Source organism: Pongo pygmaeus, chromosome 7 (genome assembly GCF_028885625.2).
Source record: "Pongo pygmaeus isolate AG05252 chromosome 7, NHGRI_mPonPyg2-v2.0_pri, whole genome shotgun sequence".
Taxonomy (NCBI): Eukaryota; Metazoa; Chordata; class Mammalia; order Primates; family Hominidae; genus Pongo; species Pongo pygmaeus.
The window spans coordinates 69,758,310-69,830,398 of NC_072380.2; positions in this window are offsets into that span (position 1 = coordinate 69,758,310).

Consider the following 72,089-nt stretch of genomic DNA (forward strand, 5'->3'; position numbering starts at 1 on the left):
TCTGGGGGCTTGCCAGATTAGATGACACTACCTTTCACCTCTTAGGGTCTGAGTACCTTTGAAGGCTCTGGTTGGTTGCTGCAGTTGCATGTTGACTATTGTCACTGATGATGGGAGCACCAAGAGGTGATCCCACTGAACACAAGTTCTAGATTATGCCTCCCTGTCCCTGCTCCCTGTGAAAGCATCTCTAGCTACTCATGATGATTGTGGTTATTTCTCCTGGCTGCTCACTGCTTTCTTGAGAGTTGCCCTACCAGCATGAGGATCCCAAAGTGACCAGAGTTGTAATTGTAGCTTCAGGTTGGTTGATCGCTTACTCTGTCCTTGGAATCTGAGAACTCTGATCCAGCAAAACCTAAAATAGTGGAGCTGGGACTCGTAAATTCTGCAAGTGGGCTACTAAGAGTTTTAATAAAGGACACCAATTGTATTTCCACTCTTTGTTCCCAGACCCATGTTGTCGGCTATTAGAGACCAGCTATAGGAGACCACATAATGTTATTGGATATTTACTTTATATAGACTATTTTGGAGAACAGAGCTACCTTTGTAAGTGTATCATCCTGAGCTGGTTTTTTTAGCTGAGGCTTTAATAAGTTACTTAATATGGATTATGGTAGAAAAAATGAGTCCCACCATCACGTGCCCTCTGTCACACTTCTACTGCTGAATAAAATGAGTCCCTGAGTCCAAGATGATGTTATTCAGGATCCCATGTCAGTAAATCAGGCATTCTCAAAGCACTCTGATAATGGTACTATTCAACAGAGCATCCAGAGGTGGTTCCTGCGATCAATATTGTGACAGAAAGCAAGAGAACTAACAGCTCTGGAGTAAGAGTGAGGGTGTACTGCTGTATTTCCCATACAAAAACTGCCTTTGGTAATTTCTATTTTTAGTATTAGAAAGAATATAATCATCAGATCTGTGGCCTCATACCAGGCACTAGAGGTTATCTTTATTTCAGTAAAGAAGCCATTTTCATAACAAATCTTGGGTTAAGTTTCTGTAGTCTGCCATTATCCACCAAAATTCAAATAGTTTTCACAGGGAAGTGAATTGAATGAGAATAGGATTAGGATTACTGCCTTTGCAACCTTTAGTTCTCTGAGACAGGCCTAATTTCTCTTATTAAACCCAGGAGGTAGTATTCTGCCTGATTTACTATATTTGCTGGTAGAGGCAAGTTCGGAAATCTCCACTTGGCTTTTTCTACTATAATCTTTTACTCCACAGGATATGGGACAAACCTGAGGGGTCTGCCAGTTGCTAAGTATATTTATCTCAATTATACACACAGCGAAGTAACTGAGAAAATGACCACAGAGTGGATCAATATACCAACCGAGCCCTCTGTGAAATGGACTTAGACCAGCAGTCCACTTATCACATGGTCTTTACAAGGCTCTCCCTAACTTTGAGCCACATTGATATTTCATGTCCCCTAGTATTAGTGTCAGCTCAAGACCTGTGTTCAACAGCTCTCAAATGTCTGGGTGACTTTCTTTGCCTAGAATAGTCTTACTCTAGTAAATGACCAGAGGCGTCTTTGGAGGAATATAGATGTACTTAATGTTGGTGGTGGCATTGCAGGTTTTTCCTCAAAGAAAGTCAATCTTCCCTTTAATCTATGGGACCTGCACCTGAGAAGAGCTAAGATCTAGAAACTGAGTAAGAGATGGCTATTTTCCGATGTAATCACTAGGCACAGTGTACACCTACCCTTCTCTTCTGTAGTAATGTCCTTTTCTGGTTATTAGTCAAGAAGTACCCTAGTTGGTTGTCTGTCTATCTTGCCCCTAGGAATATGGTATCTATTAGCTGTCACCTCAGATTTCTAGAGGACAAGGCACTCTGGTTGGCCCTTTGGTCTTGCTGCCTATTACAAGATAAACAACTTCAACATACTGATTAATTATAGTAGTTAAATTTATTCTTTTACTTGAAATTAGGCCCAGTATCTTAACTTGGCTTCCCCCAAAAGATAGCCTAAACTGAAACTTGGGTGAAGGATTTTATTTGCAGTGCAATCCCAGAAAACACGAGTGAGGGAACAGAGAACGTGATTGACCTGGTAGCTACATGTGGCTGTGGATTATTGTAGAAACAGAAAGTAGAAAAACCAGCAAAAAGTATGCTACTAAAGTCATTGCTGTGAGCAACGGGGCCCCAACTCCGCTGGCTCCTCTGAGAAGCATAGAGAATGCAACCCAGAATTATTCACCATCCCTTATGCCCCACTGGTTGAAGGTTACCACCAGGGTCATTAATGCCCTGTATTTCTAAGCTTCTTGTCTCTCTCTCTCTCCATATATATGTATATACATATGCATATATAGTATAGTATCTATACTATACACTCTCTCTCTGTCTCCATATATATGTATATACAGCATCCAGAGATGGTTCCTGCAATCAGTATTGTGACAGAAAGCAAGAAAAATATATACATATATATGAAGAGTATAGTATATTTTATACTATAAACATAAATATATTTATATAGTATAAATATATTTAAAATATATTTGATAGTATATATGATATAAAATTATATATTTAATATAATAGGTATATATGATATAAAATTATATATTTAATATAATAGTATATAAACTAATTGATATAATAAAATAATTTATAATGAAATTATAAGATATAATATTGTATATCATTATACATTAAAATATGTATCACATATGGAAAACTGTTTTACCTGGAGAAGGGCAAAGAGGAAGGAAACACTTCAAATTCAGCATCACAATCCATCATTCATATTCTCTCTTTTTCCTGTGTGTGTGTGTGTGCATATGTATGTACATAATATGAATAAGAAATAGTCTATTCATGTGCTTATTTTGTTGAAATAACTTGAGGAAGTTCATTAGTATAATAGAATTTCAAGATTGGGGAGTAAAGAATATAAGATACTAGTTAGCAGTGAGCATAATAAATGGATGATAATATCATAAGCTGGTATGCGAATATCACAAAAAAATTCTTGATAATAATAAACTTAAGAAAAAACTTGTCCACTTTTATTGTTTGGGGAAGAAGAAGGAGAAAAAGCATTGTTCATTGTGTTCTATTAACAAAGAAACACAGGTTTCTTTGTGGACAAGCACTGGCAAAAACACATGTATACAAGAAAATTCCGAATTATCAGAGTGGAAAAAAGATATAAATAATTTTATCAATCCAACAAATGTATAAAAAGGGAAAATAAAAAACTAATACTAATAATAAATATAAAAGACAATAGAAAAAATAAGACTAAACATAACCTTAATTAAAATTGATGAGAACAGTTATTTTTAAAAATAACTGCACTCAGATTTGATTAAAAAACAAAATCTAATTAGAATGTTATTTATAAGAAGCATGTCTTAAAGAAAATACAAGAGCAAAAATATATGTCTGACAATTACCTTTCACAAAAAAAGCAGAAACACAAATATTACTGAGACAAATATGGGTATTTTTAATGAGAAAAAAATCAAACTACTAAGGAATCAGATTTATAAGCCTTTATACATCTAACGACATAGTACTGAAATATTTATGGAAACACTTAGAAATGTCAGGAGAATGTGATAAAGTCATCCATATAGGGGCAGGTTTTAATATTCTCATCTCAGAAATAAATAAAGAAATTGTAAGAAAAGTAGATAAGAATACAGATTATTCAAATAACCCTATCAATAAAGAATTCTAAAAGAGCTTACATAATTTCATTCAATAATTCTATTTTCAGAGCTTTTACTTAAGGAAAAAAATTAATACATACAGATAGAGAGAGAGAGAGAGAGACATACATATACATGCATATATATGTATAATAACAGATGGTTCTATTACTGCATTTTTATTAATTTCAAAAGTAGTACATTCCCAATGCATGAATTTCAGTAAACAGAAAATCACAATAAAAACTAAAAATCAGTGAAACTGAGCAGGTTTCTTATATAGAGAGAATGTGAGTGTTCTGTTTATGTTAGCTGAGGACTCTGAATCTCGACTTGTTTTAGTACGGTTTGATTCTTTCTACAGGGGTGAGTTGCTAACCTTTGGAAAAGGCATTTTACTAATTGCAACATGGTCCCATCTGGTTGAATGACATAGAGTCATGGTTTTCTGGAAAATTATCTTTTATCTTAGTCATATTTCTCAATGAACATGCTGATTTTGATGAAAGGAGAAAAATCTTCAAAAAAATTGTATTAATTCTTTCGTGCAGTATATAGGTAATCCAATTTGAAAATATATATATACATGTCAATTATATCACAATAATATTTAGATAATTTATTTTAATTTCTAATTTATTCACAAATAAGTATAATGGCACTTGAGGAATCTGAGCAATGTAAAACTATATTTCTAAAACACGAAATAAGGTGAAATTTGGCACTATTTTCATTAGAAAATAAAAAACACAAAAACTGCAGAAATCATTTAGCTTTATAATTTACTAATTGTTTCCTGAGTAAATGGAAAACTTCATTTTAATTTTAGTTGTTGTTTGAACCCTTCCTCAGGCATCAATCATATTGTATAAATATTTCAAAAAATGACAGAATCGAATAATAGAATTTTTAGAACCCAAGTAGTGAATTCAATTTCTGGGCTTCATATCTAGTTTCATTTTTAAGCACGTTTTTCATTATTCCATATTTCATTATTTAAAAATCTAGCAGCAATCTACAGCTGACTAATGTCACTACTGTCATTTAAATTACAGCATTGTTTTAGAGGAAATTCCTGTAGTACTGTTAATTCCAGTTATCTGATGAGGGCTGTGAACACAGTTCTTCAGCTCAAAATATACTACCACTTTCTCTTTTAAGAATAAATATTCAGCAAATTGGGTTGGAAGTGGTAGTGGGGATAATTAAAATAAATAATAAGGAAAGTTTGGCTGAATGTATGGGAATCATAAAACAATTTAATTAGCAATAGACAGTTCCATAAGCCAGTGGGTCAGAGGGGATACGTAACAACTTGCTAGAGAAGCCATAATGAACTGGTGGGAAAAGATCTGTAGATCACAAGTGACTATTTAGCTTCGATGTACAAATAGAGTTACACACTTTATTAAAATATGGTATGAAAAAGAAGTTTAACAAAACTGAAACCTAAAATAATCTTCACTTCCAGATGGTAAGTTCCATCAAACCTCTAGGAACAGATAATTCTGATGTTAGTTAATGTTTTCCAAAATACAGAAAATGACATAGAGCTTTCAAATGTATTTAGGACCTTGACATTAAAATCTGACAAAGATAGACCAAGAAAAAAATTACAGACAAATTTCACTTATGAGTTATGAATATGGATAAAGAAATCCTAAATAATATATTGGTGAGATCAGATATAAACATTTAGACTGATTAAAGGTGGAAACATACCCTTTCTTTCCCCTTTTATTATGATAGAATATTTATATGTTTCATCACTAATTGGAAGAAACTGAAGCAAAGCTCTTGCTGCTTTTCCTGAAAGAGGAAGTCATCTTCAGGTTGCTGGAAACTCAGGCAGTGGGAATATTGGATCGTAAATGCCTGCCAACTGGCAATGTCCCAGAGACAAATATATTCAGGGTTTATCTGCAGAGACACAACCACTGACCTGATGTTTTCAGCTTGCAAATGTTCTGAAGTCCCCAGAGAGACATGGAAGTAGAAGAGTGCCACTGGATCAAAAAGGATAGTGGCTAATGTATTAACTATAAACTGTGTAGACAATCTGTGAATGTAGCACTTCCTTAGACTATGGACCTTTGACACCTGTAGAAGTGATGAGTCCTCCAAATGGTCACAAGCTGGCAGGATGAAGGCTCAGAGACAGAATCAAAACTGATGTATAGAAAAATAAATAAAATTACATGTAAATATATGGACTCAGATACTGACTTAATAATACAAGTCTAGCTATTATTAAAATATAATATCCCATACTAGTCTAATTTTAATTATAGGACCAGTGTTTATAAGTCAATTAATAGAACTTTTTATATTTTATTTTAATATGTTTTATTATAATGTATTTTAAGAAAGATAATATTATGATTCTAAGAATTTTCCAAAAAAACAGTTGATAAAAGTTGCCTTTTATTTATCGTCAAAAATAAAATCCCTTATTATTTTTAGGAATGGCAGTCTATTCTCTTATAATAAAAAACCATCAGCTTCAACTGTATTTAACAGTGAAACATTAGAGCCAAGTAAGACATGTACTACCATTATATTTTTTTGCAAATTTTAGCTAATGAAAAGCAGCAAAAGAATAAATTAAAAGTATAAATATTGAAAAGGGAGAGCCAAGATTACTATTATTTTTAAGTGATATATACTACTTTAAAAATTTGAGAGATTTAACTTGAAAATTGTTTAAGAAAGTTAGGTAAGTGGCCAAGTAAAATAATTAATCTGAAAAAATAGTATATTTTCAATAATGGAAATGAACACATATAGCAATTAGCTAACTGGAAAAAATCTATTTTTAATAATGACAATTAATTCATATGTCACATAAGTATTTGAAAGACTGTTCTAAGAGTTAGGTTACCTTGAACATTACCACCTTAAGGATGCGGAAATGGAGGTGTGAAGGTGCAAGTGATTTTTCTACACAGCTAGCGAGTGGAAAAGTCACAGCTAGCAAATAATGAAATGTAGAATCATGAAATATAGAATAACCCAGAGAGCTGCAGGGTCATAATGCCAGCTGAACCCAGCTGTGTGACCAGGTCCCCAGCAGTCTAGCCAACACGATATCCTATACCTTGAGGAGCAGGCAGTGCAGCACAGTAAGTAGGCTGCCCCTGGGACAAAGGGTGCCAAAGCCCATGCTCCCAAAGGCCCAAGAACCCAGTTAGACTGCCTGCAAGAGACCAGGCACGTACCACGTCATGATGACATGTTTAAAAACAATAATAATTTTATTATCTAAGTGCTTAACATATTAAAAAAAAAGTTAATATAAAATAGGTAGTTTCCACAAGAAAAAATAAAATCTTAGAAAAGTACAAAACTTGAATGTAGAAGACAGTTTTTAATCTTGAGTCCATTGATGGACTTATGACAATTTGTTATTTTCTAGAAATTTGCAAAATATTATGAGCTTGGGCATATGTATTTTTTTTCTGAGGACTGAAGGTTTTATGCTTTCAAAAACATTGTCTGAAAGGGTTATAACTCCCAAAGTGTAACTTTGGTTAGAAAAATAAAAGATTTGAGTAATTCGAGAAACTTACATCTTTCCAGATGGGGAGACAATATGGTGTTCCTCCTTCCCCAAAGAAACGTTAATTTAATGCATTTACAATCAAAACGCAGGCCACATTTTTCAAATAAAGGAAGTTTCCAAAAGTTTTAAATTTTTGTGTAGAGAAATAAATGTTCAGTAGTAACCTAGACATTGTTGAAAAATAAAATGGAGGTTGTCTTTTTTAGTTATTCAAACATATTACAAAGGTTTGTAACTGAAAATATTGATACTTTTATAGGAAATCAAGATTCTAAAAATGAAATAAATACACACACACATATGTTTTTATAATTGAGTAATTGTGTCCTCCAAATAAATGAAGAAATTATAAGTTATCCAGTGAATGTGAGTTGGAAAATTGGCAACTCAGTCTGAAATAAGAAATTGAACGACTACTTAACACCTATGCCAAAATTTAATTCCAGATGGATTATGATTACATTATTTAAATCGTTTAATGACCTAGATTTTAAAACACTGTGAAGGAGACTTAGGTTTAAGATGGCTGACCAGAGGCACATGGCACTCACCATCTTCATAAAGAAAGATAAAAACAGTGAGCAGATAACTTCACGTCAAATAGAGTATCTAAGAGAGAACTCTGGAATTCAGTGGGGAAGTGACAGGGAACCTCTGAAACATGGAAGGGGAGTAAAGCAAAGCAGCCAGCTTGGCCAGGCTTGGCTTGAAGCCAGGAGAAACTCCCCAGGGTAGGAAAGAGGTAAGAGATTTCCAGTGGTCCACTATTCCCACCACAAATTCTTAGAATCATAGCCATGGAAGAGATTCTCAGCTCTCACATTCCCTGAGACTAGTATAGGGAGCAACTTGGAGTCCACATGATGGCATTGTTCCAGAGAGAAAGTTCACACTTGGTCACACACACCTTCTCAAGGCCCAAGTAACCACCTCATGGCACCATTTTGAGAGCCCAATCCCCACCAGACAACATCTTGCCCTGGGGCCTCCACATTACTGGAGCCTTGCTGACATCCCATCACATTCACCCAGAGCTCTGCAGGGTCATAATGCCAGCCGGAGCCAGATGTGTGATGAGGTCCCTAGCACTATAGCCCACACAATGTCCTACACCCCAAGGAACTGGCAGTGCAGCACAGTCAGGAGGCTGCCCTTGGGACAAAGGCTGCCAAAGCCCATGTTCCAAAGTTCCTAAGAGCAGCATGTCTGGGGCTGCTGCCACTGATGACAGCCCCATCCTACCCCCAAGCAGCAGAGCCACTGCACACTGGCAGGTGCTTTTATGGGGTCTGGGGACTGGCCCACTTAGTAGATCTGGGGATCTACCCTACCCACTGCCCCTACTGCCACTGCCCACATGCGTTGTCCTGATGCTTGGGAATCAATCTTCCCTGCCCACAACACATGGTGCACTTGAGCACCATCAACTGATGGACAGGCCCACCTGCCTGCCACAGCTGGAGCCCATGAGCACAATCAGGGGTCCTGACAACAGGCCTAGCCCATCCATTGCCAGTGTATGCATGTGCAATCTGGGCACATGAAGACAAGCCCACCCTGCCTGCAGCCTCCACTGGCAGTACTTTCATGCATCCTCTGAGAGCTTGGGGATTGACCCACCCTGCCTGTCAATGCTGGCATGCATTCACACTATCCAGGGTATTGAAGATAAGCTTACCCTATCTACCACTAGCACTGCCAGTGCCCCAGCATGCTACCTGGGAGCCTGGGAATCAAACAACCTGCCCACCACAGCCTGTACCTGTGTGCACCATTGAGGGGCCTCAGGACAGAGACACCCAAGTGTTAGCCCACTGTTATAACTGCCATTGCTAATGCCACTCATGCCACCCAGGGGCCTGAAGATCCACCTACCCACCTGGCCCACGACTGCCATTACCAGCACTTGAAGAACCCAACTGAAGGCCTCAAAATTGGCATATCCAGCCTGCTGCTGCCACCACTGGTGCCCAAGGACCAGCCTACCTGACTGTAGCCTAGGCCACTGAGGAACTCAGGCATCACTGACACTGATTACAGGAGAAGTCATATGGAGACTTTTGCACCCACCCAGAATCAAAGCCAAGGAGCCCTACCCAAACAACACTAGATACATCAATAGGAAATAATCATTCTGTACAAAAAAAAAAAAAATCTGTGATATTAGAAGCAGTACTGTTACAGCAGATGAACAGACATCAATGTTAAAACACCAGAAACATGAAAAAGCAAGGAAAAATAACATCTGCAATGGAAAACAATAATTCTCCAGCAATACTTTCCAACAGGAAAAGAAATCTATGTAATGCCTGAAAAAGAATTCAAAATAATGACATTAAAGAAGCTAAGATACAAGAGAACATAGATAAACAATACAAAGAAAGCAGAAAAAATAATTTATGATCTGCAAAATTCATCAAAGAAATACACATTATTTTAAAATAAATCCTGGAACCCAATAATTCAATAAATGAAATAAAATATACAAGCAAGAGCTTAAACAATAGACTAGATCAAGCAGAAGAAAGAATTTCTGAACTTGAAAACAAATCTTTTGAAACAACCCAGTGAGACAAAAAAAAAAAAAATAAGAAGAGGGAGTAAAAAACAATTTTTTAAGCCTATGTAACATACGGGACACCATAAAGCAACCAAATATTTAAATTTTGAAAGTTCCAGGAGAAAGAATAAGCAACGGTATAGAAAACCTATATAACATAATAATAGCTTAAAGTTTCCCAAGTCTTGCAAGAGAGGTAGACATCCAGGAAAAGGAAGCTCAAAGATCCCCAAATACATCCAATTCAAAAAAGTCATATCCATGGCACATTACACTCAAACTTTCAAGTCAAAAATAAACAGAGAATTCTATAAACAATAGGAGAAAAGCATCAAGTGAAATATAGGGGAACCTCCATCACACTAACAGTAAATTTCCCAGCAGAAACCTTACAAGCCAGGAGAGAATGGGGTAATACATTTAATGTTCTGAAGGAAAAAATCTGTCAAAGATACTATAACCATCAAAGTTATCTTTCAGAAATAAAAAAGAAATAAAGTATTTCCCAGACAAGCAAAAGCTGAGGGAATTCATCACCACTAGACCTGCTCTAGAAGAAATGCTTGTGGGAGTCCCACACAAAAAGACTTTACCAAAATACTCTTAGAACTGATAAACAAATTTACTAGTTTCAGAATAAGAATTAGTATAAAAAATCAGTGACATTTCTACACATGAATGACTGACTAGCTAAAAAAGAAATCAAGAAAGCAATTTCATTTACAATAGCTATCAAAAAATAAAATGTCTTAAAATAAGTTTAACCAAGGAGGTAAAAGACATCTACCATAAAAACTACAAAACACAAATAAAAGAAATTGAATATGACACCTAGAAATGGAAAGACATCCACAATCATAGATTGGAAGAATTAATATTGTTAAAATAACTATACTACACAAAGTAATCTACAAATTCAATGCCATTCATATCAAAATACCAAAGACATTCTTGTACTTCTGTGCACCTGCAGGCCCAACACCATGTGTAAATCACCAAGGCTTAGGGCTTGCGCCTTCTGAAGCAATGGCCTGAGCTGTACATTGGCCCCTTTTAGCCACAACTGGGATGCACGGCACCAAGTCCTGAGATTGCACAAACCAGCAAGGCCCTGGGCCCAGCCCAGGAAACTATTTTTCCCTCCTAGGCCTCTAGGAGGCCTGGGATGTGAAGGGCTGCCATGAAGGTCTCTGACATGCCCTGGAGACATTTCCCCCATTGTCTTGGGGATTAACATTTGGCTCCTTGTTTCTTATGCAAATTTCTGCAGCCAGCTTGAATTTCTCCCCAGAAAATGGAGTTTTCTTTTATATTGTATTGTCAGGCTGCAAACTTTCTGAACTTTTATGCTTTGCTTCCCTTTTAAACATAAGTTCTAATTCCAAACCATATCTTGTGAATACATAAAACTGAATGCTTTTCACAGTACCCAAGTCACCTCTTGAATGCTTTGCTACTTAGAAATTTCTTCCAACAGATGCCCTAAATCAAATCATCTCTCTCAAGTTCAAAGTTCCACAAATCTCTAGGGCAGGGGCAAAATGTCACGTCTCTCTGCTAAAACATAGCAAGAGTCACCTTTGCTCCCATTCCCAACAAGTTCCTCTTCTCCATCTGAGACAGCAGCATTTGGTCAAAGCCATTCAACTAGTCTCTAGGAAGTTCCAAACTTTCCTACATGTTCCTGTGTTCTGAGCCTTCCAAGTCTCTAGGAAGTTTCAAACTTTCCCACATTTTCCTATCTTTTCTGAGCCCTCCAAACTGTTTGAACCTCTTCCTGTTACCCAGTTCCAAAATAACTTCCACATTTCCAGGTTATCTTTACAGCAGTGCCTCAACACTCAGTACCAATTTATTGTATTAGCGTATTCTCATGCTGCTAATAAAGACATACGCAAGACTTGGTAATTTATAAAGGAAAGAGGTTTAATTGACCCACACTTCCACATGGCTGGGGACACCTCACAATTATAGTTGAAGGCAAATGAGGAGCAAAATCACGTCTTACATGGCAGCAGGCAAGAGAGCTTGTGTAGGGGAACTCCCCTTTATAAAACCATCAGATCTCGTGAGACTCATTCACTACCACAAAACAGTACAAGAAAGACCTACTCCCATGATTCAATTACCTCCCACTGGGACCCTCCCACAATATATGGAAATTATGGGAGCTACAATTCAAGATGACATTTGGGTGGGGACACAGCCAAACCATATCAATATCCTATGCTCATGGATGAGTAGGATCAATACTATGAAAATGACCATACTGTTAAGAGAAATCTACAAATTCAATGCAATTCCCATTAAAATACCATGATCATTCTTCATGAACCTAGCAAAAAACAATCCTAAAATTCATATGAAACAAAAAAGAGCCCACACAGTGAAAGCAAGATGAAGCAAAAAGAATGAATCTGGAGGCATCACATTACCTGACTTCAAAATAAACTATGAGGCTATAGTAATCAAAACATCATGGTACTGGTGTAAAAATAGGCACATAGACCAAGAGAACAGAATAAAAACCCAGAAATAAAGCCTAATACTCACAGCCAACTGATCTTTGACAAAGCAAACAAAAACATAAAGTGGGGAAAGGACACCCTATTTAACAAATGGTGTTGGGATAATTGGCAAGACACATGTAGAATAATGAAACTGTTCTGCACATGTATCCCAAAACTTAAAATTTAATTTAAAAAAGTTTGTTGTCACAGTGAAAAATGAAGTTAAAAAGACATAATACCAAATATATATATTTCCAGTTGACAAAACATTTTTGAAAAAATAAAAGAATGAAACTGGATTCTCATCACTCACCTTATATAAAAATCAACTCAAGATGGTTCAAAGACGTAAATCTAAGACTTGAAACCATGAAAATCCTGGAAGATATTATTGGAAAATCCCTTCTAGACATTGGCTTAGGCAAAGACTTCATAACCAACAACCCAAAAGCAAATGCAACAAAAACAAAGATAAATAGATGGGACTTAATTAAATAAAAAGCTTCTGCATAACAAAAGAAATAATCAGCAGAGAAAACAGACAACCCACAGAGTGGGAGAAAATCTTCACTATCTATACATCTGGCAAAGGACTAATATCCAGAATTTACAAGGAACTCAAATCAGCAAGAAAAAAAAAATCCCATCAAAAAGTGGACTAAGGACATGAATAGACAATTCTCAAAAGAAGATATACAAACATCCCACAAACATAAAAAAAATGCTCAACATCTCTAATCATCAGAGAAATGCAAATCAACACCACAATATGATACCATCATATTACTGCAAAAACGGCCACTGTCAAGGATGTGGTGAAAAGGCAACACTTTTTCACTGTTGGTGGGAATGTAAACTAGCACAACCACTATGAAAAACAGTGTGGAGATTCATTCAAGATCTAAAAGTAAATCTACCATTGGATCCAGCAATCCCACTACTTGGTATCTACCCAGAGGAAAAGAAGTCATTACCTGAAAAAGATACTTGTACATGCATGTTTATAGCAGCACAATTTGCAACAGCAAACAAATGAAACCAGTCCAAATGCCCATCAATCAACAAGAAACTACAAATACTTCTTGCCTCCCCACAATGAAAGATGAGCATTTGCTCTGCTTGACAATTCTCTTAAGAATGTGTGAAGATTGTATTGTTTTTAGTTATACTACTTGTTACTTTTTAAAATTTAAACAGCATCTATATAGATGTACATATGGATATAGTGTCTGTACAAATTTATGGTTGTTTATATACACATTGTTTATACATATATAGCTATGTATGTATATCTATATACACATACATATATTTGTATATCTCTCTATATGCATATAGTTGCATGTGTATGTGTGTATATTTCTATTTTCTATTTTCTATTTCCTCATGACATGGTGATCCTTGGAGTATATATACCTATATGACAAAATGTACAAATGCACACATATGTATAGATATCTCATCGTATATAGATAGTTTATATATATCTATCTTCATTTTTCAATCATGATCTTAATGATCACTATGTAAACTGATATGTTAATCTTCCGTTTATCTTTCCTATGATAATCTTACAAGTTTCAGGGTTTTGTTTTTTATTTTTGGGTTTTGTTTTGGTTTTTGTAGTTTCCAGTTAACATATTTTCGTTCTTGACACACATAAAAAATGTCTCTTATATTCTCAAGATACCCCATCATACCAATTATCCTAACTGCTGCTTGGAATGCTCTTTTCCTTTGGATATTTGTCTTGCAGAGCCCTATATCTTCCCAATCCAATCTCTACCGACTGCTTTCCAGGTTAAAAACGTTTGTTAATTTCTTGCTCCCTAGAATCTGAAAATAATCATCCTTTTTATTTTTATTTTGTTTTGTTTTGTTTTTGTGAAACAGAGTCTCAGTTTATTGCCCAGGCTGGAGTACAGTGGCACAATCTTGGCTCACTGCAACTTCCGCCTCCCGGGTTCAAGCGATTCTCCTGCCTCAGCCACCTGAGTAGTTGGGATTACAGGTGTGCCCGCCACCACGCCCAGCTAATTTTTGTATTTTTAGTAGAGATGAAGTTTCTCTATGTTGGTCAGGCTGGTCTCAAAATCCTGACCTAAGCAATCCACCAGCCTCGGCCTCCAAAAGTGCTAGGATTACAGGCATGAGCCACTACACCCAGACCATTGTCCCTTTTAAATTCTAGGAAATTGTAGCCTGTTATCTTCTCAATAATTTTCTCTCTGCTTTTTCTATGTTCTTCTTTTCTAAAACTATCAACTGTCTGGCATTACAACTCCTGGTTTTATCTTGCAGGTCTCTTTTCACCCTGTAATTATGCTTGTCTTTTAATATTATTTTGCTCTACGTTCTGGAAAATTTTGTCACTTTGATTTAAAAGGCCTTCTATTTAATTTTTTTGCAATTATATTTTTAATCTTTGAAAGGACTTTCAAATTCTTTGAGTATTCTCTCAATTCTCTTCTTATTTTATTTAAAAAATGTTGATTTTCTGAATATTCTAATTAGAGGTTTTTCAAAGTTCTACTTATCAAAACACACTTCCTCCATTAGCTTTTTGTTTCATTAAGTTTTTTATAATCTTCATTCCTGATTTTCAGTTTCCTCATAACATGGTGATCTTTGGGTTATGTTCACATTTTAGAATAAAAAAATGACAAGGCCGGGCACGGTGGCTCACGCCTGTAATCCCAGCACTTTGGGAGGCAGAGGTGGGCGGATCATGAGATCAGGAGTTGGAGACCAGCTTGGCCAATATGGTGAAACCCCATCTCTACTAAAAATACAAAAATTAGTTGGGTGTGGTGGCACGTGCCTGTAATCCCAGCTACTTGGGAGGCTGAGGCAGAAGAATCGCTTGAACCCAGGAGGCAGAGGTTGCAGTGAGCTGAGATCGTGCCACTGCACTCCAGCCTGGGCGACAGAGTGAGACTCCGTCTCAAAAAAAAAAAAAAAAAAGGCTAGCTGGTAAGCATTCTTTGCTGTGTTCTAGGAAGGTCTAACTCCTCACTAGGTCTGTCTCTTTAATGTGAGCTGTTTATAGGGTTCTGGGTATTACTTGGCATTTTCTGGGCTTTATTTTAAAGCATATGTGTTCAGGTAGTAGGGAACTCTATTTAGGCCTGCAGTGCCACAAATATCACAACAAAAAGAGTTTTACTCTGGAAATAATTAGCTTATACATTTATTTCCTGATGTATCAACTTTAGACAAGAGTTCTTTACCTTTTCAGGAAGAGTGGTGAGGATTTGGTTCTTTCACTCTTCATCTTTCTTTGTACAACTACTAAAAAATTTAATTCTCTCTCTATTCCTGGTTTCCAAGCCCTCCCTCCCATATCCCGTTAGCCCTCATGCTGTTCTTTCTCTAAGAGCCCCTAATGGAGTTCACATTTCCTTGCTCTTTCCTGGCTGTTTCTTTATACGGAATCTTCCCTCTCCTGGATAAAATTGTCTTAAGGAACTAGTTGAATTTGAGCCAATATGGCAAACCATTCCATGTTAAAGGATGCTTTTGAGTCAGACTCCCTAGAAAACATTGGAATTTTAACTAACTTTCTGAATCAATAGCTTAATCCAAGGTGCCCCTACATGTGTGAGAATGGATTGGATGATTTTAAAATCTGAGCAAGGTTTCTAAAAGAAGTACTTTGAGAAACTGGGAACTGAAAACGAGAAGGATAAAGAATTATGAGTGTATTTGGGATGCTGAAAGTGAAATAAATACGTATATAATTTAAATGCTGTAACCAATAAGGAAATTCTGTTTTGTTACTTTAAAAGAAGTCCCAATGCTGGACTACTTCAATTTTAGGAGATTCAATAGCTCAGTGATGTCACGGAGGTCCAGAATCTTTATGACTTTCATCTCTGCCAACCTCAGGTCAGCAACCCCTCATGACCACAAAATGGTTACCCCTGGTGGTTTACTTCTTTGTGTCTCTTCTTGATTATAGCAGCATTCTGAATCCTCCCTGTTGAATTCCTCTTCTTTCTCATTAACCAACATTAGGTCACATAATCTTCTAATCAATCACTGGAAAAAGGAATAAAATTACTATGATTGGCTTAAATTAGTCAGGATTTACCCTGAACGTGGAAGGGGAGAAGGGATTGAAAATTTCAGCAAAATTGGAACTCTGCAGTCATAAAGAACAAAGAAATTATTTAGAGACAGCAGGCAGCTAACAGTGTCTTGTTTAGTCTTAACTATTGAACCATCAGAGAAGCTAAGAGAGGTGGCTTCTTGTTTTCTTTCAGTGATTCAACATGTGCCATGTAAGCTTAGATGTGAATATAGAGAAGACAATGAGGATATTAATACCATATAGTTGATCAGAGCCAGAAGCAGACATTCCTCATAAAAATATTCATCAGTTTGAAAAGGGGATCAAAGAGAATTTTTTTTCTGCATCTATGAAATGACTTTTCTCTCTTCCTCCCACCTTTTTTGTTTCACTGCTGGTGAACTCCAGTGCATCTTCTTAGACCATAAACACTGTAGGCAGACTAAGATATAGCTCTTCTCCTCATATTTTATAAGAGTTTAGTATAGTAGATGGTAAAATTTTGAAGCACCTTACTCAATGCAGATTTGAACGTATTCACTAGCAGCCCAAGCCTGGTACAGCTTGATAAGAGTTGCCAAGGAGACAGACAGCTGGTTTAATGATAGCTGATAACAGTCCTTTCAAAGGCTTCACACAGTCGAGGAGGGGAAGGAAAGTGAAGGAGAAATGAAAGAGGGCTGAGATGAGTAGGTGCACTGAGAAGGTTTCCCTTCAGCATTTCCTCCTCCTAACCCAGGACTTAGCGGTATGATGGCGATATAACTTTATTACAACTAAAGAGCTTATTGACAGGCACACAATGCTCTCTAACCGAGCTAATTTATGTTCTGCTTATGTCGACCAGCGCATAATGCAATGAAAATTATATGGGTTTTGAAAAAGTAAAGTGAACTCTGTAGGGTCTCATTCAATTAGTTTCTCTACAGAACACAATCCGTGTAAACTGACAGAACCACTGAAATGCATCCCTTCCTCAACCCCACCTGAAGCACAGCCTGCTGTGAGCGGGGGCTCATTTGCTCTCTGAATTTGTTATTTGTGATCTGAAAAATTTCATTTTTATATCCTCATTTCTTTCCGTGACTTGTTATTTGTAGTTTCTAAGTACATTCAAAGCTATTTAATTATGTAATTTTAAATGTAGACTAAGAAAAAAGACCCTGCAGGCTAGATAATCTGTCTATTAATACTGAAGTCAAACAAATAAGACAAAATTTAAAATCTTTGCAAACCCATTCAGGATTTTTTTTTAAAACCAGATACTGAACTGTTTACACAATAAGGCCTAACATTTAACAACATTTTATAATTGATTTTTATTGCTCTTTGAGTTTGAAGTGATGGAATGGGCAGATCTGACAGTCTTTTCAATTTCTTTAATGGATAACACATTTCACATTTAACTTTCTGGGAGTCTCAGGTCTGGGACCATGGAATTTTGGTCTCTTCATGAGCCGCCCAGTAATTTAGCCCCACAGATAACCTGGAATTCTTGCTGCCTTCCTGGATGAAAGGCATCTTCTAAGCAATCTTGGAGGGTCAGAACTAATTTCTCCAGAATAAGTTTGTTGACACATGCAGTTTAACCACAATTTAAAATAGGAAGTTGTAATCTTCAAATTTGAAGGGTTTTAATTCATATAATTTTGGAAAAGAAGAATAAATAATATAATGTTTTTTTAATAATTTGCCACTGGTAATCGAGTTTCTGAAGGACAAAATCAAGCTGCTTAAAAAGAAACCATTTATATGTTAATGGGTATGAAAGTTTAAAAGAAGAAACTATGTATAATTTTTGTAATAGTATCGTGAATCCATAGTACAGGAAAATATTTGGGGCAAAGGAAGTACAGCAATGTGTCGCTTAATGTCAGGAATATGTTTTGAGAAATGCTTTGTTGGGCAATTTTGTCATTATGTGAGCATCACAGAGTATATTTACACAAACCTAGATGGTATAGCCCACAACATTACTCAGGCTACATGGTATAGCCTGGGTTACAAACCTGTATAGCATGTTACTGTACTGAATCTGGTAGGCCTTTATAACACCATGGTGAGTATTTGTGTATCTAAATATTCCTAAACATAAAAAAGGTGCAGTAAAAGTACAGCATTATAATCTTATGGGACCAACTATATATAGTCTGTCATTGACTGAAATGTCTTTATGCAGAACATGACTGTAATGTCTTGTCCATCCCTATTTACAGAAAGATAGTCTTTTTTTCCCACAATTGTTTTTTATTCTTTAAAATCAGAAGAAAAACACATCACCTCATAACAAATTTATCACAACTAATTTTAGCTGGGCGTGGTGGTTCACGCCTGTAATCCCAGCACTTTGGGAGGCCGAGGCGAGCAGATCACTTAAGGCCAGAAGTTTGAGACCAGCCTAGCCAACATGGCAAAACCCCGTCTCTATTAAAAATACAAAAATTAGCTGGGCGTGGCAGCGTGTACCTGTAATCCCAGCTACTCGGGACGCTGAGGCAGGAGAATCACTTGAACCCAGGAGGTGGAGGTTGCAGTGAGCGGAGATTGTGCCATTGCATTCCAGCCTGGGCAGCAGAGCAAGACTCCATCTCAAAAACAAACAAACAAACAAAAAAACAAATTATATCACAACTCATTTTGAATCTCAACTATTTAGATATTTTTATTAACCCTATTCCAATCTACTAATTTAATTTTTACTCTGCTTGTGTGTGTGTGTGTGTGTGTGTGTATTTGTATTTTCCTTTGACTGAAACTGTCATCATGCTTATATTTACTTGCTTATTACATGTCTTACCAAATAAAATGTTAAGTTCCATCAAGGCAGGGATTTCATTTTGTTGGCTACCCTATCCCAGGAGCCTATAACATTGCCTAAGATGAAATAATTTTTTGAATTAATTTAATAAACACTGGAACAATTTCTTATCCAGAGTACCTCAGTCTCATATTAGGGAGGTAAAATTACTGTTTCGCCAAAACATTTTTGAGATTGCTTAAATTCAGTGTTGTGGTAGGGGCTGTCATATTCAGCTAAACACAATGTATGGATATGAAGAAATTATTATTTTATTGAAAGACAATACTTTAATGGATTAGAAAATAACAAAAGATGACATCTAATTAATTGTATCATAAATGATAAATTACAGAAGAGTTCTTAAAAGGTACAGATCAATATGTAGTGGAGTCAGGAAGTTCAATAGACCCTTGACGTGGGTTAGAGCTGAGTTGTGTCCCCCTCTAAAATTCATATATTGAACTCCTAGCCTCCAGCACCTCAGAATGAGACTGCATTTGGAAATAGGACCTTTAAAAAAAGTAAAGGTAGAATGTGTTTATATGTTTGGGCCTTAATCCAATGACTGATGTTCTTCTAAGAAGCAACGATCAGGAGACGGCCAGTGCACAGACAGGTGAAACAAAGCACAGGGAAGTGATGAAGGCACAACCTAATTTCTCCTTACTGCTTATAGCAAAATGGGAGAGAAGAGAGATAAGTTGAAAGAATTGTTACACAAACAGAAACTAGAACTTGAAGATTTGAAAAATTCTCAGTCTGTCTACATTGCAAAAGATGAAAAATTATGTTCTGAGAAGAAAAATCAAGAACGTTGCTGTTTGATAAAGAGATTACAGGTGTGTGACTTATGGATCCAATCAGCCATATCAGCAGAGGCCAGGAATAGAGATGGGGTTGTACCAGCAGAAATGCTGGCTTGGACTGAAGGAAACGAGGATGAGACAGTTAAAGAAGACTGTCTGACTTCTGGGATTCTACAGAATGATCCAGTAGAGATATTTGACAGTGAACATGTGTTATCCTTCAAGAAAAAGGAAGAATGACCCAGAAGGCAGCCCAGGCATCCACAGAACTGCTACCGCCCCACCACAGACCCAGAGGACACAGGCCTGGGGTAGAGTGCTGTCTCCTCCTGAATTCCAGAGGTGTCAGGGCCACTGCCCAAAATGGAGGGGGCAGGATCCCCGCCCTGATAATCCCGGAAGACAGAGCCACCCCAGTGAGCCTGGAGACAAAGAGAATTATTCCTGAGCCTTTAAAATGTAATGAAATTTTCCTTGCTAGGTTTCAGACTTGCTTGGGACCCATCACCCATTTCTTATTCCTGATTTTCCCCTTTTGGTATAGAAATGCCTCTCTCATGGTATTTTAAAAGCACACATCAGCCGGGCATGGTGGCTCACGCCTACAATCTCAGCACTTTGGGAGACTGAGGTGGGAGGATCACTTGAGGTCAGGAGTTCAAAACCAGCCTGGCCAACATGGTGAAACCCCGTCCCTACTAAAAACACAAAACAATTAGCCGGGGGTGGTGGCGCGTGTCCATAATCCCAGCTACTTGGGACGCTGAGGCAGGACAACTGCTTGAACCCAGGAGGTGGAGGTTGCAGTGAGCCAAGATCCCGCCACTGCACTCCAGCCTGGGTGACAGAGCAAGACTCTGTCTCAAAATAAATAAATAAAGATAAAAATAAAAATAAATAAATAAAAGCACACGTCTCATTTTGTAGACTCACAGTTGAGGAATTTTGCCTCAGAATAAACCATACCTCAAGAGACATTAATTTTCTCACAGTTTTGCAAGTCTTTACACATCACCCTTCTGTGCACTGGCCATCTCCTAATCTTTGCTTCTTCGAAGAACATCAGTCGTTGGATTAGGGCCCAAACATATAAACACATTTTTCCTTAATTACTTTTTTAAAGGTCCTATCTCCAAATACAGTCATATTTTGAGTTGCTGGGGGCTAGGAGCTTAACATGTGAATTTTTGTTAAATTAATTTGTGTATGATTTGAAATAGAGCTCAAGGTTTGTTTTTACTGTATAGACATTCAGCTTTTCTACCTTAACTCATGGAACAGATTTGTTTTTCTATGGAATTACTTTAACATCTTTGTTGAAATTAGTTTATTGTATAAAGATAAATATTTCTGGACTTGATTCTGTCCTATTAATATGTTTGAATACTCCTATGTCAATATGATGGTCTTGATTATTCGTAATAGAGAGTCTTCAAGTTAGATAGTGTAAACTCACAATTTTTGACTATTCTAGATTCTTTATAATGTGTTTGTTAATTCTTGATATTAGGGTTATTCTGGCCACATAAAGCTAGATGGGAAGGGATTTCCCTTTCACTATTTTCTAAAAGAATATACATTAGACTGTTTTTATCCCTTGCAAGTGTTTGACAATAAAATACTTCAGGTTTGAAGAGGTCATTGAGGAAAGAGCTTCACAATAAATTTGATTTCTTTAATATGTACAGGTTTGTTTAGATTTCTATTTTATTCGTGTGAGGTTTTGACAGTTGTGTTTTTCAAGAATTTCTATTTCTATTTTTATGCTTTTATTGAATGGTGTAAAGTTGTCCAAAGTCTTCCTTTATTGTCTTTTTAATGTTTGTAGTATCTGTTGCAAAATCTACTTTTTTATTTGTTATAAATAATTTGTGGTTTTTAAAATATTATAATAATTTGGGTTTTTTTTAGTTTTTCTCCTTGATGGATCTTGCTAGCATTCATCAATGTTTTTCAAAATTGACTTCTGGCTTTGTTGATTTCCTCTACAGTTTAACTATTTCCTATGTATTTGATTTATTCTCTATCTTTATTATTTTTTTCCTGCCATTTATTTTGGGGGAAATTTTAATAATTTTTTTCTGCATTCTTAAAGTAGAAAATTAGATCAATCAATTTTAATCCTTTTTTTCTGAGTTTCAAAATTATAAATGTCTAAGCATTTTTAGCTGCTACCCACAAATTTTGATGTTACTATTTTGCATTTTCAACATAATTAAATTCAAAATAATTTCTAATTCTTTCTGTGATTTGTTTGGCCCATGGTTTATTTATAGTCTGTTGTTTAATTTCAAAATAATTCAGCTTTCATTAAAATTTTATTGCTATGGATTTATAAAATAATGCTACTGATATTAAAAAACATACATGGTGAAATTTTATGTTACACCTTGCTTAACATTCCATATGCATGTGAAAGAGTATGAATTTTGTAGGTATTACATATACCATTTTATAGATGCTAATTGGGTCAGGGTGGATTCTAGTGTTATTGAAATATTTTATATTCTTCTAACTTTTATCTTGTTACTCTATCAATTACCAAGGCCAAAATCTTGCTTTAGCTATGTCAATATTACTTCATATATTTTTGAGTTATTAAATAAGTACTTACACATTTATGATTGTTTTAGTTTCATGATTAACTGAATCTTTATCATTACAGTGTCCAAACTCTTATTTTCTTGAAACCTATATTTTCCCTTATTAATATAGCCACCCAACTTTCTCATGATTAGTGTTTTCTAGATGTATTTTTCTTTTTACTTTTAATTTATCTTTGTCATTGTATTTAGACTATCTCTCTTGGAGACAACATATGAATAGGCCTTGCTTTTATATAGTCTGATAATTTCACTTTTTAATTTGATTTTTAATCCATTTACATTCAATGTAAATATTAGTATGATATTATCAGCCTGCCATTTTAATTCCTATATTGGCATTTTAGCTAAAGAATTTGAGAGTATCTTTAAGTGACAATTCTTCAGAATATAATACACTTTCTTAACTTACCACTCCTTTAGATTTAATATTTTACCACTTCCAAAGAAGCCATGACAAAAGACCATGTATTATATAATTCCATTCATATGAAGATCCAGAATAGAAAAATCTACAAAGGCAAAGAGTATATTAGTAGTCACTTAAGCCTTTTTCATTTGTACAAAGAAAAAAGCTTTTGGAATTCTTATACAGATTACATTTAATCTCTATGTCACTTGGATCTTTGACAGTCTTGACATCCTAACAATATAAATCTTTTTTTTTTTTTTTTTTTTTTTTTTTTGACATGGAGTCTCGTTCTGTCTCCCAGGCTGGAGTGCAGTGGCACCATCTTGGCCAGGGGGGTCTCTGACTCCTGATTTCAAGTGATCCACCTACCTCAGCTTCCCAAAGTGCTGGGATTACAGGCATGAGCCACTGTGCCTGGCCTATCCAAATATTTTTAAGTTTTTAAGTTTTTCTTTTGTTATTGATTACTAGCTTCATCCCATTGTGGTCATAAAGAATACTTAGTGTGATTTCAATCTTTTTAAGTTTATTTTGGTACTTGTCTTGTGGCCTAACGTATAGTCTATCCTGGAGAATGTTTTATGTGCACTTGAGAAGAATGTGTATTCTGCCATTGTTGGGAGGAGTGTGCTCTACATGTCTGTTAGGTCTAGCTAATTTATAGCATTGTTTAAGTCTTTTATTTCTTTATTGATCCCAAGATGTTCTATCCATTAATTCCATTAATGAACATGATGCATTAAATCTTCTGTTATTGTAGAACTCTCTATTTCTCCCTTCAATTCTGACAATGTTTATTTCATATGTTTTGGGACTCTGTAGTCTGGTGAATACTTGTTTATAATTCTTACTTCTTTTCAAAGAAAGGACTCTTTTGGCAACAGTTAATGTTTATCTTTGTTTCTTATAACAGTTTTTAAATAAAAGTGTTTTTTCTGAATTAATGTATTCATATCAGCTCTTTTATGCTTACTATTTGCTTTGAACATCTTTTTTTACCCCTTCACTTTCAATCCATCTATCTTTGGGTCTAAAGTGAATCTCTTGACTGCATATAGTTGGATTATGTTTTACTGTTGTTATTTGTTTGTTTCTTCATTCTACTAGTCTCTACTGTTTGATTAGAAAGTTTAATTAATTTATATTTAAAGAAATTTTTTATAAGAAATTATCAATGTATTCTCCATTAAGGAGAATACATAAGCAAATCTATAAGTTAGTATTGGTATAATTTTGCCATTATACTTCTGCCATTTTGCTATTTGTTTTCTATATGTCCTATAAATATTTTATCCCTATTTCCTCCATTACTGCCTTTTCTTATTTAGTTGATTTTTTTGTAGTGAACCATTTTTATTCCATTATCATTGCCTTCTACACACAGTTTTTTAGATATTTTATCTGTGGTTACAGTGGAGATTACATTTAACATTTTAAATTTATAACACCTACTTTGTATTGATACCAACTTAACATCAATAGTTTACGCAAACTGTGTTTTATATCATTGTTGTTGAGTTGTATGTTTATACATTGTCTACTCCAATAATCAATTTATAGTTATTTTTATGTTTTTGTCTTTTAAATTCTTTAGGAAATAAAAAGTGAAGTTACAAATCAAAATTATACCAATACTAACTTATAGATTTGCTTATTTATGTATTCTCCTTAATGGAGATCTTTATCTCTTCAATATGGCTTTGAGTTAAACTGTGGAGTGTCCTTTCATTTCAACTTAAAGAATATCTTTTAGCATTTCTTGTTAAGACAGGTGTTTTAAAATGTAGGTTTTATTATTCAGCTATGGCAAGGCCAAAAGATCAGGGCATGATTATTATTTAAAATGTAGTTTGTTACTCACAGTCCCCAAGAGGAAGGAGCACACTTCATCATAAAGGGCTGTACAAGGAAGCATCAGGATGGGTCAGGAAGCAGGAGGAGCAGAGAAAACACAAGCAAGAGACTTTACTGAGGTTTCTGTGACAAGGAATAGGTGAAGCAGAGTAAGCAGACTTAGAATGACTAGTTTGAATAATTTCAGTGGCTCTGTAGCGTACAAGCTGTCTTGAGTTGTTTGGTACTTGACCCTGGGGTAACTAGGGTAGGGGACTATTGGCTCAGAATGTAAAGAGGAAGTGATAAAGGAAGAGGGAAAGGAAGGCTCTCTATTAGTTCATTTATGTAAAAGCCATGCTCACAAACAAATAGTTTTCTATTTCTAGGAATTGGCTAGCCGAGGGAGGGGCAATCTCTCCAGGGTCAATAAGATGTCAGATGTCAAAACACCAAAATTAAAAGACATGGTTAATACAGCAGGTCTACCTTTTGTTTATCTGGAAATGTCTTAATTTCTCCCTCATTTTTGAAGAACAGTTTTGCCAGATGTGAAACTCTCAATTGAAAGTTTAGTTTCTTTCTCTAATTTAAATGTTATCCCAATGTCTTCTCTTCTCTTTGATTTCTCATGAGAAACCAGCTATTTATCTTACAGAAAATACCTTGTACATGACAAGTTGCTTTATTCATGCTGTGTTTGAGATTCTTTTCTTGTCTTTGACTTTTGACAGTTTGATTTTAATGTGTGTCAGTGTGACTCTCATTGAGGTTATCCTGCTTGGAGCTCTTCGAGCCCTTAGATTTGTAGACTCATGTCTTACATTGAATTTGAGGAGTTTTCTAACACTATTTTGTTAAAACACTCATTCCACCTCTTTGCTTCTCTTTTCTTCTCTGACCCCCATAATGAATATATTGGTGCACTTGATGGTATACCACAGGTATTTTAGTCTCTATTTAGCTTTCTTCATGCTTTTCTTCTTTTGCTCCTCAGATTTGATAACTTTAATTATTTTATCTTGAAGCTTGCTGATTTTTTCTTCTGCCTGCTACTGAACACCTAACTTTGCTACTGAACACCTCTAGTGAATTTTTTATTTCAGTTATTGCACTTTTCAGCTCCAGAATTTCTGTTTCCTTCCTTTTTATAATTTCTCTTTATTGATATGTTCAGTTTGTTCATACATTATTTTCCTAATTTCCGTTTGTTTATACATGTTTTTCATTAGATTTTTTATCATATTTAATACAGTTGTTTTAAAGTATTTTTCTAGTAAGTCTGAAGTTTGGACTTCCTCAGGGATGATTTCTGTTGATTTATTTTGTTTCTTTAGATGAGTCATGCTTTCCTGATTCTTTGTAAGCCTTGTGATGTTTTTTGTTGAAAACTGGACATTTGAGTATTATAGTGTGGTAACTGAAAATCAGATTAACACCCTTCCCCAAAGTTTGCTGTGTTTTTTGTGTGTTTGCTTGTTAGATTAAAGGCTGTAATAGTCCATTTATTTAATGACTATCCCAAATAATTCTTGCAAAGACTATTTCTTGTGGTCACTTAGTTCTTTGTTCTTTAGCTTGTGTTAGCTAATGTTTTGAGGTAGATTCCCTTGAATTTCAGGAGCTAAATATAAAATAAACAACAAAAGACATTTTCTCTTGTCTTTACAGATTTGTTCTGTTCCAGAGTGCTTCTTCAACATATAGCTGGGTTGGCATTGAGCCCATGGTGAAAGTTGAGAATTTTCTTAGGTATTACCTAAGCATGTGTCTTACTCCGGACATGCATATACCCTTCTAAATTTCACAATATATTTTTGTATGTTCCAATTTCCCAAAGAAACTTTCCCAGTTTTTTCTCCTTAAGCATCCTTGAGTAGTCTGTTTTACGGTTCAACTGTAATCTTTTCCCTTGGGAGTCTGTGGATTAATCGTTAGTTTGGCATGCAAGTATTGTTTTTGAGCAATGCTTGCTGCTTTTCCAGCCTGAGTTTCAAGGTTGGAATAACAGAGATCAGCACTTCTTCAAGTAGCCTCCAAATATGTTAAAACATACATACACAATAATTTGTAAGTAGGGTCATCTCTGTTTCCTCCAGAAACAGAGACTAGGGTCTCACTATGGGAATGTGGGTTTCTGTCTGCAGGGAGAGGCAAGGGCAAGTAAAAATGCCAAAATGGTTTCCTATCATTTTGAAGTTGCCTTTTTTTTTTTGTACTTAGTGTTTACTTGGCTATTGTAAACAGTTTTCCCATTTTCAGTGTTCTGACAATGTTGGTTCTGACAATTCTGCCTGTTTTTCAATGTTTCAGTTTGAGGATGAGAGCTTATAATTGTTTACTTTGCAATTTTGTTAACATCACTACCGTTTGTTTTTATAACCAGTATTTACAACTTCGATTGTCTTTGTAACACAATATGAACATCTCAACTTTTATTTGAAGATATTAACACATTAGATACACTGACAAACAATATGTTGTCCTAAATTTCCTTGATTCTGTCATAATTTTAGTGCTTCATCACTTCATTTTTCTTTTAGCCTTTTTCTCTATGAGCTTTGGGCTATTATTTTTTAGTTCTTTTTTTCTTGTTATTTTATAAATTATACATTTTATTTGAATACTACTACTTATTACTTCTGAATTTTCAAAAAACACTCTTTAACTTTCTTTTATGTACTTATGAAGGCAAAACTGGAATGATATCTTTTGAACTTCCTCAATATAAAACAAGTATGTTTCATTGTTTCCTTGTTCTCCAATACCAAGTATAATATAAAGGGTTTTTTAGGGGGAAAAAAACTCCTTTTTTGCTAGTATAACATGAAATTCCAAAACCAGAGCATTGTTATTGAATTATTTCAAAGTATATACATATTATTTTTAATAATCATTTGTACAATGACATTAATTCTTAGAACCCATAATTACAACTTTTTAGACTTGACTCTGGACTGCAGTTTCCAGTTTCCACCATCAATCTTTACATACTGCCTTAGTCAGTTTGGGCTGCTGTAACAGAATACCATAGCACAGGTGGCTCAAACAACAAACATATATTTCTCACTGTTCTAGGGACTAGAAGTCTAAGATCAGGATGTGAGCAGGGTCAGGTTCTTGATGAGGGCCCTCCTCCTGATTTAGATTGCCACTTTCTTGCTGTATCCTCACATGATGAAGAGAGAGAGCTGTGTCTCTTCATCCCCTTATAATCTCTAACCCCAGGACCTCTTCCAAACATAATTATCTTCCAAAAGTCCCACCTCCAAATACCATCTCACTGGGGATTAGAAATTCAATATGTGGAGTTGGGGAGAAAAATGTAGTCCACAGTATATGTCATACATTTCCACTTTATGATTTTTATTTTGATACAATTCTCAGTTGGTGAAGTGTGTCTACAAGTAATTTTGTTTTAATATATGCAGGTAAATATCATCTTTTCATTAAAGTCATGTTTATTTTCTACATACTTCAATAGTAATTTAGCTGACTATAAAATTTCTGGGTCACAACATTACTCTCTCAAAATTCTGGAGATAATACAAACTCCATTATTTTCTGGAAGTTGGTAATCAGGCCAGAATTCCTTTTATTTCTCTTTGGATAGCGTATTTTTTCTGTCTAATTTTAATTTTTCTTTATTCTGGTAATTGAAAACTTTAGCTGGACTATATCTAGGTGGAAGACTTTCTTCATTAATATTTCCTGGACTGTAATAAATACTCTGACCTAGATACACATTTTTTCATAGTGTCTGGGAGGTCTTTTCGATTATGCACAAGTATGTCTATGTTCATTGTTCTGAATTCTTGTTCAAGAATACCTATAATTTCTAAGTTGGGTTTCTCTTCTCTGCCTTTTACATCATTTATTCTGTTCCTTCTCCTCTGTTTTCTGGAAGATTTTCTAAATTTTTTTCATATCACAACTTAATTTTCATATCATTTCATTTCTTCTCTTTACTAGATTGCTACAGATTTTAATATTACTATTTAACAGTCCTTGTATATTGTACTCTAATCTGTTTTATTTTTATTTTTCATGAATCTTATTGTGCTGTGTTTCATTTTAATCTCACTCTAAGTAGTGGGTCTTTGCTGTTTGACTACCTGGTTTTCATTTCTATTTTTTTAAACAAAGACCCTGATTTATCTTGGGAAATTACTCTAGTCTTTGTGACCTGGCAAGTCTCAGAAAAATACAGGAGTCTTGGGCTAAAACCAATGATCTCCAGCCCCAGTGACTGTTTCCAGGAAGCGCACATGACCCAGTCAGCCAATGAGGCCACAAGAGAATGTGCTGGGTGAGGGGCGGCTGCTCTGTTTCTGCAGGGACATAACCTGAAAGTGTGGCTGATGTTTTTGTAGCCATCTTTCTCCTCTAAAGGAGAATCTTTTCTGAGGATAGAACACAGATAAAGGAAGAGGGCTCTTCTCTTCAAGATACAGACAGTGAGAAATCAGTTTATGAGAACCCTGCTTGCGCCCCTCCAGACTATAAAGCCAGTATACCCCTGAATGTTTTGTTTAGGGGAGTTACTTAATTCCATTTTTGCTCTAACCATTTTCTAATTAGACTTTCTGTCAATGTCAAAACAAAGAATTCTAATCAGTACAACCCATTCTCTTCTCATTGCTTTCAGGAATTGTTTCTTAGAGGTCATATATTTTTTTCCTCCTATTGATGGATATTCCTCTAGAAGGCATCCCAAATAGTCTTATGCTTCTCATGATAAAACATTTTAGGAGCTTTGCTGTTCCACTGAGTCTTCAGGATAATGTTCCCACTTCTACATACCAGAAAAGCTAAAGGAATTTTTTTCAATATATTTCTGGAGAGATCTGGTCAATGTATAAATTTCCCTTGGTCCCACCGAAAGGTGGAAGCCAGCTGAGCTTCTGGGTTGGGTGGGGACTTGGAGAACATTTGTGTTTAGCTAAAGGATTGTAAATGCACCAATCAGCGCTCTGTGTCTAGTTAAGGATTGTAAATGCACCAGTCAGCACTCTGTAAAATGGACCAATCAGCAGGACATGGGCGGGACCAAATAAAGGAATAAAAGCTGGCCACCCCGGCCAGCAGCAGCAACCTGCTCAGGTCCCCTTCCATGCTGTGGAAGCTTTGTTCTTTCGCTCTTCACAATAAATCTTGCTGCTGCTCACTCTTTGGGTCTGCACTACCTTTATGAGCTGTAACACTCACCATGAGGGTCTGCAGATTCATCCCTGAAGTCAGCAAGACCACAGACCCACTGGGAGTAACAAACAACTCCAGACACGCCACCTTTAAGAGCTGTAACACTCACTGCGAAGGTCTGCAGCTTCACTCCTGAAGTCAGTAAGACCACGAACCCACTGGAAGGAAGAAACTCTGGACACATCTGAAGAGCTGAAGGAACAAACTCCGGCCACGCCACCTTTAAGAGCTATAACACTCACCGCGAAGGTCCGCAGCTTCATTCTTGAAGTCAGTGAGACCAAGAACCCACCAGAAGGAATAAATTCCAGACACACCACCTCAAAGATTAATTAGTGCAATTCCCAGCTGAATTCCCAGTGCACATCAGCATTCATCCAGGGCTGCACTGAAAAAGGACCTCCACTCTCTATTTGGAACATTTGCTTTGCACAGTCTTGGAATAGCTCTGCTTTCCAGCTAGAACTTTTATTAACCTATGTGCCCTCTTAGCAGAATAGTGTGGCTATACAGAGGGATCAAAAATGACCCTCACATTCAATAATCCATGGATGTAACCTGTAGGACAAGAGGAGAGGATACCCCTTGTAATTTAGCTGTCGTACCACATGTACCAAGTACAAAACTTTCATAAGTTTTGTGTTGTGGTTTTTTAAGCAAAAACAAAACAAAAAAAAAAAATTGAGGATATTCTTTGAGACACTTAGGCCCCAGTGTTGTTGAGAAATCTGAGACACTGTCAGTACACCTAGTCATATTTGGGGAAACCTCGTGATTTCAAAGCTCCCTATGTTGTTTCCCTCCTTCCTTCCCCACTCATCATGTGTTCCATATGTGAAGGCTGTAGTATGAATAAAGACCAAGATAATTCTAGTTGTCTCCAAACCCTCAGTACAATTCCCTAATCCCCTCTTTTTCCATTAAGTTTGATAGAAGTCTCTTTTGACATTCATGCATTTGGTTACTGAAGCCTTTTTAAAATAACACATTTTTTACATAGACTAGCCTCTACTCTGATGAAATACATGAAAAAATTATTTCTGTGCATAAACTCCTTTTAGTGCCAAGGCTTTTTTTTAAATCAGCCCTCACTATAACTCTTGGCATACAGGAAGCCTAGTCCTCAAGTGAGGGGACATCTACCAGGCCTTCCCCACAAGCTATTCCATATTGCTGGACTGAGGCTAATGAACAAAGCAAGTGCCAGTTGGGGAGGAGAACGACACTATTCTGCCCTCACTCAGTTGCTGATGTATTTCTTGTTTGTTTTGTTTTTGTTTGTGGATGCTGTTGATGTTTGATGTTGCTGTTGCTACTTTAGACATACCAGCTCCTGCCAGGGTCCCTGACACAGATGCAGTCATAGAGTGGAAGGGACAGAGAAATCATGTTTCTAGTCATTTCAAGGAAAGTGAAACTTCTTTGTTTCATGAGGCTAAGAATATATCACAGCCTGCTTTAATTTTTTCATTATATAGCTACATCTGCTTTATTGTTGAAAATTCTACCCAAGTTCTGGTCTTATTTCTCTGCCTGCCTTAATTTTCTGTGGAATTCTGAGTTTTCACATTTTGCATTTTTTCCTAAGTATTGTACTGAGAGCTTATGAGGCTGCAAGCCAGAAGCCATTTTAAAACATTAGTCTGATTTATACCTTAAATATCAAAGATAACCCTGAAAATTTGCTATGAAATAGAGAGAGGCTCATATCAGGAAATTCTGTTTGTGGCAACTCTACAATGATACAGTAAGTGACATCCAGGAACAGAATGACTACTCCATAACCTCACAGGCATTTCACCTCTGGAATAAAGTCTTGGCATAGGTCAGAAGAAAGGAGTTTTAACATCGCCTTTTACCTTCTGAAGGTTGGATTATTCCCATCATGAATGTTTCCACCAGCTCACCTCCACTTGCAGCTAGACTGAAGAAAAGTCTGCAGTGTTCTTTCATTCCAGTCAGTCTGAAGCACATTAGAGAAAAGTTCCAGTGCTTGCCCTATGTGACTGGTGTTATTACATTTCCCATCTCCCAAGCTCCACAGCCACTTATGTTGAGAGGTTTAAAAGATTTGTTGAGGGAAATGGAGGTCAGAAGTCTTAGGAACATAATAGCAGGTTTAAAACCATTTGCAGGACCATTTAGTATCACAGAAATATTCCAACATTAGAAGGCATAGTAATAAATGAAACGATTTACAGAAATGCCCCAGATTATAAGATTATACTAATAAATGAAGTGATATGAATACATAGAATAGGCTACCAATAGCTTCTAGGGAGCTAAAAGTCTGCAAGAAATGAATGTTTCTATGGCCTCATATTTCTGCCTGACATTTTATTATGTTCAGAATCTTCAATTGCTTTTGCTTTAGCTTTTGGCATCTGCAAGTAAGTCTACTTTTATGGATAGTGCTCAAGTGTTAATGGTGATTATGACTAATGAAAAGCATAAATGTTTAAAAATTTGGAAGTTGTGCCAGGATCAACATTAGGGTTTTCTATTAGCACAATTGAGGTAGATTTTATGTTCATAATTTAATCAAAAACTATTGCTCTCGTTTTCTTTCCTATAAAGCCGATTGAAAATTTGATGCTGTCTGACATAATAAAACACTTCACATTACAGTGTCTTTCTATTCAGTAACCTATGTGCTCTTTTGGTGTTTACCAAGGTTACATAAGGCTTTTCTGCCTTAGGACTATTTTTCTGTTACTCATAAAGTTAGCCTCTATAAATCTCCAGGGCTAAAGAAGTAAGTTCTTAAGTGACTTAGCAAAATGAGGTAAATATAGGACGTTGCTCTTGCCTTTTTCACAGACCTAAAGTTGAAAGTATTGCTCTTAAGATAGTTATTGAAAATGTTTAATTCTATTGAAGATGGTATCTACATGCAATGCTCTAATATAACTGACAGGAGAATTTTATGAAAATAAAAATTAATATAAGATGTAAATGTTGGTGGAGAAAAATAAACAGGAACTGAAACAAGGCCCTGGCAGCATCTGATTTTGTCTTATTACCTTTTGACAACTGCCCAGAAGCTGAGGCAGAGGAGGTAGAGAAAGAAACATGTTAAACTAAATTAAAAGTTAAGGGTTAAAATGCTAAAGCCCCCAGAATTTTGTATTTTTTAGAGGCCATGAGGTGAGCCTGCAGCTCCAGACCAGCATACAGCCCAGACCAATGGCAGCCAAAGCACTCTGTTGGCACGTGACTACCCCGAAGGACCTGCAATGAATGGCATTCTCTTAGTCACTAGATGACACCTAGAAATACAATGCTGGGCTCTACTAAGTAATAATAGTGTGCTGTCTATTAAGCACTCACTAGGGGGCCAGTTACTGTGCTTCTTAGTCTAAACCCATTATCTCATTGAGTAGGCATGACTTACTGGGGTAAGTATTATTATATTATTCGTGTTTTACAGAGAACACATCTGGGTTTTGCAGAACTAATTACTTTCCACAAGTCACTAACCTCATAAGCATGAGAGTTGGGAACTGGATCTCGAGGCTTTGTCTTAACCAGCTAGGCTGCACCAGAATCAGAGAATCAGACCTTTGATGATTCTCCACGGCCACCATGATTTCCAATGATTCTGCCAATAATACTAACCAAACTCTCCCCAAATACAGTGACACATTTTAAGGGACAAAATGAAGGGTTGGAAAGACACCAGCTTAAGCAAGAAACTCAGCCCCATTCTGTCTGAAACAGATGGGAACACAGAGATCACAGATAGTTTATTGTCAAATATTTATTAAACTAGTATTGTGTGCTCATTTCTATGCTAAACCTTATCAGATTATAGGAGAGATTCTGGTTACTACTGTCGAGGAATAAACTGTTTCTGCATAAACTAAAGAAAGTGATGTATTTGCTTAACTGCTAGGCTCTATGTTGAATGAGTGGACATATTTCTCCTGTCAAATAAAAGGTAAGAAATGGGTAATAAAGACTTGTCTATTGTGGGTGGAAGTATATGGAACTGATCAACCTGAGTTGGCTCAAACATCACTGAGTTAAGCAGATGAGATAAATGGGCAGAACCACCAAGCAATACAGGATCACATATCATCAAATAACATGTAGAATGGCCAGGCAGTGGGAGAAAGAGGGCTGACATAGTTATAGCTTTCTTGTAGGAATATTTTGTTTGGCCACTAAGTTATAGGCAAAGGGGAAAAAAAATCCCTACAATTTGGTACAATGACTGAGCCAAATAGTCAAATGGTGTTTGTGGCACTGGTTCATTAGAAATTGAGATATGAGGGCTAGGCACGGTGGCTCACACCTGTAATCCCAGCACTTTGGGAGGCCGAGGTGGGCGGATCATGAGGTCAGGAAATCGAGACCATCCTGGCTAACATGGTGAAACCCCATCTCTACTAAAAATACAAAAAAATTAGCCAGGCATGGTGACGGGTGCCTGTAGTCCCAGCTACTTGGGAGGCTGAGGCAGGAGAATGGCATGAACCCGGTAGGTGGAGCTTGCAGTGAGCCAAGATGGCACCACTGCATTCCAGCCTGGGTGACAGACAGAGACTTCATCTCAAAAAAAAAAAAAAGAAATTGAGATATGAGGAAGCCAGTTGATAGTAAATAAGCATTTGTCAAATGAAGAAATAAATGGACGGATGAATGCATCATGCATCAGCAGCTACACAGTTATAAGTACTACAGTCTAAAACTCCCTGGCCAAGTATTGGTGGTGTCACTGGTTATAGCATAGAAGTAATGTATTAGTTGCCTAGAGTTGCCACAACAAAATATCAAGAACTACATGGCTGAGAATAAAAGAAATGTATTTACCCACAGTTCTGGATGCTGGAAGTCTAAAATCAAGGTGTCATCAGGCTCTGCACCCTCTGAAGTCTGTAGAAGAGAGATCCTTCCTTGCTCTTTCCAGCTTCTGGTCACCCCAGACGTTTCTTGGCTTGTGGCAGCATCACTTCAGTCTTCACGTGGCTGTCATCTCCCTATGTCTCTTCACACAGCCCTCTCTTTGTGAAGACAGCAATAAAATGGAGTATCTTTCCCAAGACCAAATTTCTCCTTTTTATAAGGACACCAGTTATATGTATTAAAGTCTGCCCTAATGACCTCATTTTAACATGTTTACCTCTGTAAAGACCCTATATCTGTGTAAAGTCACATTCTAAGCTACTACAGATTAAGACTTAAATGGATCTTTTTGGGATGAGGGCACAGTTTAACCCTAAAAAACACCTACCTACTCTACTGAGTTTCCAGCAAGGCTCAGTCAAGGCATTACAGTTAATTGATGAGAAGTTCTTTTAGACACTCATCTTGGAGACTGGGAATAAGGATAACACTAGTTCTTGGGAGACAGCACAGGATATACCAGTCACTCACTGGGACCACAGTGTCCCCCTCAGACTTCCCCAACTACTTGCTTTTCTAATGACCCCATGCCCTCTCTGAGCCAGTCCCTGAAGGGACATTTTTATACACGCGAGACAGATTGCTGAGTATCAACTAGCAAGAAAGGCTAATGCACATTCTTGGTTGTTCTTGAATGATTTACTCCATTACACTAATAAAGCAATAGAAATCTAAACCTAGTCAAATGTAAATATGAAATCAAATTGCACAATACAGCTAAGAAAACCTCTGACTAGAGGACCAGAGAGAGCATAGCTGTTTCCAAAGGCTGATTAAGGTTGAAGGCTGATTATTAATAATAATTCCATGATGAAAATGTCAGAAATGCGAAGGTTCACACAGACCAATAATAGTCCTAGCATTATTTATAACAGCAAAAAATTAAAACCCAAATGGCCAACAATTAGGAATTGGCTAAATAAACTGTGGTATATTTTTTAGATGATGGGATCTTATGCACCCATATTAAAAGTGCATTGTCAACAAATATTTAATGGTAAAAGAAATGCTAAGCCAATGTTACTTAAAACTTCAAAAACAGCATATTTAACATCAACTTAGTTTTGCAAACACTTACTTAATACACATTCATATTATTTACATATCCACTAAAGAAACTAGGAGAAAACATACATATCATACATCAAAATACATATTTACATGTATATTTTTACAATATATTTTATATCTAAATGTATATAGATAAATGTATCTATTTATTTCTTCATAGTGCTGTTTACTAATTCACACAAAGTCACCTCTGTGCCTGCAGATGCCCAGGCACCAAGGAAATAAGCCTGTCCATGAGTAGCAGGGCCCCGCACCCCAGGCTAGAAAAGGGGAAGGACCCCAGGCTCCCAAGACTGGACTCGCAGGACTCTGCTTCCAGAGACAGGGTTTAGAATAGAGCTGTAATCCCAGAAAAGACCATTATACTAGCTGAGTAATTAATAGACTTAGGAAAAATGCTGCCTGCTTTATGTTTAAAGTCAGCTTGTGGAGAGCAGAGTGGGGATGGCAGGTGCCAGCTGCCCATCAAACGTTCCTGGAGGCAAGGGCTCAAGCAGAGAAACTCAGGTGGAAAATTTAGGAACCCAGTGAGCAGTCCTAGGCCAATCCCTTCAGTTCTGTTTGAGGGACAGGTTTTGAATGGACAAGCACTAAGGTGGGAGAGAAGATAGAGTCTGCCGATCCACTTCCTGTCGTAAGCCAACTGAGCTCAGAAATTGGAAATGGTGCTCCAGAAATCACAAGTGAGGCCACCAGCAGCCCAGCTGTGAATTGTGGTGCCAGGCAGAGTCTGAAAAATCAGGCAGGGGCTGGTCCTCACAGAAAGCGGAGTTTCCTGTGACAATTGCAACTTCGCAAATTAACAAAGTTGGAAGAATTCATGACAAATAGTCCAGCTTTAGGCATAAAGCTGAACCCGAAGGCAGTCCCGAAAGGATGATTGGAGATCACGCCACTGCACTCCAGCCTGGGTGACTGAACGAGATTCTGTCTTAAAAACAAACAAACAAACAAAAATCAAAAACAAAAACAATACAAAAAAAAAACAAAAAAAAGGATGATTGGCCACTGGCACTCAGTCTCCTCCGTGGTGCCTTTGAAACCCTGTGAACGCATTTTAGCATCCGCCAGGTAGGCTTTGCCAAGACACTTAATGGAGTGTCACAGCAGGATGTTTTACTGCCATCTGCCAAAAGACTTCTGTAGCAAACATAGACATTGACTTTGTGATATTTTCCTAGGGTTTTTCAGTGCGCAACCTCCTCAGCCGTATGAGGCAACCCTCACTAAAGACATTGATATCCAGCTACATCCCCTACACCTCGCTGCCTACCTGATGAATGCTCAGTGCTGATGGTTTCCAGAACTGAGTCCCAGGCTGCCCTGGATGTCTGGACTCACTCCTAAAGCCCATGTGTCTCCAACTATCAAGACTCTTACTCTCCAGCACACCCCGTTGCCAATGCCCATGTCCAAGTTGTGAGAGTGAGTTTTCTCACTCTGAAACCCATTTACCCAACACATATTTAATGAGCAGTTTCTTTGTTTCAAACCCTGCAGGATCTCAGGGATGCAGAGACAAGTAGGACTCACTCCATTCCACTAAGTACCTGGCAGGTTTTGGACCCCAGTCATTATGTTGCAAGTTCTCTATACAAATATCAGCTTATTCTGAAGAACTTTCCCAACAACCTCTCTGAAATGTCTAAAACTCTAACCCTCTGACCATTCTTAACCAGCTTGATTTTCTTTTATTGCATTTATCACTATCCGATATGCTATCAATATATTATCAGCCCCCTATGAGAATGTAATTCTATGATGATGGGATACATGTTTCCTTCATTGCTCTATCCTTTGCACACAGAACAGAGTTGGACAAATAGGAGGCACTCAAAGAATGTATGATGAGTGAATGAGTGGATATAATTAATCATAGGACAGACAATGGTATTTTCTGGACACACATGGTAGGTGACTTAGGACAGAGGAGAGAGAAGGCAGGCAAACGGAGACTTTCCAAAGTCGTCACACTGCACTGAGTATTGTATCTTCTAGCATTTTTGTCTATCTACCCCCTCCCTACACTGTCTTGAGGACACAGAACATGTCTAATTCATCTTTATAACCCCAGCTTCTAGCCCAGTGTTTATTCCTTAGATTCTAATGAATATTAGTTGCCTGCTTGGCCTTGTTCTAGTTGGGTATAAACTTGAAAAATGAACTACGTAGTTTAGTTTATGAAACCAATAATTTTATCTGATAATTTCTTCCTTATCTCATAGGAGCACTTTCTAAATAGAAAGTTTCTTTCCAATGAAAGCTTAGAATGAAAAGAACATCCAGATACTGGATGAGCATCTCGAATCCAAAAATCTGAATTCAAAATATCCCAATAAGCATTTCCTTTGAGTGTCATGTCAGCACTCAAAAGCTTTGGATTTTGGAGTATTTTGAATTTCAGATTCCAGATTTTCAGGTTAAAATGCTCAACCTGTATATGGCATCATGGTTCCAAATAAAAATAAGCACCAATAAATTCGAAGGAATACCTAGTTTCCAGAAAACTTTGATTTAGATTTTATCCTCACTTTGTTTTCTGTTCTTGTCTCTTGCTTGTGTACAAATTCTCTTAGCCTGTTCAGGCTGCTATAACAAAGTACTATAGACTGGGTGGCTTATTAAAAAATATTATTTCTCACAGTCCTGGAGGCTAGAAGTCTGAGATCAGGGTACCAGCATGGTCAGGTTCTGGTAAGGGTCTTTCTCTGAGTTGAAGATTGCTAGTTTCTCACTGTGTGTTCACATGGTGTAAAGAGGACAAGAGAGTGCTAGGGGATCCCTTTCATAAGGGCATTTATCCCATTCCTGAGGGCTCTATTTTCAAGACCTAATCACTTTCTAAAGGCCCTACCTCTTCATATCATTACATTGGGTATTAAGATTTCAACATGTAAATTTGGGAGGCCCACAAACATTTAGTCTATCACAAGAACAACAGTGCTGTTTTAAAAGACTACAGCGGACCCAAATTATGGTCATGTAATCAGTCAATAACATATTTAAAGTGAAATCAGATGTCTGTCTCCACTAGGAATCTGATGATCCTCTAATTATCCCCTAGTGCAGATGTTGGCAAGCTATTAATAAAAAGGGTTATTAGGAATAGTGGCAGCAGTTAGTAAATGCTGATATAAGCAAGTTCAAAGCTGCTCTCTCCAAACATATCTTTCCAAAGGCAAATGTAAGTCAAGTTAATCTAACAGCCTTCTATCACAGCCAAATCTGAGCGGATCTGAATAGTTCTTGATAGTCATCCATACAATGACTTCCCCCAGTCTGTATCATTTTTAAAACTCTTCCTTTTTATGTAAGTCTCATTCCTGAAAGAATATATAACATTATTCCAGATGGCTTTGAATAAATAGGTATTGTTTCTTATTTATCTTCCTTTGAATCTTAATGAACAATCCTAGTGATAATCATGCTGTTTTATATTTGTCAGTTTTATAGTCCTAAGCTTAAATAATCATCAGCAAGTTTGGAAGCAAAAGATGTGTTTTCAATATGACAATAAATTATACATACTAAATGATTCTCATTTTATTAAATGAAAATTAAGTCCTAAGTTCATGTAATCTAAACTATTACATTAAAGCAATATTTGGATATTTTACTTATACATCAAAGACCATGATACAACCAGGGCATGGAAATAAATGAATTGCAGTCCCTCTTCAAATTCAGAATAACTTTATAGTTCCTGTTTCTTAAAATTATTTACTGCTTTTCATAAGCAACATCAGAGGGAATATAACAAACACACATTTACAAAATTAATCATTTGAATATGAAGATATAATTGGAGTCTTACCTTGACAACTACCTTTTTATTCAGCAGGTGTGTAATTCCAGGAGCTACACCTAGCATGGACAAAAGGGATCAAGTTCCTGTTCTCATGAAGTTTGATCCTAGTGGTTAAATGCTGTATTTTATAGCAGTTATTTGTTCTCAATAACACTCTTTAAAAAATATTGCCATGTTTTTAACACCATTAGCAAGGAAAATTCAATCATATATCAGTAATTTTGAAAATAGGGTATTTCAAGGCAATTTTTTTGCACATTTAACATCATCTTCCTTTTTTCATTATCTTCTTCCTGGATTGAGACACTTAGTAATTTGTAAATATCATGCATAACCAAGGGATGATTTTTTTTTTTTTTTTGAGATAGAGTCTTGCTCTCTCGCCCAGGCTGGAGTGCAGTGGCTTGATCTTGGTTCACTGCAACCTCCACTTCCCAGGTTCAAGCGATTCTCCTGCCTCAGCCTCCCAAGAAGCTGGGATTACAGGCGCCCACCACTACACCCAGGCAATTTTTGTATTTTCAGTAGAGATAGGGTTTTGCCATGTTGGCCAGGCTGGTCTGGAACTCCTGACCTCAGGTGATCCACCCACCTCAGCTTCCCAAAGTGCTGGGATTATAGGCGTTCAGCCACCAACGCCTGGCCAGGGATGATTATTTTTATTATGCCTATGTTTTTTTAAAAAATCTTATTTTCAATTCAACACAATCCAAAGTCTTGGCAAATATCAGATACTTTAAGCTCAAGACCATATTTCCAGACTGCCAAGTCTCCCATTTCCATTAATCCATGTACACATAACCTGGGCGTGCTCATGAAACAGAGAGCTCCAGGAAATGGTCCTGTTTCCAAATCACACTTCCTTCATTCTAATGTGAGCCAAGCAAGCCTCTCACCAAGGTATGAGAGCTTAAAAAGTGAAATCAGCTTTCATGATCTGAAGGCTTATGTTGCCAAAGTTCCACTTCAAACTCTCAGTGTCTTACTGCAATCACTTGCTTGCTTTACAGGTGTTGTAAATGAAAGCAAGGGACTCACAGGCTTTCTCACTGAGGCGACTGCATTAAGGGCTGACGACAAAACAAGGCAGGAAGCCTAGGCAGAGTTGAGACTTGAGAGGCAAGGCAAAATGGCTCAGTCTGGACATACAAAGTTGCATGTCTGGGGAGCATCCAACTGGAAGTATCTGCTAAGCAGATGGACATGCCTTGCTAGAGCTAAGGAGGTTATAGAGTCATCACTATAAAGACCACAGCAAAATCCACTATGGAGATATTGCAGGTGAGAAGTCAACAGGGCCAGAGAGGGACCCAGGGGGAGTGCATATTATTCTTGAAAGGAAAACAGCCATTAGAGAAGGCAGAGAAAGAGCAATCAGAAAAAAAGGAGGCAGGAATAAGTGGTTTCTTAGAAACCAAGAGTGAAAAGAGTTTTAAGAAAATTATCTACAAAATGCTCCCAAGAGATTGGGTAAAATGAGAGTTTAAAAAAGCGGTGCTTGGGCTTGGGTGTTAGGAAGTCAGTCCCTGGCAATGTTTTCCAGAATTGATTCAAGGAAGAAGGGAAGGGAAAGCCTGGCCACAGAGACATATGGCAGGGGTAACGTAGGGAAGGAAAGGCTGATCAGACAGTGCTTTCTTGCAGCTTAGCTATGAAAGGAAGGAGAGACGTGAGCAGGCACAGAATTAAGGAAGGGATATTTTTGTGGTACAAGAAATCTGTTGTGTTTCTAGACTGTGAAGAAAGAGCCAGGAGAGAAAAGGCACTGTAAATAAAGAAGAGAGTGAGTAACTGATAGAGCAAGAACTCATAGCAAGTAGAAGGGATGGGATTTAATGCAGGAGAGAAGAAATCAGCCTTGAAGATGAGGGAAGGGGAAGGAAAGCTGCAGACACAGGCATGAGCCTCAGGGTGTTTCCCATTTATTTATTCTCTGACTTCATAGTTCCATTCGAGTGACACCCAGCCACTGCAAAGTGACTGTGTTTCAGGGCTTCAGCCACCCTTCTGTGAAGAAGTCTGTTGTCCAATTTGAGTGAGTTATACAAACCTACTTTTAAACAATCTGTAAGCTTAAAATCATGGTGAAACCCCTTCTCTACTAAAAATACAAAAATTGGCTGGGCATGGTGGTGCGCACCTGTAGTCCCAGCTACTCAGGAGGCTGAGGCAGGAGAATCGCTTAAACCCGGGAGGTGGAGGATGCAGTGAGCAAGGATCATGCCACAGCACTCCAGCCTGGCGAAAGAGTGAGACTCTGTCTCAAAAAAATAATAAAATAAAATAAGCTTTTAAGGTTAAAGAAGAAAATGGTATAATGTCTAAAATAATTGAATTAACATTCCCTTGTTCCAGCAAGTAAAGATATTATTAGTTGCCTTGTAGTGGTAATTTGTTTATTTGGTTAGTTAGTTACTTAGTTACTCTGGTAGTTGTAACTAGGAGTAGTTAAATTTTTTGGAAACCTCTCTTCCAAAGAAATCGATTAGCACCAATTATGCTGAAACTAAAACAGTTTTATTTGGCAGGCCTTTACAAAGATTTAGTTGGTAGACTTGAGCTTTCTGAAGGTGTACTTAGAATTGGCAGCTAGCTAATCCCGGGAGGCCATTTTTGAAATCTAAAATACCAAAGTCTTAATGATGTTTTTTTAAAGAAAGAATATAAATCAATGTAGCTTACTTTTAAAATGCCAACTCTCTTGTATGACTAATGTCATACTTTCCTGTAGTAAGATGCAGACAACACTTTGGTGGGTATATCAGTAGAATGACAGCTTGACATTATTAAACTCTTCTTGAAAGAACAGTCGGTTTGCTCAATCTATGGTGACCCTGCTATGCCTGTCCTGCTGCTTTCTGGGCAAGCACAAGTCCACCCTACCAACGTTTATAGCCAAATGCCAACTCTTCTTTCCTCATGACTAGTATCAAAACTGTTCACTCTCACTGCAATCAATCATGTGCTGTGAAAAATTTTCACTGTTATCATTAGAAGACAATTGTGAAGTGATTAAAACTCAGAATCCATTCAAAGATTCAGAAATCATGTTATTATTAGAATTTTTTTAAAATTCTTGCCCTGCATTTAAATAAACTTATAAGAAAACAAAACGTTTGTTCTATGCTAACACATCTCTCCAAGACTCCCTTTATTATGACTTAATTTAATATTATGTTCTCTTTCTATACAGAGAGTAGGTACAAATGTACAGCCAAACATTTTTGCTTTTGTGGGGTTTTTTTTGTAAAATTATGGTTAAGAATATTTTTTCCCATATGCTGATTCTTTTCAGAATAGACCTGTTAAAAGTTTTTGAAATATTTTCTTCCAGGGAAAAAATCAACAGATGAATTTGTATGCTTCCTAGAGTCAAAAATCAAAACCACTTTACCTAATGAGTTTGGGGTTTTTGCCTTATTTGTCATAGAACTAATTTTAATGCCCAAGTATAAACCTGTGCTTGATTACATAAACCTGTTAGAAATTTGTGGGTTTCAATACTTAAAATCCTCAAACTTGACTACCTTCCTGTTGCTATTGTTGTTGTTGTTGTTAATAGGCGACCAGCTCCTTCAGGGAAGGGTATGTTTGCTCATCTACTTGTAGGGTCAATTCATAACCTCACCCCCTTTCACCCATGGCAAGTTCTCCAGCTAGACAGTGGGTAAACCTCCACACAATCTACTCTAGCTCTTCTCTCCCCAGCCTGGGAACCCATTCCTCTGAATAACACTCTAAACATCTTAAGCCTGGCTGTGAAATTATAGTCAACTCTTGCCTGTCTCTCAAAACACTGGCAGTACATCAGAAACTGATAAAATAAAGGGCTGCCTCTGGTAGTTTTGCTTCAATGGCTAGTAAGACCTTTGGGTCATTACAGCTCTTCACAGCTTGATGTGCCTGCACTTCAGAGTCCCATATATTTGACTGTAAAAGTAGCACTTCAAGTTCACATAAATCTATCAGCTTTTTCCAGGCACTAGCCTAGCTCACATTTAATGGAACGACCTATTCAGGTTACAGCAGCAGTGATGATCGAAGCAGACAAATAAAAGACCAGTTGAAGAACAGCCAAAACCTGTCTCTGTTCATGTTGCTCTCAAGGTTGCCACGTCCACCTGACGTGCATCCTCATCCTGCTGCCCCGAGATGCTGCTAAGTGACCAGCAACCAGGCTCAAAAGCTACAACGCCTGCTGCTGCAGTGCAAAAATAAACAGTTCAGAAAGCCAGTTTGGAACCAGAATCGGGAAGCAGTTGGATTTTCTGATGCAAAGGGGTTTTTTGCTTCTGCCTGAGAACAGCCGGTGAGTCTCACAACTCTCTGGGTGATCCCACTCCTCAGGGGGAGACAACAGTTATGTCAGCAGAGTGAAACCGGCTGCTGTCCTTAAGATTTGTGATTGCTACCTTCTACACTCTTCCATCTCTCTATGTAAATAAACCAAGCCTGGAGAGTCTCAAGGGCACCTCTGTCAAACAAAACAGAACTTGAACTTCTTCTACTGGAGAGTTTTCTGGTAACATAATTTTCACTCCAGTAAAGGTACACAAACCAACGTGATGATGGTGAAGCACAGAAAAGACTATCATGAGCTGGAGTCGATACATGTCCAATGGCTGCTTCAAGCACTTGGATTTCCTATTCCTTAGAGAAGTAGATATAGATATAGATTTTGTTATATTTAAAAATCACAAAGTTCTACACATTTGGTTTCATACTAGCCTTTTTTGTTGATGAAGTAAAATATCAAAGTAGGAATTTTCTATCCAAGTTCAAAAAATGTTGATACTAAGGAAATTAAATTAGATGTGGTTTGCTTACTTTTGAGTATGGAATCATAAAAATAAATACATACATCAACAAAATCGCAAATGGCAAGTTTATTGTGAAATTGTGTAACTCTTCTTCTCTTGATTTAAATAACCGGCATTGGCCAGACTGGGTAATTAGAACTCAGCCATTAAATCCAGCTGATGATAGGAGACTGACAGGAGGTTCTCCTGGCCTTGGGTACCTGATGCCAACAGTCAGAATAGAGATGTACAAGTCAGCAAAAGCAGTGTGTGCACGTGCATGTGTGTATGTGAGAAAGAGAGTGAAAGAAAGAGAGAAGGAGAGAGAGAGAGAGAAGGAGAGAGATTTTGGGTTAACAGACACCACTACCACTATCTGTGATGCATGTTTGTCCACAAAGATGAAGTAGGAACAGACCCAAAAGCAAAAGCAGAAAAAGGAAACTCACTGGGCAGTAGTGACACAGAAGTAAGTAACATTTCGGATATAGGCTATCAGTGATTGGAGAAATAAACCCCTCTTTATATACCTCTCTGTTATGGACTGAAATATGTCCCTTCAAAATGCAAATGTTCAAGTCCTAACCCCAGTACCTCAGAGTATGGCTGTATTTGGAGACAGTGCCTTTAAAGAGGTCATTAAGGTAAAATGAGATTATATGGGTGGACCCTAATCCAATGTGACTAGTGTCCTTATAGGAAGAAGAGATTGGAGCTCAGACAGGCTCGCACAGAAGGAAGACCACGTAAAAAAAACTAACCCACTGACTCTTGAACTTCCAGCCTCTGGAGCTGTGAGGAGCTCAATTCCTGTTGTTGAAGCTACCTGGCCTGTAGTCCCTTGTCATAGCAGCCCTAAGAAACCAGTACACTCCCCTTGACTGACCTCCTCCCAGATATCCAGTAGCTCTTCCTCTGAATACAGTCAAGGCCCTTGCAGTCTTAATGACCAATCATAGGCAGTGGTTTTTGTGATTTCAAGAGCAGGGAGATGGCACCAGGAGAAGGTGGAGAACATGTCTCTACCTTCTATGCCTTCCAAAATTCATACTTATCTCCTTTCTGGATTCATAGAAAATCAAGACCAAGTTGTTGTAAAAGAAATATATTTTCTTCATTAGACTTTTCTAAAATATTCTACTCTCACAAATCAGTCAGACTCCTGTTAGCAGTTCACAGTTTTAACAGGGGAGAGACATTTATAACACATCCCTCTCAAGAAACAAGAATGTGTTTCTGTCATTGGAAACAAGTCCTAACATCTATGTATCACCTTAGGCAACACAATGATTTCTGTTTTAGTTATACAAAAGAGTCCTTTTGAAAGAATTACAAAGCATTTACAAATATAAGCAAGTCAAATGATAGGAACAGTGTTCTTTTTCTCCTAAAGCCTATCAAGCAATGGAATTTCTTAACTGGATATCATTTTTCTCTCTTAGGGAAGATGTAAATTACATATGTAGCAACAACAATCTTAATAGCAAAATATGCCTACATAGATTCTATGGAACTATATAGTTTGAGGGATTTAATAGCATTACTAAAGAAATTATGTGCATAACAAATGAAAAGCTAACTAATTAAACCAACAGAGGATGTAAATTTGCCTTTTGTCCCTAGCTGTAAACAATGAAAAAGGAAACTCGAATTCAGACATCTACTCTCGTTAATAATTTTCTGTGAAAGACAATATTGGTGGATAACCCAACTGACATTCAGGCTCCATTCTCCTTTGCCTGTCTTCACTAGAATCTTTCTTATCCTCCTTTCTGATCTCTCTTGCAATGCAGGGGAACCATGTGCCACACAATGAGATGAAAGTAAACGTCTTCACTGTGGGGCATGGGAAGGCTTGTAGAAAGGTGTTTGAATTTTTGATAAAATAAATTAATGAAATTGCACTATCCCTTTTCTTTCTTCCTCTCCTCAATATGCATGTGATTCTTAGAGGTGTGTAGCCTTCTTGTGATATAAAGGCAATGTGCATAGATATTAATGACTAACACATTGGGGATAGTGTAATCAAGACTGGGTGTAGGGAGGGAGGCAGGTGCAGTGGCTCACACCTGTAATCCCAGCATTTTGGGAGGCTGAGGCAGGTAGATCACTTGAGCCCAAGAGTTTGAGACCAGACTGGGCAACATAGCAAAACCCTGTCTTTACAAAAAATACAAATTACCCAGGCATGGTGGTGTCCGCCTGTAGTCCCAGCTACTCCTGAGGTTGAGGTGGGAAGATCGCCTGAACCTGGAGGTTGAGGCTGCAGTGAGCTATGATTGTTCCACTGCACTCCAATCTGGGTGACAAAGTGAGACATTGTCTTAGGGAAAAAAAAAGCAAAAAGAAAGAAAGAGAGTGGGAATAAAAGAATGAGTCTTGATGGCATTGTTGAGAAACTACAACTAACAAACTAACACTGATAACCATTTGCCTCCAGACTTTCTTTTATACTTCATGAGAAAAATAAACCTCTACCAGTTTAAGGCATTGTTAGTTGGATATTCTGCTACTTTTAAGTGAAATTACTCCCAACTAATTACTGTGTCCCTCTGGTTTGTAAGAGGATTGTGCATCTCCACCTATTTATTGTCATATAAGTGGCAGTGCTCCCTCACTGTGGAAGCAGAACATCCATTCCCTATTGTTGTTAGGCTTGGCCAACTCAGGTACTTTGGCCAAGAGGCACCAAGAGTTTTTCCCAACCATCTCATTCTGTTCCCACTTCCATGAGAATGCTATGTCTGCCATGAGAAGGCCATGGGAATGGCTGCTCCTTCAGCATGTAGTGCAATAATAAGATGAGGTATGCAAAAGGTGCACAGCAGCCAGCTTATGGTAACCACTGTGCAACATGAGTGAGATTTGGAAGGTTTCTTGTTACCACAGCTTGTTGCGAAGCAGACAAATACAAAACCAATACCAGAAATGGGTGTGGCCATGTGATATGCTTTGACCAATGAAATATGACCTGAAGTGATGTCTGTTGTGACAGGCAAATCACTCAGGGAATTTCCAGCAGCCTTTTGCTATATTCCCTTTGTGATAAGAATGACTTGTCTGGATCCCGGAGAATAAATTAGAACAAAGTCATAAGACCTGACCTGCAGCTGCTGGTAGGAAAAGTGAATGAGAAATAAAATGACTCATTCACCTTGGCACTCATAAAATGTCATAAACAATGGCATTATTTTTACTTGAATTACCATAATGTGTGTGTTTGCGTCTTAATTTCTTTCTCCTGTTTGTTTGCCATTCTTAGAAGCCTCATGTCTTAGTCCCAGGAGGGTGAGAAGAGGATCAAGGAATCCTGACCTGACCTCTGCTGTACCACTTGGCAGAGATCTGTTGATTTGTCTGTAAAATGAATGTAATAATAAAGTAACATAGCATTTCTCTGAGAATGTTTTGAATAACCTAACTTCTGCAGGAAGTTAATAGGTGTTGCATGAAGAGAAAATGTAATGTATGATCAACTAAGTCTGAGAGATACTAGGCTAAACAAATTCAAGCAGATTTATTACCTTAGGATTCCTCAGATCTTTTAATGTGTTAATGTATATTGCAAATCTTGATGGAAGTTTGGTTTTCAGGTCTTCTAAACTTTCTTTTGTCTCAGGACCATTTTTATTTTCAGAGCATCTCTTAGAACCAGGGTTTCACATATAATAATTTAGAACACAAGTGTTCTACAAGTGGAAGTACACATTAGCCTAGAAGTGACCACGCAGCAATGCTTGTGAGCTGCTATTATTGGGAAGAAACCCACACGTGGACTCTGGCAGAGTCATGGGCCTGCCCATAAGGACAGTGGTTTCCAGCTCCTGCTCCAAGTAGCAGGTAACTCTTCCCACCAAAGTGGCTTTGCAAGGTCCCTACAGTTCACAGAGAAAGATGATCACCTGGAGATCATTCAGTATGCCAAACACCAGAGAATTCAGATTGCAGCCAGAGATGGTAGAACAGCCAGCATTCTGCAGAGCCTTACACAGAAATTTATTATAAAAACCTAGTACTTAAAACTTTACTTCAAGTAAGTGTATAATCAAAGACCAAGAGTTCTCTGCAATGAATAGGGCCCTGAGCAAAAATGGCATTCTCACCAGATAAAGCCTGCAATAAGAAATAAGGGACATAAAGGTGAGTGTGGAAACTGGAAGAAGGGGCTGAACATGGTGGTTCATGCCTGTAATCTCAGCACTTTGGGAGGCCAAAGTGAGATGATTGCTTGAGCCCAGGAGTCTGAGACCAGCCTGGGCAACATAGTGGGACCCCATCTCTACTCAAAAAAATTTTTTTTAATCAGCTGGGCATGGTGGTACACACCTGTAGTACCAGCTACTGGAGAGGCTGAGGTGTGAGGCTCACTTGAACCTAGGAGTTGGAGCTTGCAGTGAGCTATGATCATGCCACTGCATCCAGCCTGGGTGACAGAGTGAGACCTTGTCTGAAAAAAAAAGAAAAGAACTGAAAGAAGAAAAAGGAACAGCGTAGAAAGTGCAAGAAGCAAGGAGAAGGAGAAAGAGGAGACCCAAGGCAAATCCTGAGACCAGCTCAACACATCTAGAGAGCTGTAAGAAAGAAGGACCAGCAATCAGTATAAGGTCACATTCAATATCCTTTGTAGTGAATTAATGTGTAGACCTTTCCAATAACGTAGATTTAATTCTGGGCAGAGAAGAGAAGAAAGGTGTCCAGTTTTCGCTCTTGCATCTCTGGAGAATGAATGTGAGTAGAGACGTTCCAGCCTGGGCCAAAGTGCATGGAGTGTACCTGGAGAGGCCTGTGGCAAGGAGAAATGACAAATCAATGTGATTGTCATGGTAGAAGCCAAGGTCCAAATGCCAAGGCATGGATGGACGTGAGAGAGAATATATTCAGGTCATTAGCAAAAAAGAATGGAATCAAGACAAAATCAGAAATGCAAAGAAGCTCAAGGGGCAAAGTTCAGTAGTACAAAGACTGTCAGGGTAGTCCTGTTGGAGCTTTAGGTTTCATGCTCTTTGGAAGAGCAGGCAGGCAGGTTATGAAGGTACCATTTTTGGACAGCTCGCCCTGGGGAAATAGTTTTCTCCTCTACTTGTAGTTTCACTACAAAGCCCAGAGGATACACAATTGCTGGCTGTATTCCTTTTTGGTCCTGTCCAAAGAGGATGCAGAAATCTGGCAGAACACTCAGCCCCCTGCTGCGTGTGGAAGGCAGAACAGCTCTTTCTGCCTCCTGCAGGTCTCTGCAAGCCTGGCCCTGCCAGGACTTTCATGCTGACCTACTTTTTAGTGCAAGGACTTGGATGTCTTCCCACCTGTCCTAACCATGGATGAAAGCCTAAAATCCAGTTATGGCACAACTTTCTTTTCCTCCTAGTTCCCTAATTTTTGCTCCTTCTCCATGCTGCTCCCTACTTCTCTGTATAGGTGGATGCCTTGTTAAGCCTGAGTGAAGAGACACAGTCCTTGTTAGCACAAACATACAAGCAATGTGAGGAATAAAAAGCGCTTCCTTCTACTCTTTTGGGTTCTCTGGCTCAACTAAAAATTAAATCGACATAGATGGATTAACTAGGGAAAATATTAATGACGTACATACAGGCAAGAGTCCAACAAAAATACGAGACTCCAGGAAGGAGCCAGATGATTGAGACTTACATATTGTCCTGAGCTACAGAAAGGAATATTGGTTTGGGACTTGTTTGGGGGGATGGTTGTAGAGACAAAGTGTGGGAAGGAGAGGGAGAGAGCCTTGTCCTTTTATGCGAGGAGTCTCCCAGGTAATGAAAGTTGTCTTGGAATAGCTCTCTTCCTGGTACAATATCTTTACTCTGAAAATTTCTTTATAAATGTAAATTTCCTTTAAAAAGGGGAAATTTATATTAAATACTTTAGGCAGTTGACAGGGGGTGATATGGTTTGGCTGTGTCCCCATCCATATCTCATCTTGAATTGTAGTTCCCATAATCCCCATGTGTCATGGGAGGGACCTGGTGGGAGGTAATTGAATCATAAAGGCAGTTACCAACATGCTGTTCTCATGATAGTGAGTGAGTTTTCATGAGATCTGATGGTTTTTAAAGGCGCTTTTCCCCCTTTGGTTGGCACTTCTCCTTCCTGCCATCATGTGGGGAAAGTCATGTTTACTTCCCCTTCTGGCATGATTGTAAGTTTTCTGAGTCCTCCTCAGCCATGCAGAAACTGTGAGTCATTTAAACCTCTTTCTTTTACAAGTTACCTAGTCTCAGGCAGTTCTTCATAGCAGCGTAAGAATACAGCAAATTGGTACCAAGTAGGTTGCTGCTATAAAGACACCTGAAAATGTGGAAGCCACTTTGGAACGAGGTAACAGGCAGAGGCTGGAACAGTTTAGAGGGCTCAGAAGAAGACAGGAAAATGTGGGAAAGTTTCAAACTTCCTAGAGACTCAGATGGCTCAGAAGACAGAAAGATGTAAGAAAGTTTGGAACTTTCTAGAGACTTCTTGAATGTTTTTGACCAAAATGTTGATAGTGATATGGACAATGAAGTCCAGGCTGAGGTAGTCTCAGATGGAGATAAGGAACTTGTTGGGAACTGGAGCAAAAGTGACACTTGTTATGCTTTACCGAAGAGACTGGTGGCATTTTGACCCTCCCCTAGAGATCTGTGGAACTTTGAACTTGAGAGAGATGATTTAGGGTATCTGGTGAAAGAAATTTCTAAACAGCAAAGCCTTCAAGAGGAAGCAGAATATAAAAGTTTGAAAAATTTGCAGCCTGACTATGAGGTAGAAAACAAAGCCCCATTTTCTGGGGAGAAATTCAAGTCAGCTACAGAAATTTGCATAAGTAACAAGGAAACAAATGGTAATCACCAAGACAACAGGGAAAATGTCTCCACCTAGGAGAAAAAAGTGGGCTGGGCCGAGGGCCCCCCTGCTGTATGCAGCATAGGAACTTAGTGCCCTGCACCCCAGCTGCCCTAGCCATGGCTGAAAGTGGCCAAGGTACAGCTCAGGCCGTGGCTTCAGAGAGTGCAAGCCTCAAGCCCTCGCAGCTTCCACATGGTGTTGGGCAAGCAGGTGCAGAGAAAACAAGAACTGAGTTTTGGGAACCTCTGCCTAGATTTCGGAGGATGTATGGAAACACCTGGATGTCCAGGCAGATGCCTGCTGCAGGGTTGGAGCGCTCATGGAAAACTTCTGCTAGGGCAGTGTGAAAGGGAAATGTGGGGTCAGAGCCCCACACAGAGTCCCCACTGGGGCTCTGCCTAGTGGAGCTGTGAAAAGAGGGCCACCATCCTCCAGACCCCAGAATGGTAGATCCACTGACAGCTTGCACCATGCACCTGGAAAAGCCACAGACTCTCAATGCCAGCTGTGAAAACAGTCTAGAGGGGAGCTATACCCTGAAAAGTCACAAGGAGGAGCTGCCCAAGGTTGTGGGAGCCTATCTCTTGCATCAGTGTGACATGGATGTGAGACATGGAGTCAAAGTAGATCATTTGAAACTTTAAGGTTTAATGACTGCCCTATTGGATTTCAGATGTGCATGGAGCCTGTAGTCGCTTTGTTTTGGCCAATTTCTCCCATTTGGAATGGGTGTATTTACCCAATGCCTGTACATACATTGTATCTAAGAAGTAATTAAGTTGCTTTTGATTTTGCAGGCTCATAGGTTGAAGGGACTTGCCTTGTCTCAGATGAGACTTTGGATTTGAACTTTTGGGTTAATGTTGGAATGACTTCAGACTTTGGGGGACTGTTGGGAAGGCGTGATTGTGTTTTGAAATGTGAGGACATGGGATTTGAGAGGGGTAAGCATCAGAATGATATGGTTTGGCTTTGTGTCCCCATCCAAATCTCATCTTGAATTGTAGTTCCCATAATCCCAATGTGTTGTGGGAGGGACTCAGTGGGAGGTAATTGAATCATGGAGGTGGTTATCCCCATGCTGCTGTTCTCATGATAGTGAGTGAGTTCTCACAAGATCTGATAGTTTTATAAGAGGCTATTTTCCCTTGGATTGGCACTTCTCCTTCCTGCCATCATGTGAAGAAGGATCTGTTTGCTCCCTTCCTGCATGATTGGAAGTTTCCTAAGGCCGCTCCAGCCATGCAGAACTGTGAGTCAATTCAACCTCTTTCCTTTATAAATTACCTACTCTTGTGCAGTTCTTTATGGCAGCATGAGAATGGACTAATACAGGAGGTAACAACCTTTTCCTGCATTGGCCGATTTTTAATTTCAGTCCGTTCAAATCAATCAATATGCCAAAGTGGTATACTTTGGAGTGACATGTCCTGAACTCCCACAGAGATTATGTCATAAGAAAGGGGCAGAAGAAGCATCAACAACTCTAAGGAACCAAAGTCTCTCCAGCCACCAAAATGAATGCAGCTGCCACTTAGGGGAAGTGGACAAGGACAGAACCACCCAGAGATGATGGGGAGAAAAGGCAGAAGGCCTGGGAGCTAGAAAATGACTCCATGGAGTAAAAGATCACAGCATCCTTTGGGACAAGACTGATGTTCATGACAAGGTAATAGCAAAATTATTTTCTTTCTGATGAGGCTCTGTTCTTATACTCCCTCCCAGAGGCTGCAGGCCTGATGGTTGTAAGCCTTACCGGGCAGAGAGACACCCAGCCCTGCTGAAGCAAGGGCTGGGGCTGTAGGAAATTTTAAATTTTAAAAACCAACTGAGAGCCAGTTTGCTCTTCGTTATCACCGTGCCCCAATAGTTCTAAACAATATCAGTGACACAATAGTCTTCTATGTAACATCTTTTTAGGTCTAAATCCTAGATTGTGGCTATGCTTTCTGTTGAGTTTTGTTTTAACTGGAGTAAAATACACATAACATAAAATTTACCATCTTAACCATTTTTAAGTATACATTTCAGTGCCATGAAGTGCATCCACATTTTTGTGCAACCCTCACCGTCATCCTTCTCCAGAACTTTTTTCATTCATTTTACAAAACTGAAACTCTGTATCCATGAAGCAACAACTCCTCGTTCTTCCCTGCCTCACACCCTGGCAACCGCCATTCTACTTTCTGTCTCTTTGATTCTGACTGCTGTGGGCACCTCATGTAAGTGAAAATATACAATATTTATCTTTTTGTTGCTGGACTATTTCATTAATCACAGCGTCCTCAAAGTTCACCCAGGGTACAGTATGGGTCAGAATTTCCTTTCTTTTGAAGGCTGAATAATGTTTCATTGATGTGTATACTACATTCTGTTTATTCATTCATTTGTGGATGAACACTTTGGTTGCTTCTTCCTTTAGGCTATTATGAATAATGCTGTTATGAACATAGGTATGTAATTATCTCTCCAAGATATGGCTTTAAATTCTTTTTGGTACATACCCCAAAGTGGAATTGCTGGCCATATGATAATTCTTTTTTTTTTTATGTCATTTGAGGAACCATCATTCTGGTTTATTCCATAGTGTCTGCAAAATTTTAGATTCCCACCAATGGCACACAAGAGTTCCTTCCAATTGCTCCACATCCTGCCGACACTTGTTATTTTCTGGTTTTTGATGGTAGCCATCCTAATAGATGTGACATGGTATCTCCTTGTGATTTTCTTTGCATTTCCCTAATGATTACTGATGTTGAGCATCTCTTTGTGTGCTTATTGACCATTTCTACGTCTTCTTTGCAGAAATATCTATGTAAGTCTTTTACCCATTTTTAAATCTGGTTGCTTTAGGCTTTTTGTTGATTTGTTGCATTTTAATACTCTCTTTGTATGCTTCAAGTCAGAGTTTTTCTATTACTTATCTTTTAATAAACATTATATTCAGCAAAATAGTTAATTTACAGACTGCCCATTGTACAGTCAATCCCCAAGACAGGCAGAACTCTCCAAGTTCTTTTGGAAAGTATGTTTATAACAGGAAGGTTTCATATAACTTCAGGTGCAGTTTATTTCTCTAACCCACACAGAACCACATCTTCCTGCATTAAAATATATTCTAAATGAAAAATGATAGAACAGTAATTATGACAACAAAGAAATAGAATTTGAGCTATTTCAATTCTGCCATTCTGTATGACCACTTAGAGTTTTTATGTACATCTAAAATTTAAAACAGTGTGCTAGACACAAACTTGTTGTTTTACAAAATTAATAAATTTTACAAATTTTAGTTTATGCATAAAACATTTTACTGAATCTAAGCAATATCTTTAAATTTGAAACGTGCTTGTTTTTAATTATTAGTCATCCAAGAAAATAAATTGTGACATTTTTAATGGTAGCCAAAATTGGATCATTTGCAACATTTTGGTGTTATTATATTTTTCTAAATAGAATTGCTTTTCCTGGCATCATTAGAAGTTTCAATAAAACAAACTGTTTATTGTCTGTATTTCTTTTCTGGCCTCTGTTATTATTATTTATGCCATTTTAAAATTATTACTGAAAATAATTTTATTGTATATGGAAGAGAGGTGCTATCAGTGGTCCACACTGGGGTCACAAACAGTAAGTGAGCCACCAATTTTCACATCCTTCCCATGTCCTCACAAGCTTTCCTTTTCTGCATCAGGGGTGACAGCAGGGGACTGTGATGTAGTCCGTGCAGAGCTGTCCTTGTCACAGGAAAGAAGAGTACAGTGTTGTCCCAAATGCTCAAAAAGTCCCCACTAAATGACTGTGACATGATTAAAATCATCGTTTTAGCAGAATGATTTTTAAAATAGCTTAAATATAACAAGGGGATGAAGCAGAAGACAAAGAACTGGAAGCAGCTGAACACAGAAATGCCCTCTGTGTCACAACAGTGACTGCCTTAAATAGCTCCCACTGCATTTCCCTCACGAGTGAAGGTTTCTCACTTGAACCATGGGTAACACTGTACAACTTGTGTTCAACTCGGAGCTACCAGTCTGGAAAGATCAGCAGAACCTGACTTGAACGGTGTCTCTCAGACCATCCGGACCTGAAGAGGAGGATGCCAGGACAGCCGCCCCACTATTTGGGAAATGGAACAAATCTGGCCAGAACCTTCCTGGTGGAGGCCGAGTGGCAGCTGCCAAATGCTGAGCTGAGAAATGGCTAAGGCTGCCAGAGTCAACTTTCCTGATCCTTTCGGCTGGCTTCGAGGAGTAAAAAAATCTGTGGTTTCCATAAATCCAGAGCTGCCTTGGGCCCATGTCCAAACTGGCCACTGCCCTTCTGTTCCACAGAAACTTTTTTTTTTTTTTTTGAGACTCCGTCTCTCTCTGTCACCTAGGCTGGAGTGCAGTGGCGTGATCTCGGCTCACTGTACCCTCCGCCTCCTGGGTTCAAGCAAGTCTCTGCCTCAGCCTCCCGAGTAGCTGAGATTATAGCACCCACCACCATGCCTGGCTAATTTTTTTGTATTTTTAGTAGAGACGGGGTTTCACCAACTTGGCCAGGTTGGTCTTCAACTCCTGACCTCGTGATCCACCTGCCTCAGCCTCCCAAAGTGCTGAGATTACAGGTGTGAGCCACCACACCTGGCCTCCACAGAAACTCTTACTGCCAAAGGTCTTGATCTCCTTTTCCTTTTTAAATAAAATGTGCTTTCTGCATTTAGCTTCTTTCTGAACTCCTCTACAGTGAAGCAGATGAAATGCGTTTGTTATTTAGGGGGAAAAGAAAAGATATTCTTTGACACATAAGATTCTCTGCAACCCAATCCATTTTTGAATTCTATAGTGAAGTACAACATACAACAGAAACGTGCACAACTTCTAAGTGAACAGCCTGATAATTTGTCACTAAGTGAACTTCCCATTGCAACTAACACCAGGTCAGGAAAGAAACCATTACCAGCATCCTGGTAGACCTTGAGTCTCCTTCTAGTCCTTCTTCTCTAGCAAAGTTAACCATTGTCCTCACTTCTATCATCATAGGTTAATTTTGCCTACATTGAGCTCTGTGGAATTTCACCATGTGTGCTCTTATATGACTGTCTCTTTAAGCACAACATTATGTATATGAGAATCATTTTGTTGTGTGTATTCATTTATTCTCATTTCTATTTAGTATTCCATTGTAAGAGTATAACACAATTCATTTATCCAATCTGCTATTCATGGGCATTTGAGATGCTTTCAGTCTGAGGTTATTATAAATAGTGCTAACTGTGGATATTCATACACATGTTTTTGGTGTCATGAATTTACATATTTCTCTGAAGAGTAGGATCTCTCTCAGAGTGCAGTTGCTAGGTCATAAGATATGACAAATTCATTGATACTACCAAGGAATTTTTCAAGGTATTTGTACGGATTTAAGCTCTCATCAGCCGTGCAGCCATGTGGTCAGCACCTAGTAGTATCACATTACAGTTTGCATTTCCCTGATAACTGATACAGTTTATCGCCTTTCCCTATGCTTACTAGAATTTCAGAAGTCCTATTTTACTAAATACCTGTTTATGTCTTTTGCCTACTTTCCTGTTGGGTTCTCTGACTTTTTCTTTTTTTGTTTTGTTTCTAAATATTTTTTATTATTATACTTTAAGTTCTGGGGTACATGTGCAGAACGTGCAGGTTTGTTACATAGGTATACGCGTGCCATGGTAGTTTGCTGCACTCATCAGCCCATCATCTACATTAGGTATTTCTCCTAATGCTATCCCTCCCATAGCCCCCCACCCCCAACAGGCCCCAATGTGTGATGTTCCCCTCTCTGCATCCATGTGTTCTCATTGTTCAACTCTCCCACTTATGAGTGAGAACATGCAGACCTTGACCTAAATGACAGATGAATAAAATGTACACTGGCACACAGATACTCTGTTTTGCCAGTCCAGCTGAGTGTCTGACCGCCTACACACCAAGAGAGGCTTGTTACTGCTGCTGGCCTTGAACAGCTCACACTCTAGGCATTTATTTGTATACGATTAATAACAGAAGTTCTGAGTCAACACACTTGTGGATTATTAATGTAGTTAAGAGAGTAGTTCTAGGAATTATTAAAGCTCAGGTACTGCTATTTAAAGTAAATACTATTGGGGGCAATATCTTTAGTAGACTTCCTCCTGAGAGGGCTATCTGGCTCAAAGGTTAGTTAATGGAGGTAGGGTAAACAGACTTAACTGGGGAAGCCTCTATTATTCTTAGTATTTACCTTATGACTTAATGCTCTAAGGTAAGAACCGCCTGCCTTCAGCCTGTTCAGTTATTACAAGCTATGTAACCTTTCGTCTTTCTAAAAGGTTTGTGACTATTTCCTGTAACTTTCCTAATATTTCTTTTTAATATTTCTCCACCATCCTAAGTCAATCACAACAATGCAGTGTTTGGTTTTCTGTTCCTGTATTAGTTTGCTGAGAATTATGTTTTCCGACTTCATCCATGTCCCTGCAAAGAACATGAACTCATCCTTTTTTATGGCTGCATAGTATTCCATGGTGTATATGTGCCACATTTTCTTTATCCAGTCTATCACTGATGGACATTTGAGTTGGTTCCAAGTCTTTTCTATTGTGAATAGTGCCGCAATAAACATACATGTTCATGTGTCTTTATAGTAGAACGATTTATAATCCTTTGGGTATATACCCAGTAATGGGATTGCTGGGTCAAATAGTATTTCTGGTTCTAGATCCTTGAGGAATCACCACACTGTCTTCCACAATGGTTGAACTAATTTACACTTCCACCAACAGTGTAAAAGTGTTCCTATTTCTCCACATCCTCTCCAGCATCTGTTGCTTCCTGACTTTTTAATGATTGCCATTTTAATTGGTATGAGATGGTATCTCGCTGTGGCTTTGATTTGCAAAGTGACCAGTGATGATGAGCATTTTTTCATGTGTCTGTTGGCTGCATAAATGTCTTCTTTTGAGAAGTGTCTGTTCATATCCTTTGCCTACTTTTTGATGCGGTTGTTTTATTTTCTTGTAAATTTGTTTAAGTTCTTTGTAGATTCTGGATATTAGCCCTTTGTCAGATGGATAGATTGCAAAAATTTTCTACCATTCTGTAGGCTGCCTGTTCACTCTGATGATACTTTCTTTTGCTGTGCAGAAGCTCTTTAGTTTAACTAGATCCCTTTTGTCTATTTTGGCTTTTGTTGCCATTGCTTTTGGTGTTTTAGTCATGAAGTCTTTGCCCATGCCTATTTCCTGAATGGTATTGCCTCGGTTTTCTTCTAGGGTTTTTATGGTTTTAGGTCTTACATTTAAGTCTTTAAGCCATCTTGAGTTAATTTTTGTATAAGGTGTAATGAAGGGGTCTAGTTTTAGTTTTCTGCATATGGCTAGCCAGTTTTCCCAACACCATTTATTAAACAGGGAATTTGTATAGCCAAGACAATTCTAAGCAAAAAGAACAAAGCTGGAGGCATCATGCTACCTGACTTCAAACTATACTACAAGGCCACAGTAACCAAAACAGCATGGTACTGGTACCAAAAAAGATATACAGACCAATGGAACAGAATGGAGGCTTCAGAAATAATGCCACACATCTACAACCACTTGATCTTTGACAAATCTGACAAAAACAAGCAATGGGGAAAGGATTCTCTGCCTTTTTCTTACTGATCTTTATAGTAACAGAGAAAGAACATAAATGAATACCTTGTTTGCAAATTCTTACAAATATCTTCTCACACTCCATGGCTTGTCTTTTTAAACTCTTAGCAATGTGTTTTAATAAACACAAGTTTATCTATGGTTAGCCCTTTTTGTGTCTGGTTTAAATCTTTGCTTTATCCAAGAATCCAACCTATTTTCGATGCCCTATTTAAAATCAGGCAGTCTGGCTAAGTATCCATCTCATTTGAAAGCTGCTCTTCCCTATGGTAACCCCTCTGAACTCTATTTTTCCCCTCTTCTTCTTCCCCACAATATGTAAATGCCATGAACAATGATGTTTAATTCCATGAGTTTGATTAGCTTGCCCTGTTAAAGTACATGAAAATCTCCCAGCACCATACTGAAACTTGTCTCTTGAGCCTTTTACATATCTGATATCTCAAACCAATCTTTTCACTGCCACTAGACAAAGAAAGAACTGTCACTCTGGACCTGCCACTCTGGTGAGGCTATCTACAGCTGCCTTTCTTCTAGGAAAGAAGCAATTGTTCCTACACTGACAGAAATTGCCAACAGGAAAATCCTTCATCTGGCTTTTTAAAACATTCTTTCTTAGTAATGAGTTTTGAGATTTTCATATACAATCTGCTATACCAAAAGCCAATCAAAATTTTGATTGTGTTTGTGGCACCAAGAAGAGTATGTGGGATTTGAAATCAGAAAAATTTGAACCAACTTGCAGCTCCATTATTTGCTTTTTATTGGCCATTGGGGGAAGTAGAGTACTTAAACTTTCTGAACTTCTGTTTCCATATCTGTAAAAGAGGAATGGTAATGACTATTTCACAGAGTCTGGAGGGGCCTTAGATGAGATAGATAAATTATCTGAAAATATTTGCATACCCTAAAACATGCATACATTAAAAGTCACCCATATTATTACTGCAATAATTAGGAATTTTAAATACAAATTCATTAGATTGATAATAGCAACTAACATTTATTGAACTTACTGTATGTGCTCTGAAGCACTGTTATAAGCATTTTACATATCTTAACTCATTTAATTTCTACAACAACCTATAGGTAGGTTTTATTAAAATGCCCATTTCCAGATGAGGAAACAGAGGCACAGAAAGATTGAGTGGCTCATGGAAGGTCATACAGCTACTGAAGTCAACAGAATGTTAGTCCAGGGAAATGGCTGCAGAGTTTACCTGCCTAAGAAAATTACACAGTCCCCATGGTCTTGGGCTTGATTTACAGAGAATCCTCAATGCCATATGGTGAGAACAGTAGGAGGGATTTGGAACTTCTGCCAAACATCATTGTTCACAGCTTCAGTGAAGGATGGGTTTCTATCACAACTTCACAGAACCTTTGTTTTAGCAGAAGGAAGGGAATTAATATATGTTGAATGGCTACATAAATCTGTTGTTAGGTACTTTACAACCTCATGACACAGATATTGTTATTACCCCATTTTATGAATAAGAAATGAAGATTTATGAAGATTAAATGGCTGGCTTACATTCACAGAGTTAGGAATAGCATCAAAACTCAGACTCAGGTATAAGCAGATCTTTTTCCTAGTGGTCCAGTGTGGACCACTGTTAGCACCTCTCTTCCTTATACAATAAAATTATTTTCAGTAATAATCTTAAAATGGCATAAAGAATAATAATAATAGTGGCCGGAAAAGAAATACAGAAAATAAAGGTTTTATTTTTTTTGAAGCTTCTGATAATGCCAGGAAAAAAAATTATATTTAGAAAAATATAATAACACCAAGCTTTCCACAATTCATCATTTAACCAAAAAGCATGTATCACTTTTATCATCTGAAAAAAGGGAGTTAAAATAAGAAAATATAGATATTCTCTAAATTTGAATTGAAAAAGTAGACTATAGCACACATGAAATAAGATAATTTTTCATCATCCTTTCTACAAAGTCACTTGGTTTAGGTTCCAATCACACCAGTAGGACACCTAACTCTGCAGTCTCTTAGCTGTGTATGCAAGTTTGAAAGCTCTCTATCAGTAGAAAGCTGATTGGCTATTTTAAAGATATTATGGTCTGCATGAGAGTAACTGGAAAGATAGGAAGCTGAAAAATGATGAAGCCATTTTGGGGAACAGTGAGTCCATTAGGAAAAATTCTATCACTTCTGCTAGCAAAACTATTTTAAGTCATACTTCCTGAACAAGAAAATAAATGATTCTTTTTGAGTTATGGGGTAATAGCCTTGTGCAATAATTTATGAGGCTTATGTTGTAGGTGTTTACTATAAAATATTCAGTTTCTACATGTAAATTAAGGAAGGCTGCAGTAACAGTTTGCATAAAAGGGAAATACAGCCTTTTTGCTGCCTGTTTTTCTCACCAAAGAAAAGACATACCTCTTTGAGTACCCATGGTAGTGACAGAATGTGTCAAGAACACACATCAATCTGACTGAATATTTCACCTCCATGCTGTGCGATGCTGTGCAGTGCCATGGCCACATTTAATGCACCAGGCAAAGAACAAAGGAAGCCTATCATCTTTAATTATTAAGCACTGAAGAATAAAGGCAGAATGAGAACGTGTGGAATGTTCCCTTAACACCCTTCCAGGTTCCCAAAACAAGCTGGATTTGATTCGCATGAACCCTACTCTCTCACAAATACAACCTTCTGGAGAAGCATTTCAGAAATTGCTCTGAAATTGTTTCCTACATTTTTTTTTTGAGAGAGAAGCATTGTCTGAAACTATCTCAAGCACTTTATTCTATAGTACAGGAACTATTTTTATCATAAAGAGAACAATCCCTTTCTTAGAAGGGTACTGATTTAAGGATTAAGATGGGTTTGATTTGGCTGTTTGTTTTTTGTTTTGTTTGTTTTTTTTCCAGAGGAGAGTCTACACGCTATTAAGAGCATGTAATCCTACTGTCTGCTGGTTCCATAACTCCCACACACTCAGTAACAACTCCTCATAAGCACCTTCCCTTCCATTGAAACAGCCTCCATTTCTTTCTTTAAGAGCTTGCTTAAATAGGTTCCACAAATGGGATCCATGGGCCCACAGGCAAGACAGACAGTGGCATCTTCCTGTTGTCTCTCCATCTTCTCACCTTAATGTCCCCATCTCTGATGCATAAAGCCACCTGGAAAAACCTTGTTTCCAATACTGCACATCATGAAAATGCCACTGCCCATGCCAGAAGGGCAGTCTCTGAATATTACTAAACCATCCATGCCTTAACATGGCAGAGTCCACAGAGCCCTGTGCAAAGCTGACGAACATCATGCTTTCCCAATCCTACAATACTGCTATTGAGTTTCACCAAGTCTCTCCCAAGTAATTTTGTTAACTCCTATCCCATATACCTTGCCCAGAATAATAATGCCATGTTTCTTATGAAAATCAGTTTCAAATACCCATAATCATGCTATCTCAAATCCAATCTGTGGAATTTGAAGGGAAACAGTTGCCATAATATCTCCTCCATATTCTACCACTGTCACCTAAAACCCCTCCCACCTTCACCAATTACAGAAATTCTCCTGTGTGTCCGGATTCATGTAGATACTGGGAAGGGAGAAGAGAAGATGAGGTATTGGAGGAGAATGGGGATGATATTTATGTGGATAGGAACTTGGCCTCAGCTCAGCCAAACTAAAAGCCTTAGATGTAAGGTTGAGGAATGCTGGACTTTATCTACATTCAAAGATGAAAGATTCCTTTGTTAGGATTTTCACTTGTGTCCGTGTGAAGAGACCACCAAACAGGCTTTGTGAGAGCAGCAAGGCTATTTATTTCACCTGGGTGCAGGTGGGCTGAGTCCGAAAAGAGAGTCAGCGAAGGGAGATGGGGTGGGGCCGTTTTATAAGATTTGGGTAGGTAAAGGAAAATTACAGTCAAAGGGTGGTGTTCTCTGGCTGGCAGGGGTGGCGGTCACAAGGTGCTCAGTGGGGGAGCTTTTGAGCCAGGATGAGCCAGGAAAAGGAATTTCACAAGGTAATGTCATCAGTTAAGGCAGGAACAGGCCATTTTCACTTCTTTTGTGGTGGAATGTCATCAGTTAAGGCAGGAACCGGCCATCTGGATGTGTACGTGCAGGTCACAGGGGATATGATGGCTTAGCTTGGGCTCAGAGGCCTGACATTGATCATACATCACACATGGCATTTGCCCTGTAGCTGAAACAATATATTAGTTTCAGCTACAGGGCAAAACTGAGAGCTGTTGACCAGAAAGTAAGAAACTTGGATTCTAGGGCTTGTTCTGCCCTTCCAGCCTGTGTCCACAGACACATATGAGGGCAAGCACACTTGTCCTGTCCACAGCCCCATCCGCACAACTTGACAACTGTTCAATGAGTATTTTTAGCTGAAATTTCTTTGTGCTTTCCCCACCATCCATAAAGTTGAAATGATAACAGCTATCTTACCTGCCTAATGAGGCTTTAAAATTAAAACACATGTGTGAACACGTCTACTGAATGTTCCCTTTCTCCATGTGAGTGAAAACCCACCTAATGAAGTCTGATAAGCACAGCATTGTGCTGCTATGACTCCTCATCTAGGAAAAGAACCAGGCCCAGCTCGCCAAATCCTCCTTTGGAAGCACTCCGACATCTCCTTCAGAGCTCCTTCACCATCTACATATATGAGTACCTCCTCCTCAAGATAATCGGCTTTTATTCAAGCCCTAGCCTTCAAAAAGCATTTTTTGAATGTGTTTATTGTTCTTTTCATCTCATGTATCTTCTACTGTGTTTCACTGTAAAATGGCTATTGCCTCAACAGCCAAAAGGCCGCAAGTTCCTGATACTGCAACTACCAGATGCTGGACTCTTCTTGCGTCTGGGTTCCCAAACGACCACGGAGAGCAGGACCCCTGCTGACCCTCACAGGACATGTAGCAAGAGGAAGAAACATGCTTTCATTGTGTTAGGGCACTGGAATTTCCAGGGTTAATCTGTGACCTCTGTGTAGCCTCGCCTATCCTGAGAAAGTCAGGCTCATGATAAAAACTCACTTTAGTTAGGCTTTTTAATGGTTTCTAACAACTTCATGAGTTACGAACATGCTGAGAGACAGCAGCCACAGTAAAAAGCCCTGTATGCCAGGGGTCAGGGCCCTGTATTCCAGGGGTCAGGACGCTGACCCCAGCCCCAGCTGAACCCAATACTTGCTGTGTGACCTTGGTCAACCCATTTTATTTCATTGTATTGTAGATTGGCTCATTGTCATTGTCTTCTTTTAACAAGTGAGAAGAGAAGACTAAATTAGCTTTTTAAAGAGCTTTCAGGTCTAACAGTCTATAAATGAACTTCTGGCTTCCTGTCTAGGAAGGTACCCAGTACGGATAACTTTCTTTCTGTGGCACTATACTTTATTTTTTTAAGCTAAAAAAAAAAAAAAAAAAATCTACTGACTGACAATTGTTTGGAACCCAATCTATTTATAAGCTTAGGTTTACACTAAGGCTAAAATCTCATTTAATGTCAGGTTACTTGTAAATCTTGTATTTATATGAAAGTTGTTCTACCTTAAGAAGCAAATTTTGTTTGTGTGTGTGCCTGTTTTTTAACCACGCAGTGAGCACTCCTGTCATTTAAGCAAATTTAGCACACAAAAAATTAAATTCAATAGAATCCAAAATTTAGGAGCATCGTTAGTAGGTAAAATAACAAAGTGCTGATAATCTGATTCAGAGCACTAAGAAGATGCTCTAGAAAGAAACACAAATGAAAAATAATGAAACGGGGAAGCTGTCTTCAAAGCAATTGAATAGAGACTGTTGGAGAATGTCCCCTGTGATACAAAAGTAATCCTTTTCAGTCCACAGGGCCCAGTTTTGGCTCAATTCTCGTGCCACGGAGCTTACAGCAGACGAGGAAAATTGTATTACAAGAGATCATGCATGAATGTTTCTGAAAGGGATATGGGAGAGACAAGACTCTTTGTTTTAATATGAATTAAGTTTTCATCTCTGGTTTTGGAGTTGAACTACTGGCTCTTGCTCAGGTTTTCCCTCTAACATGTGCCTTGGCTGTACTGCTAAGCTTCAACTGCATCAATTAATGTCTCATGCTTCGCCCAATTCATTTCCTGCTTGTCGCCTAACATGTTACTTGAATCATTTTCAAATTCTCTCTTTTTAACAAACCTATACTTATCCCATGATTGGACACCGACATAATCAAGTCATGTTTGTTCATTCTTACTGCTTAGACCTGCGTTTGGGAAAATGAATACCTTTTACTTTTGAATAGCAGATAAAAATGCAAATTTGTGCAGGCTGATTTTGTCATAAACACTGATTACCATCGCTTGGTTGAGTTACCTGAGCCATATCTTAAATATACACACACACACACACACACGAAATAGAATAGGTCGTAAGTTAGAATTAAAATGAATAATAATTAAAATATCATCTTCTTAGAGTTTATACTATGTATAAATATATATACTTTCTAAAACTCATCTATAGTTTATAAAAATATGTGTAAAACAAGAAAAATAAATGTAATTAGAATGACATTTTGCAAATCATTTATGAGTTTTCCTTTTCGCCTTTCTCTCTTCATGCCCTTTTACATTGGTCAGCCTAAAGCCTCCATGTGTCTAGGAGATTAGTATTTACTACAGAAGGCATTAATGAGAAAGAATGAGGAATATTCAGCATCTGACATTCACAGGATTTTACAGAACAAGAGGCTTGAGGGCCAGGCATTGCTGAGAGGGAAAGGGTTTCCCAATCCCTTTCTCTCCTCCTTTAGCATATTTACCACAGAGCTGGGAGACCCACACTCTTTCTTTTCTGTGGTTGAGGGAAGATATTCTTTCCACCTGAGAGATAGAAGCCCTAAACTTGCTGCTCTAAGGTAAAAGGAAGATATGATTTAGGGGAAATTAAAAAAAGCCTGCTCCTTTCTGGTCCCAAGAAATGGTTGGAAGAAGAAACAAAAACAGGGACAGGCATGAGCCCCTCAAATGCATCTGACCAACTTCCCTTTGGGCCCAGGGACTAGCTGAGGTGAGAGGTCAGGGAGAGTAAGCCAGAGACACAGGATTCCTCCCACCAATTTCCATCGCACTTGGGTTTCTAAGAGATTTCCATCTTGAAGGCAGTCTTCAATGGGTGTGCAGCTTCTTCCGTCAGAGGGAGGACTTGAGGTTTTACTCTCCCAAATTGTCATTGATTTTATAATGAGATAGACAGAAAATTGTGGCAATATATTATCTGACTGCAGAACTTGGGGGGTTGGGCTCAGCAGGGGTGTAGAAAGATAATGTGACTCAGTAGCAAGGACAGTAAGAGGGCTGCCTGGTCTGTGGCCAAATGTAAATCACAACTGATTCAGTTCCTACGCTAGGCCTGGACTCTGCCATTCTCCAAGATACCTTAGTTCTCTCAGCACAAATGTGCATCCTAGGGGTACTCATAGTGGCTGAGGTAGTTATGCCTTCTCTTTTATTTCTTTTAATGGAAAAACTAGAAAATGTATATTTTAAGATAAAATACGTCATGAATTTATACTAAATTTTTAAATTCAAAATTAGCTCTATAAGATGCTTATTTAACCTCATCCACTTTACATCTTCTTACACTCTGAAAATCTCATTTCTGAATGTCAAAAAAGCTAATTAATTCCTTTGCTCCATCATACACTATAAAGACACAGTCTCAGAATAATAAACCAACACTGGCTAGGTGCGGTGGCTCACGCCTGTAATCCCAGCACTTTTGGGAGGCCGAGGTGGGCGGATCATGAGGTCAAGAGATCAAGCCCAGCCTGGCCAACATGGTGAAACCCCATCTCTACTAAAAATACAAAAATTAGCTGGGCATGGTGGCATGCACCTATAGTCCCAGCTACTCAGGAGGCTGAGGCAGGAGAATCACTTGAACCCTGGAGGCAGAGGTTCAGTGAGCCGAGATCGCACCACTGCACTCCAGCCTGGCGACAGAGTGAGTCTCTGTCTCAAAAATAAATAAATAAACCAGCACTATCATCAAACATTTATGATTTTTTGAGGGAAGCAATTCTTTCGGTCCTTAGGGTTTATCCCCATGGAGATGGACAGTAGAATTACAGGGTTGTTAAAGATACTTTGAATAGTTACTCTCTGTGTGGTTACTGTACAGAGTTAAGTTCATCTATTGCACTTTACTTCTGGTTTTTAAGGGTTACATTTTAAAATTTAATTCTCTTTTTTAGTTATGCAAAAGGTTTACATTGTTGTAGAATCAGATGTACAAAATAGGGCATTTGCAGAGAAATCTGGATTCCATACCCTTCTCCTCCATTCTATTTCCTCCCTCACACTTGGGGTAACCTAAAGGTTTCCATTTATGACTTACTCCTGCACTTTCAATATAAGAATGTGTGTGTGTATATTTATTTATTTCCCTCTTTTTTATATAAATTTTAATCTTTTGTACACAAATTTCCCCATTTTGTGTTTTTTTACATAAAAAGTATGTTTTAGAGATTGATTCAAAATACTATACAGAGATATTACTCATTCCATTAATATATGCACAAATAAACTAATTTGCCTTAGTTTATTCAATTAGACCCCTATTAGGTCAAAAGGTAAATGCTTTCATAATTAGCAAATTACTGCTAAGATATTGCCAAATTCTCCTTCATGAGTATTGTATAATTTTGCAATCTACCAGAAAAGAATGAGGTTGCCTGTTTCCAGACGATCTACCAACAGATTATTTTAATCTTTTGGAGTTGTGCAATCTAATAAGTGAGAAAATATATCCTCTAGCAGTTTTAATTTGCATTTTCCCTGTTATAAGCAATGCTTTTCATATGGCTGAGAGCCATTTATATCTTGTTTTCCCTGAATTGCATGTTCATACCTTTAGCCTATTTTTTTCCATCACGGTTGTTGGCCTTTTCCCCTCTATTTCTAGAAGCTGTTATATTTTAGAAGTATTCATATTTTGTGAATATACTGCAAATATTTTTCAAGGGTATCACTTATCTTTTTACTTTGCTTATGTTTCTATTGTTTTGTTTTAACTAAGGGGTAATTGCCACACAATAGTGATTTTTAATGTAATCAAATATATCAATCTTTTCTTTTACTGCTTCTGAATTTTGCAATTTATCAGGAGTTCAGTATGAGAAATAGACTTGTTTTTTTAATAGCATAGCCTTTCAGCAATCCCAATGCCACACTGCAAAATTCCATCTATTACCCCCTTGTTTGAGATGCTGCCTTTGTTGTGCTTCTAAATGTCATTATGCACTTAAATCTGTGACAAGGTTTTCTAATTTGTTCCATTGCTCAGTCTGTATGAACTAGTACCAAACTTTAATAACAGAGGCTTCATATTATCTTTTAATACTTAGCAGGGAAAAGCCCAACTCCTTGCTTTCCTACAGGATTTTCCAGCTATTCATGCTTATTTCTTTACAAATTAAAGCCAGCAAAAAGCCTGAATGCATTTTATACAATTTATATTAGATATATAAATCATTTTAGGAATAACTGATAGATTCATGATGTTGAACCTTTCTATTCATAAACTCCTCCTTCCATTTATTCAATTCTAATTTTGTGTCTTTCAGATGTGTTTTATAATTTTCCACATAGAGAATTTTGAAATTACTCATTAAGTTAATGCCATGGTACATTTTCTGTTTGGCTGTCTTAAAGTTTTCTATTCCATTTTATTTCCTAGCTGATTTGTGTCTGACTATATGAATATATGAGGCTTTTTGTAACCTGCTACTTTACAAAATTTTCTTACAAAATTACCTTATGATGTAAAGTCACTATTCATTTTACTCTTTGAGGTTTTCCAAATATATAATCACATCATCTGCAAGTAGAGACAGTTCTACCTTTTCCTTTCCAATTATTATGCTGCTACTTGCTCTATTTTTATCTAATTGCACTGAGTAATTCTTCTAACATAATTTAAAATAAAAGAAGGAATAGTAAGCATCCTTATCATTCTCCTGAGTTTAACAAGAAAGCCTCTAGCATTTCTCGATTAAGTAGGATGAAGACTTTGAAGAGGAAATATACACACATCCCATACCCACACACACCATGCATATTATAAGTTAAGGAAGTATTCATTAATTTCTACTCCATTTAGTCTTTTTCATATGAATCAGTGTTGAGTTCGGCCAAGTGCATTTTCTGTATCTATGAAGAAATCCATATTATTTATCTCCTGAACTCTAATAATATAATGGATCACACAAATAAATTGCCCACTATTGATCTACCCATGCATTTCTGGAATGAACCTTTCTTGGTCACAGTTTCTTAATTGTCCACATACTGTTGGATCACATTTGCTGATGTCTTATTTAAGATTTTATGTCAATACTAATAAGTGAAGTTGGTGTGTGATTTCTTTTATGTTGCAATCTTACACTAGGCAGCACAATTATACTCACTTTACAGAAAGAATTTAGAAATTTCCTATATATTTTAATACTCTAGTTTGAATAGAATTGAGCTTATCTTGTTTTAACAGTTTAATACATATACCCTACAAAGTCATAATGGTAAATCTGGGGGCAAGGGGCTCTTTAACTAATTTCTTTGTTTGTTCTAGTATAATTACAGTTAACTCTGGAGCAACAGGGCTTGAACTTCACAGGTCTACTTATATGCAGATTTTCTTCCACCTCTGTCACCCATGAGACAGTAAGACCAACCCCTCCTCTTCTTCCTCCTTCTCAGCCTGCTCAACATGAAGACAAGGAAAGAGATCTTTATGATAATTCACTTCCACTTAATGAATAATACATATATTTTCTCTTCCTTATAATTTTCTTGATAACATTTTCTTTTCTTTAGCTTACTTGATTGTAAGAACGTGATATATTATACATACAACATACAATTTATGTGTTAATTAACTATTTATGTTACCAGTAAGACTTCCAGTCAATAGTAGTTAAGTCTTGGGAGAGTCAAAAGTTATACACAAGTTTTAGACTTCACAGAAAGGTTGGTGCTCCTAACCTCTGTGTTGTTCAATGTTCAACTATAGTTTGTTTACACCACGCGTCCACGATCTCCGGGCCTTGGACGCATACCTGTCTGTGACCTGTTAGGAACCAGGCCACACAGCAGGAGGTGAGCGGCAACCAAGCATTACCACCTGAGTTCCACCCTCTGTCAGATCAGCTGCAGCATTAGATTCTCATAGGAGCACAAATCCTACTGTGAACTGCACATGTGAGGGATCTAGGTTGTGTGCTCCTTATGATAACCTTATGCCTGATGATCTGAGGTGCAACAGTTTCATCCCCAAACCATTCCAACCCCCTTACTCCCAGTCTGTGGAAAAATTGTCTTCCATGAAATTGGTCCCTGGTGCCGAAAAGGGTAGGGACTGCTGGTTTAGACTATCTGGCTCTAGCAAATCAATTTTGGTAAGTTGTGTTTTTCTTTAAAAATGATTACCAATTTCAGGCGCCTGTAATCCCAGCTACTCGGGAGGCTGAGGCAGGCAGATGAATTCCATGAACCTGGGAGGTGGAGGTTGCACTGAGCCAAGATCGCACCACTGCACTCCAGCCTGGGCGACAGAGCGAGACTCCGTCTCAAAAACAAAAAAAAATCAATTCAACTTATGTTGTCATGAAATTTGTTTTGGGCAATGAAATTTTGTAAGTGTGACACCAACTGAGGCCTGGAAAGCACCTGTGGGCTGAGGCTTGCTCTCTTGGTGCAGCTGAAACATTGTAACTACCACACAAGTGAGCCTGAGCGCCCTGCCTGAGGATGAAAGGCATTGGAAAAAACCAAGATACTCAACCCATCAGCCTGCCAGCCATCAGGCAAGAGAGTGAGGCCACCTTAGATCATCCAGACTCCATCTGACCACAGAGTCCAACAAAGATCATCTAAGTCAACCCAAACCAGAAAGAACACAAAGTCAAATCACAGGGAAAAAAGTTACTACTTTAAGCCGCTAATTTTAGGCTGGCTTGTTACACAGAATCAGCTAAATGATACAGAATTCAACATCAAACTGAATTACAAAATTCTACTCCACTATTTAAATAAAGAAGTCACTTGAACAAGAGTGCCCCATACAGTCAGGCAAACCCTTTTTGATTAGCTTCTGAAGCCAAATCCAGCCTGGCAAATCCTCCTCTTTATCCCCTTAAACTACCCTCCATCCGCCACCCTCACAAGTAAACAAAACTCTGCCTGAAACCAAACCTCCTTTCGTTTCTTTTCTTTTTTTTTTTTTTTTTTTTTTTTTGAGACAGAGTCTTGCTTTGTCGTCCAGGCTGGAGTGCAGTGAAGCACTTTTGGCTCACTGCAATCTCCGCCTCCCAGGTTCACACCATTCTGCCTCAGCCTCCCGAGTAGCTGGGACTACAGGTGCCCGCCACCACGCCTGGCTAATTTTTTGTATTTTTAGTAGAGACAGGGTTTCACCATGTTGGTCTCAATTTCCTGACCTCGTGATCTGCCAGCCTCGGCCTCCCAAAGTGCTGGGATTACAGGGGAAACCAAACCTCCTTTCTTAATGGCCCATTTGGGCCACTGTCATGAGTTTTCCCAATGTTCAAACACACTCAGTCCTTGGAAGTCATTATGGGCTAAACTGGTTCCCTCCAAAATTCATATGTTGAAGTCCTATACTTCAGCAGCTCAGAATGTGACGGTATTTTGAGATTTGATCTAATTGAGGTAAAATGAGCTCATTAGAGTAGGCCCTAAGCCAATATGATTTCTAAGAAGAGAAGATTAGGACACAGACAGACACATATGGAAGGAAGACCACGTGAAGGCACAGGAAGAAGACGGCCATCTACAAGCCAAAAACGGAGACCTCAGAAGGAGTCAACCCTGCTGATATCTTGATTTCTGACTTCCAGCCTCAAAATTTTAAGAAAATAAATTTCTGTTGTTTAAGCCACCCAATCTGTGGCACTTTGTTATGATAA